This window comes from Euphorbia lathyris, chromosome 1 (genome assembly GCF_963576675.1).
Source record: "Euphorbia lathyris chromosome 1, ddEupLath1.1, whole genome shotgun sequence".
Taxonomy (NCBI): Eukaryota; Viridiplantae; Streptophyta; class Magnoliopsida; order Malpighiales; family Euphorbiaceae; genus Euphorbia; species Euphorbia lathyris.
Genome location: NC_088910.1, coordinates 96,158,826 through 96,230,914, shown reverse-complemented (window position 1 = coordinate 96,230,914; position 72,089 = coordinate 96,158,826).

The following is a 72,089-nucleotide window of genomic DNA, read 5'->3' as shown; positions in this document are numbered from 1 at the left end:
AAGTGGTTTATTTACAACCGTGTTAAATATTATGTCGTGTGCTTATTCTACATTAACTTATTTCCCCAAAACGGATTTATTTACATGGTTCGCACCTTAATCGCCGTTGGAACGATTAGGGTGCGTTTCAAAACCCCGTTTGATGAAGTTCACTCGAATCGCCATTGGAACGACTCGAATATTTGAAAACGTTTGAGATAAAAACCTTTAATGAGAAAACGTGGTTAAACATACAAGTCCATTTTACTTTGTACAAATTCTTTAAGGAAATGGTTCAAAACTCTATTATTTGCCAAGAAAACGATTTTAATTACAATGTTCGCTTAATCCGTCGTTGGAACGGGCTAAGGTTTTAAAACGTGATATTTTGAAGACGGTTTGAAATATTAACAAGAATGCCTCTATTTATTTACATTACAAAAAAACATTAGTTTAAATAATTCAATTTGAAAACTCTTTTTTTGTGATTTATTTTCCCCACTTATTTAATGGACTCTCTACTTATTATATTAACAAATCCATTTAAACCACCATTTATACTTAAACAAAGCCCACTTGAAATATGGGTCCATGAATGGGCCAAAAGAATAAAGAAAATAACTTAACATATACATATACCTTTAAATCAAAAGGAGATTATGAGAATAAAAATTAATAAAAAGGGACTACATAATAGATATATGAAAATACTATATATAGTACATTTACATTTTAAAAGTGTTGAAAATAGCAAATGAATCTTATAACTAGGAAAATAACATTTATCCAAAAATAATAATCAATGAAATAACCCAACTATCCCAAAACTACATATATACATAATTATTATAGTTTTAAACATCAAAAATAATATATACTAATATCTACTAATTATCTCCCCAAAATGCCCAAGTAAATAACATTTAAAATAGAATTTAATGTAACTTGAATGGATAACAATAAAAAGGAAGGTAATATAATATATACATATATATAAAAATAGAGTAAAAATGGAAAAAACCAATCTCCTAAAATAATCATATATGTTAAAGTTCTAAAACAATTTGAAAATCATATATTAACTAACTATATATATGTATACTAAGGATTAAAAGTCTAAAAGTTAAGAAAAAGGGACCGAAATGACATTTTTTACATTTGAGTAGATTTACCGACGGAAAATCCGTCGGTAAACAGCATTTAGTGACAGAATTGGCAAATTACAGCAGCACTCCAATATTTTCCAGATTTATTCAAAAGCTTTAAATTAAATCTAATTCAATCGTTTTGCACTTCCGAACTACCAAAGATGGATCATAGTTGAAAACGGAAGTTCCTAAAACGATGTTTTCATTTTAAAACGTTATTTGAAAACCTCTTTTAAAATTAAAAAACTTATAATTACAACATTTTCGATACCCGAACTACCTTTTTATCGGATCACGGTTCGTATTGGGATATCCAAAACGAGGTTTTTTATTTTAAAACAAAACCGAATTTTATTTAACACGAAACAAAAATTAAATAAATACGCTAACTAAATAAAACGTGACAAAATAAATAAATAACTAAAGGAATAAAAACTATAGCATAAAAAAATAAATAGAAAGAGAGCATAAATTAAATAAAATAAAGAGTCTAGTCCTCGGATAATATCTTTAATTCAGTATCTGACCGTCGAAACCGATTGATTCCACGAACCGAGAACTTCCGTTTTTTTATGAAAAATTTAGTAAAAATTGAACTTAGGAAATTTAGAGATTTTCAATTTTAGGAGAAAATAAAATGTTTTTTTTCCCAAAAAATCCACTTCCTCTCTCTAGAAAAATATCTAGTGTGAGAAAGCTCTCCCCCAAAAAATCCTCCCTCTTCACCTTGGGATTCGTGCCCTTATATAGGGAAACGGATCCCGGAACAATGGGCGACGCCCAAAAAAAATTGGGCGTCGCCCATTGTGGTTGGGCGGCCGCCCAACCTAGTGTTGGGCTACCGCCCAACCTTGTTGGGCGAGCGCCCAACCCTCGTCGGGCTTCCGCCCTACGCGTTGGGCGTTCGCCCGACGTGGTTGGGTGCCCGCCCGGCGACCCTCGGGGCGTGCCCCGCGCCGTCGGACGCGTGCACTGTGTGGCCGCCGAGCGCGCGTTCCGCGCAGCTAAACGCTCGCACGTCGCGGCCGCCGAACGCGCGCCTCGCGCTGCCAGGCACGTGTGCTCAACGGCCCACGAGGGCGCGCACCGCCAGCGGTCCCAGGCATTGCTCGGGCGTCGAGAGCGTGCTACTCGCGGTGCGTCCGACGGACGCCGCGCGCACGTCTCGAGCCGTCAAGCGGGCGTTCGACCATCGTCGTCCGCGTGCGGGATGCCGTTGTGTGCCCGCGCCGTGCCGTTAATTTTCCTCAGCTTATTATTCTTTATATATTTTTCAAAACTTCCAGAATCAATCGCTTCGACCGTCTTGTTTCAGGTTTTCGTCACATGTCCTCCGACTCGGTGTCTACAGTTGCCCCTACTTTTCTATTTTGACATTGATGTGTGTGGTTCGAAAACGTTTTTGCTAACGTAACACATGCAATGTAAAACATATAAAAGTAAAAGACACGTAACGAGTAGGAGGAAACATACCTGACCTTTGCGCTGCGCGCTCCGGCGTTGCTCTCTGACTGCATCAGACTCTGCTTCGGGCTGCACCCTAGTTCACGACCGCGGGGATAATGGCTAAATAGCTACCCTAGTTTATGACCGCGGGGATAATGGCTAAACAGCTACCCTATTTCAAGATTGCGGGGATAATGGCTAAACAGCAACTCCGGATTTACGACTGCGGGGATAATGGCTAAATAGCTACCCCATTTTAAGATTGCGGGGATGATGGCTAAACAGCTACCCTGGTTTACGACTGCGGGGATGATGGCTAAACAGCTACCCTGGTTTACGACTGCGGGGATAATGGCTAAACAGCTACCGCATTTCAAGATTGCGGGGATGATGGCTAAACAGCTACCCTGGTTTACGACTGCGGGGATGATGGCTAAACAGCTACCCTGGTTTACGACTGCGGGGATAATGGCTAAACAGCTACCCCATTTCAAGATTGCGGGGATAATGGCTAAACAGCTACCCTATTTCAAGATTGCGGGGATAATGGCTAAATAGCTACCCTGATTTACGACTGCGGGGATAATGGCTAAATAGCTACCCCATTTTAAGATTGCGGGGATGATGGCTAAACCGCTACCCTGGTTTACGACTGCGGGGATGATGGCTAAACAGCTACCCTGGTTTACGACTGCGGGGATAATGGCTAAACAGCTACCCCATTTCAAGATTGCGGGGATAATGGCTAAACAGCTACCCTATTTCAAGATTGCGGGGATAATGGCTAAACAGCTACCCTATTTCAAGATCGCGGGGATAATGGCTAAACAGCTACACTATTTCAAGATCGCGGGGATAATGGCTAAATAGCTACCCCATTTTAAGATAGCGGGGATAATGGCTAAACAGCTACCCTATTTCAAGATTGCGGGGATAATGGCTAAACAGCAACTCCGGTCAGCGACCACGAGCCAGATGGCTAAAAAGCAACTCCGGTCTGCGACCAAGAGTCAAATGGCTAAAAAGCAACTCCGGTCTGCGACCGAGAGTCAAATGGCTAAAACGCAACTCCAGTCTGCGACCGTGAGTCAAATGGCTAAAAAGCAACTTCGGTCTGCGACCGAGAGTCAAATGGCTCAAAAGCAACTCCGGTCTGCGACCGTGAGTCAAATGGCTAAAAAGCAACTTCGGTCTGCGACCGAGAGTCAAATGGCTCAAAAGCAACTCCGGTCTGCGACCGTGAGTCAAATGGCTAAAAAGCGGGTTCTGTTTCTGGATTTTCTTACCACACTGTTGTCTGTATTTTCTCACTGGAGCTATCATCTCGACGATTCGATGGGCACACGTCTGAGTCCGAAATGAAATAGACTACCTATTGTTTTTCTGTTGACTATCGTCTGTATTTTGACTGGTGTCACTGTTCTGTAAAAATTAGCTGTTGTTTGGAATTGATGTTTTGACAATGTTAGTCACTGTCTGGGAGAAATGCAGGCTGAAACGGACTGCAAATCGGAGGTCTGTGCACCTGGTAATTAATTATTTACTTTTTACCTTTATGTCAAATCGTACTTTTTTCCCTATTTACGGGAATGCCATTCCCTTTTCCTATATAAGGTGGTGGGGTTTCATTTCAACCCCACACCTTCTCTCTCCTCTTTCTCTCACTTGACTTCAATTTGGATTATTCTCGGGATGGATTTAGACGAATGGGATAGCACCAGAGGCATGGACGAGGTTTACGTAAACCTGGATAGAGTGGATACCTTCCACGACCCTACGACACACTTGAGCAGGACACGCTGCAACGAGGTAAGTGGTTTCTCACTTTTATTTGATTTGAACTCTAGGCTTTAGCACTCCTATACGAACATGATTTGCATGCTAACTTTTAGACTGCCTTAGAGGACTTTAGCTAGAAAACGTGAATTCCTTTATTTACACGTAACACCTGTTTGTTTTTGTAAGAATGCGCGCTATATGCATGTGAATAGTACACTATGAATTTATGCATGTTAACAGTAAAAACGATGTGAATAGTAAAAACGTGAATAGTGCACGTGAATAGTAAAAACGTGAATAGTAAAAACTTAGCTAATGCACGTGAATAGTGACACGTGAATAGTAAAAACTTAGCTAATGCACGTGAATAGTAAAAATTTAGCTAATGCACGTGAATAGTGCACGTGAATAGTTAAAACGTGAATAGTGACAACGTGAATAGTAAAAACTTAGCTAATGCACGTGAATAGTAGACGTGAATAGTCACGTGAATAGTAAAAACGTGAATAGTGCACGTGAATAGTAAAAACTTAGCTAATGCACGTGGATAGTGAAAACGACGTGAATAGTAAAAACTTACCTAATACCCGTTAACGTACGTGAATAGTAAAACCTAATCTACGCTTCTCGTCACCGCAGACGAGAGTGGATCAAAGAATTGACTCAACCTTACGTGAAGGACCCTACATGAGAGATTTTTACAGAAAATTGGTCCTAACTGACCGGATGTCTCTAGGTTAGAAAATGAAAGAATACCTAGTCTTAACGCGTTCTTATCACTTGCTTGCCTTAGGAGTTGTATTAATTTTTTTTATCTTGTTCCTCTTTAGCTCATCGAGATTTCCGGGACCACTGCCGAGGTTCTTTCATGGTATGATAGGCTGAGCGCCGCGGCGAGAGCCCGCGTGCAGGAGTTGGGCTTCGGATCCTTCATTGCAGCGCTGCCCCGCACCAACGGGGTGTGCGATCCCTTTGGCCTACGGGCCCTGTGTGAGCGGTGGGTTGACTCGACCCACACCTTCCATCTTTCCTTCGGGGAGATGACCATCTCGCCCCGAGATTTCTCATTATTGACCGGATTACGAGGGAGCAACACCCCCGTCCCTTTCCATTATGGCATGATGCGACCGCGGGTCGACCTTGCTAGGCTTGCCGCCTTGATAGGACCAGGAGTTCCCCTATGCGCCAAATCTACCCCGGCGAAGTTTATTTCGACTGCTAGCCTCTTGAGTAGACGGGACTTCTGTGAGACTGATGCTACTGATCTGGCGGTTCGTAGCTTCCTTGTATATGCTCTGAGTGAGACGATTTTCCGTACGAAGGGCGGAAAGGTACATGCGGGTCTCATCCAGGCCCTTAGTGATTTAGATGCCGCAGCTTCCTACGATTGGGCGGGGACAGGCTTAGCTTTTCTCTACAAGTTTCTAGACCTGACTTGCCGGAAGCGCAAGGATTTCGGTGGTTACACCTTTGCTCTGCTGGTACGTGACGCCTTCTTGATTCGCCGGTCTTTGCTTTTTTCTTTCTCACACTCCTAGTCCTTGTTTATACCGCAGGTGTGGGCGTACGAGAGACGCATCCTTCCCAGTCGATCTCGACCTCGATTGAGAGCACAGAGGCCGCCTTTTATGGTTCGATGGAGAGATTTTGATCTGAGCGCTGAGAGGAGGCGGACAGTGCCATGGCTCCTAGATCGGATTGACTCATTGGTCCTCACACAGGTAGATTTCGCTTAGTCTCGCTAGACTTTGGCTTGAGTCTTTCTGACCCTTTTCTTTGTGCATATTTTTTAGATTAAGTTCAGGTGGGACGACCTTGACTTCGGTCCCGAGTATGCATACACATCGATGATCCAGGAGCAGCAGTGCGTGCTCACCGACCCTTGTGTGCGGGCGTGGTATTTGGGAGATCGAGGCATCACCGGAGTGAGTGATGTTCACTGGACGCCGGGGGAGATTCCCGTTTCCATGTTTGCTGTGCGGACTCTGCCTTTATCGACCATTCGTCGAGATCTGACCCGTCATTTTGTCGGTAGAGTAGTCTGGGTTCACGCCGGGGGCCGCGAGCCTTATTTGTCCACTTTACTGAGCGCGAGGGATGCCCCGGCGGCAGCGATGGAGGTAGATCCGGTGGCGGACGTGTTTTCGAGAGAGGCGGTCGAGGCCGTCTTTGGTCAGGCGGAGGTTCCGGTAAGTGATTCCGCCCTCTTTTCATTTTATTCATGATATGCTCGGAGGTTTTATTGTGTGTTTTTTTTTTGCCTTTTTTGCAGGAGGGATCCTGGCGGAGTGCCCACCTATCAGATTTTTTCGATGGCACTCGGGCTCAAACACCGGTGTGCGAGCAGCCCTATTTTGTCGGCGAGTCATCCAGTGCAGCTCGACCGGAGGGGTCGTCCATAGGCGTGCCTATACCAGACTATGGGAGAGATTATGCTACGATCTGCTATGACGAGTCCGGGGCACCTTACGCGGGATTTGAGGCGGCCCCTCCTATCTTCTCCTCGAGGGTCCCGTTTGATCCCTCGGACGCTTTTCTGACCACGAGAGAGACTTGTACGGATTACGTGGGGCTGTCTGGTTATCTCCGAGACCGCCTCAGCTTGCGCTGCACCGATCACCTGGTATGTATCGTTACTGTACTTTACTGTAGTGGAATGTATGCATGTATGTATGATTTATGCTTTTGCCTTATGCTGCCTTTTATCTGTTTTTTTTTTCTTTTTCTGTAGAGTGATCTGCATGCCCACGAGTGGAGACAGAGCGAGCTAGTGCGGGAAGCTGATGCCCAAGTTGGTCATGTGTATCAAGAGAGGAACGACCACTGGTCGGGGATGATGCGACGGGAGACTGAGGGTCGCCTTGCCGTCGAGGAGAGGGCGCGTGATGAGTCGATCAGACGCCTTGCTGCAGAGGAGAGAGCACGAGCTGCTGATGAGAGAGCACGGGTTTCTGATGAGAGAGCGCGAGTTTCTGATGAGAGAGCGCGTGCTGCCGAGGAGGCACTATCTGCGGAGCGGGCATCTCACATGAGAGATTTTGAGAACTATTGGGACTTCCCTCCGTATTAGGCTCGTTATGTATCGCTTTGTAGCTTTCATTGTTGCTTTGTAGCTTTTATTAGAGTTTCCCCGATGTATAGCTGATGTATAGGGAGTGGGGTGGATAGTAGGTAGGCTTTTTGTGGAAAGTAGGATAGGAAATGTATAACCCGTGATTCATATTACCATGCATTCGGTAGATTATAATGATTCCAATCATTCTCGTCAAATATATTCATGCCTTTATTTATTTACAAACAACAGAAATACTTAGTCTCTTATACATTGTTTTTGTAATTGCTCAAGTTATAACTATTGTTACCAGGACCCGCCTTTCGGTTTTCGGATCCCGGCGATTTTTCTCCTCTCCTTTTACTATCCTAGAATTTTTAAATGAGTGCCCTTTCGGGTTTTCACCCATTGGGATTTCCCTTATTGTTGCATAGGTCGCCCTTTGCGGGTTTTCAACCTATCGGGAATTTTCTGTATTTTTCTTTTTTTTTTTACGAAAAGTATTTCTTAAGCCTATCCAGGTTGGTAGGTTCGGAGAATTCCATGCCGTCCATTGTGGTTAACTTCACCGCTCCTTTGCTTAGTATCTTCCTCACGACGAATGGTCCTTCCCAGTTAGGCCTGAACTTCCCCCTCGGGTCGGTGTGCGTCACACGGATCTGTTTCAGCACCAAATCTCCTTCTTTGATAGGACTGGTCTTGACTTTTTTATTGAAAGCCCGAGCCATCCTTCTTTGATATAACTGTACATGGTAAAGGGCTTCCATCCTTTTCTCATCAACTAAAGCCAACTGCTCACATCGCCTCTTCACCCATTCCGTTTCGGGAATTTCTACTTCCACTGCGATTCTCAACGATCGCTTTTCGATCTCAATCGGTAGGACTGCTTCTGTTCCGTATACCCAGGAGAATGGGTTGCCCCAGTCGAGGTTCTGACTGTCGTGCGATAAGCCCACAACGCGAGTGGGAGGTGCTCATGCCAATTCCGATGTGATTCCACCGTCTTTACGAGGATCCTTTTAAGGTTCTTATTAGCTGCTTCTACTGCCCCATTAGCCTGTGGACGGTATGGAGAATACCTGTGATGTTCAATGCCATATTCTCGGAAAAGATTCCTTACTTCCCCCTGAAACTGGACCCCGTTATCCGTGATCATGTGATGAGGCACTCCGAACCTGGTGATCAAGTGTTTTTCAATGAACTTTCTCATCTGCTTGGATCCCAGTTTGCTAAACGACTCTGCTTCTACCCATTTGGTGAAATAATCGACGGCGACTGCAATAAACTTATGTCCATTTGAAGCATTAGGCCTTACTTCGCCGACGATGTCAATGCCCCAGGCAGCGAATGGCCAAATAGGTGCTAGCACATGTAGTTCCATGGCCAGAAGATGACTGCAATCGCCGTGGATTTGACAATCGTGACATTTCTTCGCATACTCGTTACAATCTCTTTCCATGGTGAGCCAATAAAAGCCTTGCATAATAATTTTCTTAGCTAGTACTGCTCCTCCCATATGGGCTCCACAAATTCCCGAATGTACTGATTCCATTGCCTCGCGGGCTTCCCCCGCATCCAAGCATCTTAGTTGTAATCCGTCAATGTGCCTTTTGTAAAGCAAGTCGTTATGGATGACGAACTGACGAGCTAGCCTTCTAATCACAGCTTGATCCCTAGGTTCTGACTCTGCCGGATATGTTCCATCTTTCATGAAGTTCACGATATCGAAATACCACGGTTTTTCATCTGCCCCTAACAGCATTACGTCTTCGTAGCACGGTTTGTGAGATCTTCTCAATACCAATGGTTTCGAAGCAAGGTTCCGGGGGTTGTCCCAAACTGACACCAAAGTGGCCAAGGCATCCGCGGCCTGATTCTGAGCTCGAGGAATGTGATAGAAGCGACATTCTTGGAATCTCAATGCCAACCCTTCTAGCTGATCTAGATACGGACGTAGCCTTTCTTCTCTCACTTCCCAGTTTCCTTGTGCCTGTTCGATGATCAACTTGGAGTCACCCCAAATTTCGACATATGACGCTCCCAGTGCTGCTAATGACTCCAAACCATAAATGCATGCTTCGTATTCGACCATATTGTTGGTAAGGGGGAAGGATAACTTCTTCGCCATCGGGATTCTTTCTCCTTCCGGGGAGATAAGTAGTACTCCTACTCAGGCTCCATTCGAATTAACTGCTCCGTCGAAGAACATTTTCCACGGTATAACTTCGATTGCATTCAAATGTTCATCAGGGAAATCATAGCTTATCTCTTCTTCTTCTGTATTCAGGGGTTGATTAGCCAAAAATTCTGCCACGGCTCTTCCTTTGATAACCTTCTTCGTCACATATTCAATGTCAAACTCGGACAAAAGCAACAACCATCTGGCTAACTTCCCCCTCAAGGATGGAGTTCGGTATAGATACTTCACGGGGTCCATCCGAGAAATAATGATCACTTTATACGATTGGAAATAGTGCCGCAGTTTCTTCGTCAACCACACCACTGCCACACATGTCTTTTCGATCATGTTGTATTTGAGCTCATACTCTAGGAACTTCTTACTCAAATAATACACCGCGTGTTCCACACCGGTGTCTCCCTCTTGAGCTAACATTGCTCCGATAGATCGCTCCTCAATTGCTACATAGAGGAGAAGTGGCTTTCCCAGTTTAGGCGGTCTCAACACTGGCGGATTAGACAAGTAACTTCGGACACTCTCCAACGCCTGTTGACACTTATCATTCCAAACGACGGGTTGGTCTTTCCTTAACAACTTAAAGATTGGCTCACAGATTGTGGTGAGTCTTGCTATGAACCGACTGATATACTGAACTTGCCCCGGAAACCCCCTCACTTCCTTCTCATTTCTCGGCGCTGGCATTTCCTTTATAGCCTTCACTTTATCGGGATCCACCTCAATTCCCTTATTTCCGATTACATAGCCTAAGATTTTCCCCGACGAAACGCCGAAAAAGCACTTCTTCGGGTTTAACCTTAGCTTGAATTCTGCAATTCGGGCCAAAAACTTCTCGAGTGCGGCAAAATGCCCTTCTATTGTCTCTGATTTGACCATCATGTCATCCACGTAGACTTCTACCTCCTTGTGTATCATGTCATGGAACAGGGCTGTGGCCATTCGCTGGTAGGTTGCCCCGGCATTTTTCAAACCAAATGGCATCACTCTGTAACAGTATGTTCCCCACTCTGTTGTGAACGAGGTTTTCGCTTTGTGCTTTTCGGCCATCTGAACTTGCATGTAGCCCATGAAACCATCCACATTTGTGTGTAAGACGCTTGATGCTGCACTGTCGATCAATACATCGATATGAGGCAAGGCGAACTCATCCTTGGGGCATGCCTTGTTAAGATCTCTATAATCCACGCACATCCTCACTTTGCCATCCTTTTTCGCAATGGGCACTACATTTGCGACCCAAGGGGGATAGTCGATCACTTCGATGAATCCTGCTTCTAACTGCTTCTTCACCTCCTCTCTGATCTTATCTACCCATTCGGGTCTCATACGTCAGAGCTTCTGCTTTACGGGCCTCGCCTCGGGATATGTTGGAATACGGTGAGTTACGATTGATTGATCGATTCCAGGCATGTCTTCGTATGTCCACGCGAATACAATTTCGTATTTTTTAATTATTCTCTCAAATTCTTTTCTCTCTTCAATAGTTAATTCTTGAGCAATTTGTATAAGTTTAGGATTTTCATCCGTACCAAGATTGAAAGTTGACATTTCTATTGTATTGATTTCAAATGTAGGCATGTTATATGAATGAGAATGCATGGAATGATCATGATCAACATCAAGCAAGTAAGCAAAATCAGAATTCATTTCATTGATAGCGTGGGTGATTACATCATCGGACTCAAACAAAGCAGTAATACAATTTTCATCCTCAATATCTTCGGACTTCTCATATACTCTCGAGGTACTAGGCTCAATTTCAGCTCCTGTAGCCGCTTCAATGGTAATGACCTGCTCCTCGGCATTTGAATCCAGCATCATGATCTCCTCGACAAAGCAGCTTGCCTTTCCTTTGCCCCAGTCGGCGACATCATTGAAGATTTCAAACCCTGGCAGAATCTTTCCTTCCGTGCTAGTCCACGACTCGGAGGTTCTCGAATATGGCTTTCCATGCCCCTCGCTTACAAAATGCTTCCTCAAGCCTATTTTTCCTTCTGCACTCATGTTGGATGGACTCCCCTGCTCATATCCCAAACCCCTCCGGGTTTTCTGACTTTTAAAATCCGGAAACTCCGACAACCCTTGATGGTGTGCTCCTAATCCCATTCCCGGGATGAAACCTCCTTTCATCATCTTCACCACATCGGTGGTCATGCTCGACTCGTAAATCCTAGAGACTTGGAATCCGGAGAAGAGTTGAGGCTCAATTCCCAATGCTACCACCGAGCTCAATTTCTCAGCTCTAATTGTTACTATCTCCTCCCCGAAAGGGAACTTGATCATTTGGTGGAGCGTGGAGGGTACACCTCCCAGCTTGTGGAACCAAGGGCGTCCCAACAACACAGCAAAAGTTACCGGGATGTCCAATACTGTGAACTCAGTCTCTTCTTCATGCGGCCCTACTTTCAATTTGGCCTTGAAAACTCCTTCAATATGCCTACGGCTGTCGTCGTATGCTCTGATCACTGTTTCAGAAGCTGTCAAATCTCCTCTCTCCACTCCCAACTTCGACAAGAGTTTCAACGGACAAACATTAATGGCCGATCCATCATCGACCATCACACAACTAGTCTTCTTCCCGTTAATTTCCGCTCGGATATACAATGGCTTGTTGTGAGCCTTCCCCTCTTCTGGGAGATCCTCGTCGGTAAATGTGATCTCAGTCCTCTTTCGAGCCATAATTGCCCCTACTAGCGCTGTCGGCTCGGTATCGGTGGAAATAACCAAATTCTGCAACTCTTTCATCAGATTTTCCCGATGGTACCTAGAATGGCATAAAACTTCCCAGACCGTAGACTTAGCTTGCGTCTTCTTCAACTGTTCAAGAACTTGGTCATCGGGCTTAGGAGCCGACCCTTCTCCAATCTCAGTCTCTGCCATTGGTGCCTTTCCTTCGGCCACACGACCTGATCTCGTCATTACCGCAATTTCCGGCTCATCATCCGACTCGTCCCAAATGTTGATAGGGATCTTCCGATTGGCATCCTCCTCGTCCGAGGAGCTCGCCCAAATGTCTACGACCATTAAATCCATGACATGAAGAATACTCGGATTCAGGAAAAAGGGATCCACCGATCCGTACAAAGCCCAACCTATCAACTCCTCATAATCACGGAGGGATACTCTACTCATCCTTCTTGCGGCCAATGGAATAGCACCTCGTTGTATGCACATAAGTTGCACCTTATCGCTCATTGTCTCATTACACTGCTCATAACGGTGCCTCCACCTTCTAGTATAATCCACAAAATGTTCCTCGGGGAATTGCCTAATCTTGTCCAAATCGTCCAGGGATCCCGTCCATGGAATGTACATTTCATATCTCGCCACAAAGGCACTTCTGAGTGGTACCCAATGGCACATCTCTTCCTCTGACAGACCCTGATGCCACAATAAGGCTTCACCCATCAAGGTTTCCGGAAAATGTTCATGCAACTCACACTGCGGAAATCCGGCGTTATACATATGATCGCGGAATATCCTCGCATGCTCCACAGGATCCTGGTATCCACCATACCTAGGCATCGCTAACACCGCATCAGGTGTTTGGTAAGACGGGGAATCAGGGGTTTGCTCTGCTAGCATCCATACCGTATACTCCTTGATAAATCTCTTCGTCATAGCTGCCCAATCGGTCTTAACATACATCGGCAGCGACATGTACCACATCAGCGGTTCACCCATCAGTGAATTACAAAACAAGCTAGTGATCTCTTCTTCTTTAAAACTCAAAGCTGTCATAGCCGATAAGTAGAAGTGGAGGTGCTCCATAGGGTCCTTATTGCCGTTATACTTGCTCACCCTCGGCAATGGACACTTGATGGGTCCAATCTGCATTGCAAAGCGCTCCGCAGTTTTATCCTCAGCTCTCTGATACTTTTCAAGAAACAAATCCGACAACCGATCCCAATCGTGCTTGCAAGAGTCGGGCAATGAATGGAACCATTGCAAAGGCTCACCTACCAGCGAATGGTGGAACCACTGAGCAATTTCATCTACCCCGAAGGATTCAATAAACATGTCGTGCATATACTCACGCAAGTGCACTTCGATATCCCTTCCTCCACTGAACAAACCCAAATTTGGCACGATAGTCCGAGACGCCCCTTCACCGGTCTCTTCGGCACTATCCTCGTCATATGGTGCTCCACCATCTGATCCCTCCTCCATTGGTTCTTCCTCTTGTTCCTCACCCAAGAAGGACACATACAAACCATTTCCCACATTGCTTCTTTCGACGGAGTCCAACAACTCCTCTACATCTTCCTCAAAAGATTCCATCACTACAGTTTCCGTCAAACCAACTTCGATCACGCTCACCCTATGATTAGGCAATGGATTGCGCCTAACGGAAGGGTTTGCTGACGAAGGATCAGCTATCTTCTTCTCCTTAATCAAATCTTGGATTTCGTGTTTCAGCCTCTCGCAATTCTCAATCGTATGTCCATAACTGCTGTGGAATTCACAATACCCTCTAGCTTGAATCTGCGGAGTAGGTTGAGCTTTGTTATACGGGGTAAGGGCTTTCAACAACCCCTTCTTCTGCAGACGTTCAAAAACTTTCGCATAGGTCTGATCGAACTTGGCGAACCGCCTCTTTTCGATAGCATTAAGATCAACCACTTTCACTGTCGCAGATTCCGTACTCGCGCTAGGCCCTCCGGCACTATATCCAGACTTCGTCCACTTGGTATAAGCTTTCTTCGGCTCCCCATCGCCTTCGACAGTCAAGGCACAACTATACATCTGATTGAAATCTGTGAACGACATATATCTCAACTCATTCTTAATATACGGCAACGTATTGCCAACCACCATTCGGATCTGATCTTGCTCAAGCGGCTTCTGTTTCATAACCGCGGCCTTAGCCCTCCATCTCTTCACGAAGTCTGAAAGGGATTCCCCAGTCTGCTGCTTAGTGCTCTCTAACTCTTTCAAAGTGACTTCCAACATGGTGTTAAAACTATACTGAGCGATGAATGACTTCGCTAACTCCTTCCAATCCTTCTTTGTCACCATTGGTAGCGCATGGAACCATGTGAGGGCAGCCCCCTCCAAGTAAGTGTTAAACAGCCCCAAGACTTGATCCTCGGTTAGGATCGTGTGCTTCATTACCGCAACGTACTGATTCATGTGAGCGGTGGGATCTCCAGTTCCATCGAACTTTTTCATGTCAGGGAGCCGGAATTTCAGAGGCAAAGCTGTTGCTGTCAAGCAATTCTTCAAGTTATAGAAATCCTGACTTTCGGAGCTTCCTCCGCGCAAGTCCTGCACTTCCTGTGTGATGTGTTGCCTCCACTCCTCTTCCTTAGCTTTCTCCTTCTCTAACTGTTTTCGGACATAATCCTGATAATCCTCCTCATTCCCAAAGCGAGGGCCATCGTTCACCTCATTCTCAGCACGCTTACTACCACTCTTGTTGTCCTTCAGTGCTAACTCAGCTAGCTGGGCCAAGATTGCGGCCAGCTGGTCGTTGATATTGTTCACAGAATTCTCCAATTCAGCCACCTTCTCGTCGGTTGCAGACATACTGACGGAAGACTGAGTATACTCGGATGAAGATGATTCAGAAGCCACAACTACTGATTCGGGACTGTCTACTCGCGACTGATCAAACTGTCTGACAAGCCGATTACTCTCGTGAAACCACAACCGCTTAATGATGACGTCTGCGCGAACGGTATCCATTAGTATGTATGTATGATTTCATATGCATGATTCGTGGTGTGTGCGTTTATTTATTTGCGATTATAAGATAAGAAGAACAAACGTTAGTTCTAATTACACGTATCACAACATCTCTCTTCCACCCTTATTCCTCCACACACTCGTTGGTCCATGTCTCTTTCCTAGGATTTTGGTTTTTTTGGCTCACATTGCGGTCCAGGGGACGCGTGATGCCGTCGATTATTGCGGGAAAGTAAATCAACCATCAGACAATACAGTTCGTTTTGACGTATCCATATTCAGTGACTAAGAAATCGACCAAGTTGGATTGTCCTTTCGGAATAACTCGTCTTTTGTCCTTTCGCGAGATGCGTTAATTCGGGTTTTGACTCCCTTTGAGCGCATCTCGGTTTTTAGACATGGTTCGAGTTATTCTTCTAGTCCAATCGTTCGTTATTGTCAATGACTCGTTCCCTTTTATTCGCGTGGGTTCATGTCTCAATTTTTGGGTTACAATGGGGATTTTATCGAGAACATAACCATGCGTTTGTTTAGTGATGGAATCACTTTTGGATTTATTTTAGGGAACGGATTCATTGCGTAATGTGTTTGTTTTTAGCATTGAGATTCTGTTTGCTCATTTTGCTATATGAAAAGACGGCGAGTCTTATTTGAGCGCACGATAATCTTTCGGCTAATTACAACTCTTTGTTCCTCCCAATCCACGGGATATATCATCTCAGTGTGGTTATAGAAAATCAACGTTTCGTTGAATCGCATGTTTATTCGAAGCGAGGATATCACCGTTTTCCTTCCTTTAGGTGCGAATTTAAGCAAACACGTATATCGGGCCATATTTCTTGCAGTTTTGGTAACGGTCGAAATGATCGAGTCGTTAGTCAAAACCCGCAGTCTCGTCCATATGGCGCAATTATATGGTTTGGCTTAATTCGGCTTCGAGATTTTAAACGGGGTATACTCTCGTCCGAGGCACGTATTCAACGATATTGGTTTATTTTCTTTAACTACTCGCGGGATTAACATATATCGTAGATTCAGAATGATTTTGGTCGATTAGTTTCTTTTTGTCTTTTTATTTTCTTAGTCACCTTTTCTTAGTAATGGGTAATCCTATGGAAACTTCTAAGGCTACTATATGCTGACACGGCTGACCGCGGGACCTTACAGGACCGCACAGATTCGCCCCTAACGAATGGATGGGGACCCTCTGGCGCCTTACTGTAAGGGGGAACTTACGCTAGCCTCTTTCGAGCGACGAATGGACTCTCGCTAGAGGTTTCGCGGAAATTACCCAAAGGGTTTGCAATAATGCTCGTGAATGCATACGAAAAGAAGTAAAACGATCCGTCCCCGTTAAGGGCTTAGTGCATGTCTTCCGGAATCAAATTTCTCGCTTCCCCAGCAGATTCGCCACTTGTTAGACGAGGTGCCACGGCCTAATCTCCTGGGCGGACCGGGGGGTGGACAACCTCATGGCGACGTAAGCGGTGATTGGCGCCGAAAGCAACCAATCGTGGAATCAAGCTGCTCGGCAGGACCGGAGCTCGGAGATATGAAAGAGTTGCCACCCACGAATGGGAAAATGAACACCGATCCCTTGCAGGAGACCGGTGTGGGTTCGGGAAACTTAGGTACGAGCCGAGAAGGCTAGCTCCTTTCCGGAGAAAGGCTACTAGGCACCCCGACATCGCCCGGTTATGAACCACCGGCCTCCTACTCAGCATGTTAGGCGATAACGGACTAATCGTATACTTCTTTAAGTTTAAAATTCATTTGAAACCCTTTTCTTTCTCTTTTTAGAAACCGTTTTGAGCATATGATATTGAAAAGCCACACCAGTAAAGAATCACCCATTTATGTTTATACATACACAGAGAGGGGGAAGAAATAAATGGTTTATTTACAACCGTGTTAAATATTATGTCGTGTGCTTATTCTACATTAACTTATTTCCCCAAAACGGATTTATTTACATGGTTCGCACCTTAATCGCCGTTGGAACGATTAGGGTGCGTTTCAAAACCCCGTTTGATGAAGTTCACTCGAATCGCCGTTGGAACGACTCGAATATTTGAAAACGTTTGAGATAAAAACCTTTAATGAGAAAACGTGGTTAAACATACAAGTCCATTTTACTTTGTACAAATTCTTTAAGGAAATGGTTCAAAACTCTATTATTTGCCAAGAAAACGATTTTAATTACAATGTTCGCTTAATCCGTCGTTGGAACGGGCTAAGGTTTTAAAACGTGATATTTTGAAGACGGTTTGAAATATTAACAAGAATGCCTCTATTTATTTACATTACAAAAAAACATTAGTTTAAATAATTCAATTTGAATACTCTTTTTTTTGTGATTTATTTTCCCCACTTATTTAATGGACTCTCTACTTATTATATTAACAAATCCATTTAAACCACCATTTATACTTAAACAAAGCCCACTTGAAATATGGGCCCATGAATGGGCCAAAAGAATAAAGAAAATAACTTAACATATACATATACCTTTAAATAAAAATGAGATTATGAGAATAAAAATTAATAAAAAGGGACTACATAATAGATATATGAAAATACTATATATAGTACATTTACATTTTAAAAGTGTTGAAAATAGCAAATGAATCTTATAACTAGGAAAATAACATTTATCCAAAAATAATAATCAATGAAATAACCCAACTATCCCAAAACTACATATATACATAATTATTATAGTTTTAAACATCAAAAATAATATATACTAATATCTACTAATTATCTCCCCAAAATGCCCAAGTAAATAACATTTAAAATAGAATTTAATGTAACTTGAATGGATAACAATAAAAAGGAAGGTAATATAATATATACATATATATAAAAATAGAGTAAAAATGGAAAAAACCAATCTCCTAAAATAATCATATATGTTAAAGTTCTAAAACAATTTGAAAATCATATATTAACTAACTATATATATGTATACTAAGGATTAAAAGTCTAAAAGTTAAGAAAAAGGGACCGAAATGACATTTTTTACATTTGAGTAGATTTACCGACGGAAAATCCGTCGGTAAACAGCATTTAGTGACAGAATTGGCAAATTACAGCAGCACTCCAATATTTTCCAGATTTATTCAAAAGCTTTAAATTAAATCTAATTCAATCGTTTTGCACTTCCGAACTACCAAAGATGGATCATAGTTGAAAATGGAAGTTCCTAAAACGATGTTTTCATTTTAAAACGTTATTTGGAAACCTCTTTTAAAATTAAAAAACTTATAATTACAACATTTTCGATACCCGAACTACCTTTTTATCGGATCACGGGTTCGTATTGGGATATCCAAAACGAGGTTTTTTATTTTAAAACAAAACCGAATTTTATTTAACACGAAACGAAAATTAAATAAATACGATAACTAAATAAAACGTGACAAAATAAATAAATAACTAAAGGAATAAAAACTATAGCATAAAAAAATAAATAGAAAGAGAGCATAAATTAAATAAAATAAAGACTCTAGTCCTCGGATAATACCTTTAATTCAGTATCTGACCGTCGAAACCGATTGATTTCACGAACCGCGAACTTCCGTTTTTTTATGAAAAATTTAGTAAAAATTGAACTTAGGAAATTTAGAGATTTTCAATTTTAGGAGAAAAAAAAATGTTTTTTTTCCCAAAAAATCCACTTCCTCTCTCTAGAAAAATATCTAGTGTGAGAAAGCTCTCCCCCAAAAAATCCTCCCTCTTCACCTTGGGATCCGTGCCCTTATATAGGGAAACGGATCCCGGAACAATGGGCGACGCCCAAAAAAAATTGGGCGTCACCCATTGTGGTTGGGCGGCCGCCCAACCTAGTGTTGGGCTACCGCCCAACCTTGTTGAGCGGCCGCCCAACATGAGTTGGGCGGCCGCCCAACGCGAGGTTGGGCGCCCGCGCCCAACCCTCGTCGGGCGTCCGCCCGACGCGTTGGGCGTTCGCCCGACGTATTTGGGTGCCCGCCCGGCGACCCTCGGGGCGTGCCCCGCGCCGTCGGACGCGTGCATTCCGTGGCCGCCGAGCGCGCGTTCCGCGCAGCTAGACGCTCGCACGTCGCGGCCGCCGAACGCGCGCCTCGCGCTGCCAGGCACGTGTGCTCAACGGCCCACGAGGGCGCGCACCGCCAGCGGTCCCAGGCATTGCTCGGGCGTCGAGAGCGTGCCACTCGCGGTGCGTCCGACGGACGCCGCGCGCACGTCTCGAACCGTCAAGCGGGCGTTCGACCATCGTCGTCCGCGTGCAGGATGCCGTTGTGTGCCCGCCTCGTGCCGTTAATTTTCCTCAGCTTATTATTCTTTATATATTTTTCAAAACTTCCGGAATCAATCGCTTCGACCGTCTTGTTTCAGGTTTTCATCACAGGTCCTCCGACTCGGTGTCTACAATAGTAGTCATTTTAGCGACATGAGCAAATGTCTCCCCATAGTCCTCACCATATCTCTGCCTGCAACCTAGAATGACCAACCTAGCTTTATGCCTCTCAATCGATCCATCAGGCAAATATTTAGTTTTGAATAGCCACTTACACCCAATAGAATTTTTTCCAAAGGGTAAAGAAACAACATCCCATGTGTCATTAGATTCTAGTGAGGTTGTTATCTTTGTTTGTCTTTTTGCTCTTTATAAGCTGTAAGGATTCCTTTACTCTTACAATGATGAAACAACCTTTTTCACAGGTTTTCTCTCTCTTATTTCTCTGCCATTTTCTCTGAAAATATTCTTTGATATTCCTTAGCATTGTGATCTGATTTGGGAATTATTTGTCATCATGGTATCAGAGCAAATCGGGACAATGTGAAAAGGAATAAGAGAAAATTTTTCTTCATCATTTAAGCAGAGTCTTACCTTCTTTTCTCTCAAATCCCTAAATCCCTAAATCCAAAGTTCCTTCCTTCTTCTTCCTTCTTCCTTCTCCTTTATGTCAAATCCCTAAATCCAAAGTTCTTCTTCTTCTTCTATTTTCTGTGTGTTTCTCCATCATGTCAACAGCAAAAATTTCATACCAGGACATGTTAGATTCCGTGTTCTTACATCCATCTGATAGCACAAATTCTCTTGTTGTTGATAAACTTCAAGGTTCATCAGACTATAGAGCTTGGAGGCGAACCATTGAGATCAATCTCTCCTCAAAACGAAAGATCGGATTTGTCACCGGCACTGTCACCAAATCTATAGACGATGACACTAAGGCAGCGATGTGGGACACCTGCAACAATATGGTAATAGCCTGGATAACCCATAATGTCTCTCCTACAATTAAGAAATCTGTGATGTATATGAACTTTGTTAAGGACATTTGGCTTAATCTGGAGAAACGTTTTAGTCTGACTAATGGTTCTAGAAAATATAAGCTTAATAAGGAACTGTTTGATGAAAAGCAGAATAACCTCAGTATAAATGAATATTATACTGTTATGAGAACTTTGTGGGAAGAGCTTGACTCTTTGAATCTCTTACCTACGGCCAATGATCAAAATGCTGAAGTTAAGGCCTTGATGAGTGCTATTGATCTTCAGAAGGAAGAATCAAAGCTATTTCAGTTCTTGAATGGACTCAATGACACATATAATGCACAGAGAAGTCAACTTTTATTGCAGAACCCTTTGCCTACTGTGGAAACTGCATCTGCTGCCATGCAACAAGAGGAAGCTCAAAGAGAAGTTTTACACTGCACTAAGTTTGACAATGATTTATCTGCCATGTATAGCAAAAACTCATCTGATAGACAACAAGTTACTTGCACAGCTTGTGGAGGAAAAGGGCATGGCATTGATAGGTGTTGGACTATAGTAGGCTATCCTAAGTGGCATTCTAGATACAAGAACAAAGCTAAGGCCACCAACACATCATTCAATAATGGAGTGCCTTCAACACAGAAATGGCAATCAGGATCTTCAAGTTCCAGAAACACTCATTCTACAAAGATGGCTGCTAATGTTCAAACTGGAAATAGTGCTGAGACAGCAGGTTTAGTGTTCACCCCTCAACAACTGGAACAATTAGCAAAGATGATGCCTCAGCTCCAAATTCCTCAGCACAAGGGTTCAGATACTGATGAGGAAATAGAGCATCACTTCTCCGGCATGATGTCATGTCACTATGCTGCAGACTCTTCACATGAATGGATCATTGACTCTGGAGCATCGGATCACATGACACCACTTGTGGAGAACTTGATTGAACCTAAGATGTGCATCACTGTCTCCAAGATTAATCTTCCCAATGGGAATACTGCTGTCATATCTCATACAGGAGATGCAATTCTTCGTGCAGGAATGAAGCTGAGAAATGTATTGTGTGTCCCACATTTCAAGCATAATCTTATGTCTGTGCAAAAGTTAATCAAAGACAATAACTGTGAGGTATCTTTCTTCCCTACTCATTGCATAATTGTGGATTGTGTTACTAGACAGACCATAGGGGTTGGTAAGGTTAAGAATGGACTTTACTATCTTGTTAACCACCACAATGATGAGTCTTCTTGTTTGGCTGCAAATTCTCAACATATGACCTCAGACACTCTAGATATTTGGCATCACAGGTTGGGACATGCCCCTGTTAGCAAACTCAAACTCATACCATGTATTCAACCCTTCACAATTACTCAAACCAAAATCTGTCTCACATGTCCTTTATCCAAATTTACCAAAAAGCCTTTCACTCTAAGTCACTCTCGTGCAAATGAACCATTTGCCCTTATTCATATGGATATTTGGGGACCATACAAAAACAAACAAGATGTAAATATAGACATTTTTTGACCATTGTTGATGACAATTCTAGAACTACTTGGGTCTATTTACTACAATACAAGTCTGAGTCATTGTCTGTTCTCGAAACATTCATTCAATATGCTAAAACTCACTTTGAGAAATCTGTCAAATACATAAGATCAGACAATGCCTTAGAATTTGATGACATTCATTGCAAGGAATTCTTTGTTAAAAATGGAATTATCCATCAAACTTCATGTGTCAAGAGACCACAACAAAATGCTCGCGTGGAAAGAAAACATAAGCATATTCTTGAGATTTCCAGGGCTATGAGGTTTCAAGCAGGTCTTCCACTCAAATATTGGGGAGATTGTGTGTTAACTTCTGTTCACATAATAAACAGATTCCCACACCTGTTCTAAACAACAGAACCCCTTATGAAGTCCTACATAACCAACCTGCCACCTATAATCATCTCAAAGTCTTTGGTTGTTTGGCATTTGCCTCTAATCCTGAATTCTCTAATGATAAACTGTCCCCCAGAGGAGTCCCATGTGTATTCCTAGGCTACCCTCCAACTCAAAAAGGCTACAGACTTCTCAACCTTATCACTTCTAAAATATTTATGTCTAGAGATGTGTCATTCAATGAAGCTATTTTCCCCTTCCATTCCAACTCTACTGGTTCATATATGCATCCCATACCAGCAGTTAAGGTTATCAATACCACACCTTCCCTTTTTGATGATCTATGTGTGGATTCTTCTTCTAAGGATACACCAAACTCTCCTCCATCGCCTTCACAAGCCTCTGCTCCTCTCCTGTCAGCATCTCCTTTACCTGAACCTCTTATTACTGATTCAACAGATATCTCCCCAATAGTGCCTCCTGTTCCTCTGCGCAGATCCACTAGACAACATAAAGCTCCTACATGGCTTGATGATTTTGATTCCCCCAGTGATTTCCAACATAGCAATCACTGATATTGCTCCTAGTTTTCATTGTTTTTTTATCTGTCCTCAATATTTATCCATTGGTTTTGTATGACGGTTCATGTTAACCGATCTGAATTATTTTGGACTAAAACTTTGTTGTTGTATTAGTAGCTTGGGATGGATGTGAATCATTTCTCCTAATGTTGTACAAAGTATTTTATGGGTTGATACAAAAATAATGATGTGGTCAGATTTGAATAAAAATAAATTAAGCAATTTCACAATTATAACACTAGGGTGTTAAAATATGGATGGGTTTTTATAACATATCAGTAATGTATCCAGCCCATAGAACATCAATAAATGGGTTATAGATGGGTTGGAATTTTTTTGATATTGGATGAATTATTATAATTCACCTCTATTAAATCATTCTATATTTTCTCTACTTATATTTCTTCGACCTAAAATCTGTAAAATTGTTTATTCAATTCTTTCCTGGGAAAAAGAAAAAGAAAAACAGAAAAAATGGCACAAAGTAAAACGGAAAAATGAAAAAATAAAAAAATAGAGAAAAATGGGAAACGAGTAACATATGAAAACAAGAAGAAAAACGAACAAAAACAAAAAGAATGAAAAAAATAGGAGACAAAGAATCTGATACGACTCTAGCTTTGGAAATCGATCAAAAGGATTATCTTGGGGTGAAGATAATTAAGAACACCTAATCTCTTTTCTAGCAAGAGGAACTGAATAAAATTGTTATTGATTGCTTAAAAAAACTTAATACATCAGAGCCTCTTTATATAAGAGGAGGAATCCTAATAACACACAACTTATGAAACGTTAACCTATTTTAATTAGGAAAACAAATAGCTTAGTAACTAGGAAAGCAATAAATTAAGAAAACAATAAACTATAGAATAATAAAGAATCATAATCCTACTTGACATAGTCATCGAGCCATCCCGGAACCTTCTTTGCTCGGCTAGACTTTCGAACCGACCCATCACCAACCTCAGCGACTTCTTCGACAACCGGAGGTGTATCATTTGGCTCCTCTTCGAAAAGCACCTTGTCCTCAAGGTTGATTGGAAAGTCCGGATAGGTGGCAATAAATGAATCAAGCTTTATCCAAGTAGCGTCTTCCAAAAGTGACCCCTTCCACTGAACCAACACTTCAGTATAGTCACGCCCCTCACCGGTAATCTTACGAACAACACAAATAGCCATGGGTACGGGCTGAGCTGGTTCCCCATTCGTAGGAAGATCATCAACTTCTTCGGCCATACTCCCGTCGGAGCGATATAACTTCAGGCGAGACACATGAAAGACATCGTGGATTTTAGTGTGATCCGGAAGTTTCAGACGATAGGCGACATGCCCAATGCGCTCTAGAACTTCGTATGGCCCATAATAGCGCGGTGCGATTTTATTACTAACTCGGAGAGCTAAGGAATTCTGCTTGTATGGTTCCAATTTAACCAATACCATCTCTCCAACCTAAATTATAAGTTCTCGACGATGTTTATCCACCATTTGCTTCATGCGGTTTTGCAAGGCAAACAAGGAGGTTTTAAGGTTCCGCAACAGTTGATCACGCTCAGTGAGTTCGTCATCTACAGCTTGAATAACGGACGAACGGGGATGATAACTTGGAATAGTGGGTGGACTGCGTCCATACAATGCTGTAAAAGGGCTCATCTTAATACTCTGATTGAAGTTGGAATTATAGGAAAATTCTGCCCAACGAAAAAAATGAATACCAAGACTTCGGTTTGTTCGAGCAAAATGCCCATAAATATTGCTCAATCCCACGATTAATAACCTCAGTTTGTCCATCTGTCTGCGGATGATAAGCAGTACTATACTTGAGTTTAGTACCGCTCAATTCAAACAATTTTTTCCAAAATTGACTCAGAAAGATAGGATCACGATCAGAGACAATTGTAGCAGGAAACCCATGATGACGCACAACGATATCCACAAACAACTGTGCCGCCCTTGTAGCAGAAAAATTAGCTTCTAGAGCACCAAAATGTGTGTATTTAGTCAATCGGTCGACCACCACCATTAAGGCCGAGAATCTCTTGGAATTCGGCAAACCGACAATAAAATCCATCGTAACATCTTGCCACACCAATTCGGGAATCAGAAGAGGTTGAAGTAAACCTGCAGGAGCTTGTGTGGAAAATATAATCTTTTGACAAATTACACAATTCTCTACAAACGATTGGACGTCTTTCTTCATATTAGGCAAATAGAATAGAGATGATAGTCGAACAAGGGTGCGTTTCTAGCCAATGTTTCCGGCGGAGCGGCTGGCATAAAATTCCTCTAAGAGTTTAGAGCGTAAGGATGAAGCGGGGCTGATATATATGCGCCCTTTAAAGCAAAGCAGTCCTTCATTAACCGAAAACCCAGCTTGTAAAGTTCCGAGTTGGAATTTTGAATGGAGATCATGGAGATCGGGTAGAGTAGTATTTTCATGTTGAAGAACCTTGTGAATCTTGGAAATAGGCTGACTGATCAAAGACAACAGCTCGGTAGTGGGGCCCTCGTCAATCCGTGATAAAGCGTCAGCGGCTAAATTAGTATTGTCGGCTTTATATTCAATTCGAAAATCATATCCCAACAATTTGCGAACATAGAATTACTGATCCGGAGTGTGGATAGCCTATTGAAATAATTCCTTAAGACTGCGATGATCCGTTCGAATTATAAAAAACCGCCCTATCAGATACTGACGCCATTTTCTTATTGCCTTAGTGACAGCAAATAATTCCTTTAAATACGCCGAGCTAGCTTGCATACGAGGTCCTAATTTCTTGCTATAGAAAGCTAGAGGATGGCTGTTTTGTATGAGAACAGCTCCAATGCCGACATTTGAAGCATCAGTCTCAATAACAAAGAGTTGAGTAAAATCAGGGAGGCGGAGTACCGGAGTAGTCGTGACAGCCTCCTTGAGGGCGGTAAAGGCTGCGTCAGCCGTAGGAGACCACTGAAAGGCATCCTTACGGAGGAGATCCATCAATGGCGCTGCAATAGTAGCACAGTGAAGGATGAAACGCCGGTAATACCCCGTAAGACCCAAAAATCCTCGTAGTTGTTTAACATTGGTGGGGCGCGGCCAAGAAAGCATGTCTGACACCTTGGATGGATCTGCTTTAACATCGTCTTTGGTGATTAAGTGGCCCAAATATTCAATGGAATCCTTGCCAATAAGGCACTTTGTCGGGTTGAGGTAGAATTTATTTACTTCCAAACATTGGAGAACCAACTGCAAATGTTCAACATGACTCTCTTCGGTGCGACTATAAATGAGGATGTCATAAAAAAAAACTGCTACGAATCTGCGCAAAAAAGGGGCTAATATGGTGTTCATAGTAGCCTGAAAAGTAGAAGGCGCATTAGACAAACCGAAGGGCATAACAAGGAATTCATAGTGACCTTCATGAGTGCGGAAAGCTGTTTTGTAAACGTCTTTTTCCTTCATCCGAATCTGAAAATAACCAGCCTGAAGATCAAATTTTGTGAAGATGGTGGCGTGTCCGAGCTCATCAAACAATTCATCTACAGTTGGTATGGGGAAATTATCCTTAACTGTGACAGCATTTAGGGCCCGATAATCAACGCAAAACCGATAAGTACCATCTTTCTTTTTGACGAGTTGCACGGGAGACGAAAAGGGGCTATGACTGATTCGAATTAGCCCTTGATCAAACATCTCTTGAACCATCTTTTCAATTTCGTTTTTCTAAAAGTGTGGGTACCGAAAAGGTTTAACGTTGACTAGTTTAGTGGTGGGAAGTAGGTGAATGCGGTGATCGAATGTGCGGGTTGGCGGCAGTGATGTCGGAGGCCGAAATACACACTGAAATTCCTCAATGACTGCACGTATGGCTGGAGCAACGGTGGAATCCATCTGAAGTTTGGAAAGAGGGTCTGAATCTTGCGTGGCGGAGAGCTGATGTATTTCATAGAGACTGCAGACATCATTGCTGTTCAAGCAAGCTTGAAGCTGTGAGAAAGAGACGACCTGAGGGGCAATTTCAGAATCTCCTCATAGCCGAACCTCACGCCCGTCCCAATGAAAGTCCATAGTGAGTTATTTGTAGTCATGGTAAACTTTGCCCAATGACTATAACCATTGTATGCCTAAAACAATATCCGGGCCTTTGATTGGCAACACAAACAAATCCATTAAAAACTCCGTTCCTTGTAAAAGAAGGGTGACATCTGGACAAATAGTGGAACAAGTGAGGGCATCGCCGTTGCCGATGTAGACATGGAACGGGGAAGTAGGAGTAGGTTTTAGTTGTAAGAAAGAGGCCACAGATGGTTTCAGAAAATTATGTGTGCTCCTGCTATCAATGAGGACAAGAACGTCTTTTCTATGACAGTTGCCTTTGATTCGGAGTGATCGTGAATTGTTGTGTCCTTGTAGTGATGTAAGGCTGGAAATATCACCGGTAAAAACCACTTTCGGGGAGGCATCCTTGAATTGATACATGGCTTCAGTAGGAGCTGCTTCGGTTTCTTCCCCAATCAACATGAGAAATCGCCCATTGCACTTATGAGCCGATGAGTATTTTTCATCGCAATTGAAACATAGTCCTTTTTCGCGGCGTTCCCTCATCTCCTTGTAAGAAATTTTGCGGAATGGAATAGCTCTACCGTCAGTAGTTTTGGCAGGGGTAGTGTGTAATTTAGATGAGTCGAATGGCACAATGGGTAGTGCGGACCCGAGAGTCTTCGCCGTTGGGCGGTTGGAGCGATCGAACCGGTTTTTAATTTCACGAGCCTCGTACTCCTTGGCGAGATCAATTGCTTCCAGCAAGGTGGTTGGGCGTGCAATCCGCACTTGACGGCTGAGGTACGGTTTAAGGCCGGAGATGAAGCATGATACGAATTGATTCTCCGAGAGACCAGTAACTTTATTCATTAACCTTTCAAATTGAGCCAGATATTCTTGAAAAGAACTAGATTGAGTCAATTTATATAACTGACCCTGAAAATCCTCGAATCGAGAAGGTCCAAAACGTTTTTTTATCTTGTCCAGGAGATCTTGCCAACCCCTAAACATGTTGTTTGCCTTCATCCAACGGAACCATTCAAGAGCATCTCCTTCTAGATGGAAAGCAACGATTTGGAGACGACTTTCTGCGGAAGCTTTATGGAAGTCGAAATATTCCTCGATTTTGAATATCCAACCCAGAGGGTCGGTGCCATCAAAGCGAGGTGGGTCCAGTTTGATGGAACGAAATAATGGCGGTGGAGTGTTGTTGGGGGGTTCAGTGGTGGGGAAGGATTTCTTGTTACTTTCGGCGAGGCGGATAATAGCTGAGTTGAGGGTGGTTTCAATGGCTTCTCGGAGGGAATCATGAAGGGATTGAAATTCGAGGTTGAGTTCGTGATGGTAGGATTCGGGAATTTTGTCCGACATAATGAAAGCACCAGTTGATACGACTCTAGCTTTGGAAATCGATCAAAAGGATTATCTTGGGGTGAAGATAATCAAGAACACCTAATCTCTTTTCTAGCAAGAGGAACTGAATAAAATTGTTATTGATTACTTAAAAAAACTTAATACATCAGAGCCTCTTTATATAAGAGAAGGAATCCTAATAACACACAACTTATGAAACGTTAACCTATTTTAACTAGGAAAACAAATAGCTTAGTAACTAGGAAATCAATAAATTAAGAAAACAATAAACTGTAGAATAATAAAGAATCCTAATCCTACTTGACATAGTCATCGAGCCATCCCGGAACCTTCTTTGCTCGGCTCGACTTTTGAACCGACCCATCCCCAACCTCAGCGACTTCTTCGGCAACTGAAGGTGTATCAGAATCTAAGAAAAATGACAAAAACGAGAAAATTAGAAAATAAGAAAACCATGGAAAAAACATGAAAACCGACGTGGTGAAGCTCTTAGCCTATTGGTTGAGAGCTTACTTATGACTATAGAGGTCATGGGTTCAAATCATATTAAGGTGGGATGAGTTAGAGGTTTTCCTTTGTCTCTAATGTAATTTTACTTTGTTTAATGTAAATGCATTGAGAAGAAAAAGATGATTTTTTGTTAGTTTTTTCGTTTCTCCAACGACATCTTTGTTTTTTCATTGTTTCCCTTTTCTTATATTTCCCTTTTTTTTTATTTTTCTGTTTTTCTGTTTTACTCGTTTCTTGTTTTTCATATTTTTTCCATGTTTCATTTTTTTCCAATTTTTCTTGTTTTCTCAGTTTTCGTGTTTTCCCTTATTTTTTTCTTGTTTTTTTTTCATTTTCTCATTTTTCTCAGGTTTTTCATTTTTGTCGTTTTTTTTATTTTTTCATTTTGCTGGTATTTTCACCTTTTTTGTTTTCTCGTTTTTCTTGATCACTCAGATGCTTTGCTGTGCTCAAATAATTAGTAATTGGCTCATTCTGTTGTTGCAAGTTGTGCAGTCGATGTTTAAGATCTCTAATCTGAGACATAGATCCCGTAGAATAATCGTGAACCCGTTTTGTATGCAACAAGAGCAGTTTTTGCGCTAACCACATGGCAAAACGCTCGCAGACAATGATGAACTCAACAAGCTGAAATCAATAAGCTGACCACTTGTTGATCAAGTTCTTCTCAATTTTTATATGATAGATTAACAGTTCCGGTAGGCAAATTCTTGGGTGGAGGATTTTTGGTTGCATGAAGATGATGTGCCCACCTATGACCTTGCAATAGCTGCATAAGCAATGTTTGCCTTAGCAAGAAAATAGTCAAAGTCAATTTCTGTGTGATTTGATATGACAGGTTTGTGGGAGTGATTTGGATGAAGGTTGGGCAGGTGATGTAGTTTCGGAAGTGGAGGAGGCGGTGCCATTAAGGTTTGTCATCGTGCAATGAGAAGTGAACTGAAGCAAGAAAGATTAGGGTTTTGGGATGTTAATCCTCTATTAGCTCTGATACCATGAAAAGGCTTATGGCTTCAACTAAGTATGTCCATTGAATAACGTTGGAATATAAAGAGAGTTACAAGGAGAGGTGACAACAGAACAATCTCTAAGATAAAAGAAATATTTTGAAATAAAGTAGAGATTAATTACGAAACTGTCATCTATCAGTAGGTAGCTTTTCAAATGAGTAAGACTCTTTATGTAAGAGTGGAGAATCTTATTATGAATAAGAATAAACCGACTCTTACTTGATTATAAAAGAATTCTAAAGAGATGTAATTTGTAAAAATAAGAGATATTATATATGTGCGCCTGTCATGTAGCCTAGTTCGGCAAGGATTGAAGTATCTTTATTAGGAAAGAATTCTAAAAAATAGGGCTCCGTACAAAACAAGACGTGGATTGTGGTATCTTGATTAGGAAAAATCGTGTCTCCAAAGAATAAATTTGAATATCTGGCAAAAGTGAGGATGGTCTAGAAAGTTGCTACTAAAGCCAAATCTCCATGTCTGATTTCCGAATCTAACATATTTACTTTTAGTTATCAATTATATCTAAAATGTTCATTGCGTTATTAACATAACTACAAATAATTTACCAAAATGTGAATAGTTAAGTTTGTGACATATATAAGGGTCTTGGAAAGACACTGTTATGGGAGTGGTTGAGGAGGAGCTCTGCTTTGAGGAAGTGGAGATGGTAGGGGATTCTGCGGATCTTTTCTCTGATTCGGACGAGGAGGATGGTGTCCAGGATGATCCTCTTTGTCCGGTTATTAGACTGTCTTCGGAAGAGAAGAGGGAACTCAGAGAGAAGTGGAAGGTGTCTTTGATAGTTAAGGTGTTGGGGAAGAGGATCAGCTTTAATTATTTTGCCCAAAGGATTCAAGCCCAGTGGGCTAGGAAAGGGAAAGTCAGTATTACTGACCTTGAAAATGACTTCTATGTCATCAAGTTTACTAGAGTTGAGGATTACAATACTGTGATCAAGGGGGGCCCATATATTATTTCCAACCACGTTCTGGCTTTACGGCTCTGGGTTCCTAATTTTAATCCCCATGATTCTACTGTTAACAGGATTTTGACTTGGGTTAGGTTTCCGGGCCTTCCCATTGAGTATTATAGTGAGAAATTCCTAAGCAAAATAGGAGGCATGGTTGGGAAGGTCCACCATGTGGATAAGACTACTATTGGTGCCATTAGGGGCAAGTTTGCCAGGGTTTGTGTGGATGTGGATCTTGCGAAACCCTTATGATCTAAGTTCTGTGTTCAGAACAAGGTGTTCTTTATCGAATATGAAGGCTTACATAACATTTGTTATGATTGTGGCATTTATGGTCATTCTCAGGAAGGTTGCCCCAAAAGGGAGAGTGTTTTGAAGGAGACTGTTATGGAGAGTGGGAGTATTTTTGTAGGTAACCAAGGGAATGAAGGAAACTTTGGTCCTTGGATGGTAGCTAAACGGACTACTCGTCGTAGAACTCAGCCTCCTATTATGAAGAATCTTCCTCCTGATATTATCAAGAAGGGGATTTCCGCTCCTTCTAAGCCTATGGCTACCCCTAGTGTGAAGGAGAAGCCTATCCCCAAGGCTATGGAGGAGGCTGGTACCAGCTTAGCTCTTAGGTCTGGCTCTAGGTTTGGTGCCCTATCTATTGAAGACGTCCATGAGCCTGTCCAGGGAGATGAGCTTATGGAACACAGTTTTCCGGGTCTGGAGTCTGTTGTGTCTTCTGAGCTAGTGGTTGATTCTGGTAATCCCCTCTTTGCTTCCAAGAATGAAGCTCAGGGGGGCCCCCTGGTTCAGGCGACCCGAAAGATGAAGGAAACTAAGGAGGGTAGTTCTTCTATTCTTACTGGTGGACCTGGAATTGGGAATCCAATGGGGGTTATTAAACCTGGCTTGAAAAAGCCAAAGGGCAAACAAAAAAGCATCCAGAATTCCTTGGCTTTTTCAGAGAAGAGGGGACCTGCGGGTACCTCGGTGAGGCTCTCAGGAGCCCCTAGTAAATACCTGGCTTAGGTAGGTTGGTGCGGTCAGTCTCCTCCTTTCTATGGACTTGTTGTGTTGGAATGTTAAGGGTGCGGCTAGCAAGGCTACCCGTATCCATATTAATGACCTAATTAAACAGTTTAACCCCTCGTGTTTTGCTTTACTGGAAACTAAGATTAGTGGAGAGAAAGCAGATGAGGTGGTTAATAAGTTTAAGAACTGGAGGTGTGTTAGATCGGAGGCTACTGGCCGAGCTGGTGGGATCTGGCTTTTCTGGAGGCCAGATCGGATTCATTTTGATGTTATTAGTATCGATAAGCAGTTCATTCACTGTAAAGTGAGCATTTCTGGTATTACTCCCTTCTTGACTACCCTTGTGTATGCTGATCTGATCTTAGTTAATCGCAAACGGTTGTGGGAGATCCTCTTTTCGATGAGTGGCAGCATCTCTGAGCCCTGGTTTATTGCGGGAGACTTTAATGATATCGGCCTTATGAGTGACCAGAGAGGAGGTTCCAATCATTATGTTAATCGCTGTCTTCACCACAAAAATAATATGGATTTATGTGGGCTTTCCGACTTGGGGGCTTCGGGTCATAGATTCACTTGGAAACGTAATAGTACCTTTGTTCGCTTGGACAAGGTCTATGCTAATGTGGCTGCCCTGACTTCTTTCCCTGAGTGTTCTGTTTTAAATCTTCCGTTCCGTCATTCGGACCATTGCTCTATTTTGTTTAGACTTTTGAGAGGCAACCGGCCTAGGGGGAAGAGACCGTTCTGGTACCAACTGGCGTGGGAGTCCCATCCTAAGTTTAAGGAGTTCGTCCAAGATAATTGGAAACCTCATTCGAATGTCCTGCAAGCTTCTGAAGGGTTCAGGAAGAAGGTGCTTGGTTGGAATAAGAATGTCTTTGGGCACATTATTAGAAGAAAGAATAAGTTGTTAAAAAGGATGGAGGGCGTTCAGCGTAGGTTGGATGTGAGGTTTGATCACAGTTTAGATGGCCTCCTTAGAACCCTTCAGAAGGAGCTGGAAGCTGTGCTTAGGCAGGAGGAGCTTCTCTAGTTCCAGAAGTCTAGGAAATCTTGGATTAGGGATGGGGATCGTAATACCAGGTACTTCCATCTGTCTACTATGATCAGGCGGCAGAGGAATGGAATTGAGGCTATCAAAGATTCTGATGGGGAGTGGGTGTATGAAGATGAGGTGATTCGGAATTTGGCTCTGGAGTTCTATAAGGAGCTTTTCAAAGAAGATCCTATTCAGCTGGAGAGGGCTCACTCTATTGCTACCTTTCCTTTGATCAGTGAGGATATCAGTCAGAGTGCCTTTCTTCCTATTTCCCGAAAAGAGATTGACCATGCCATCTTCAGCATTGGGGCGTCTAAAGCGCCTGGTATTGATGGTCTTCCAGCTGGCTTCTACCACAAGCACCGGGGTGTTGTGAAAGAGGGTATCTATGAGTTTATCATAGGTGTGTTCAATGGGTCTAAGGATATTGAGCTGACTAATAGAACTCTCCTGGTCCTTATTCCTAAAATCGATAAGCCTTCTTCCTTTTTGCATATGAGACCCATCAGTCTTTGTAATGTTCTTTACAAGACGATTACAAAAATTGTGGCTAATAGAATCCGTGGCATTCTTCCGGAGATCATTTGTCAGAATCAGGGTAGTTTTGTACCCGGTAGACAAATGATGGATAATGTGGTGATTGCCCAAGAAATGGTGCACACTATGAAGATTAGGAAAGGGAAGAAAGGCATTGTGGCTCTTAAGCTGGATTTGGAGAAGGCCTATGATCGCATCAACTGGAACTTCCTGATGGAGAGTCTGGAGAGAGCTAGGATCCCGGACTGTTGGAGAAATCTTATTAAGGTTTGTATTACTTCTCTTGTGTTTCAGGTTATGGTGAATGGGGATATGTCGGAGGAGTTCTCTCCGGGTCAGGGCATCCATCAGGGTGATCCTATGAGTCCCTTCCTTTTCGTTATTGCTATGGAGAGGCTGTCCCACCTTATTCAAGATGCCATTGATATTGGGAGTTTCCACCCGGTGGCCATCAACAGTTTCTGTCCCCAGGTGACCCATTTATTCTTTGCGGACGATGTCCTTATCTTTCTTGAAGGTAATGAGGAGCAGTTGAGTGTCATTATGGATATTCTGGATTGTTTTTGTTCGGACTCTGGTCAGAGACTTAATATCCAGAAATCTAGGATGATGTGCTCTAAGAATATGAATCCGAGAATTTGTAAAAGATTAAGTGATTTGTCTGGTATTCCTCTTACTAATTCTCTTGGGAAGTATCTGGGGATTCCTCTCCATAGTGAGAGAGTGTCTAAAGTTTCTTTTAAAGATACTTTGGACAAAGCCAATACGAGGTGTGCCACGTGGAAAGCCAAGACTCTCTCCCTCGCTGGCCGTCTGACTTTAATTCAATCTGTGAATTCCGCTACTCCCAACCACATCATGCAGGCTTGTCAGCTTCCGAATCCAGTGCTTAATGATCTTAATAAGATTAAACGAAGGTTCCTGTGGGGGGAAGCTGCGGAGGGAAGAAAGATCCACCTGGTGCCTTGGAGTGAGGTTTGTCAGCCCAAAGATTCAGGGGGTTTGGGCATTAGGAGAGCTAAGGATAATAATAAAGTTTTATTAATGAAACTCCTTTGGCGTATCTGGCAATGCCCCTCCTCTCTCTGGGTTCGCCTTCTTTGTGGTAAGTATCGAAAAGATAAGATCTTTGGGGGCCCGAAAGAGAGAGTTATCAATTGTTCCTTTCTCTGGAAAGGGCTTAGCGCCGTTTTTACTGAGTTTTGCTCGGGGGTTGGTCTGGATGTGGGTAATGGTAAGTCCATAAGCTTCTGGTTTGATACCTGGATTGGGGATAAACCTTTAGTGGATGTGTGCACTTCCCCCCCCCCCCCCCCACCTAGTGATATCCAAAACTGGAGGTTCTCCGATGTGGTGGACTCTGAAGGGGACTGGGTTTGGCCTAAATTTGATTCTTTCTTTAGCCTTGAGACTCTCCTTAGAATTAGAGGAGTGAATGTGAGTAATCAAGAGGAAGACATGGATAAGCATTGCTGGGCGCTGACTAACAATGGAGTCTATTCTTGCAAATCTGCCTTTGAAGCTTTTTCCCTTAACAGGACTGATAATCCCTCGGATATTTGGAAGACCATTTGGTCCCTTAAAATCCCCTACCGCATGAGGAGCTTCCTGTGGCTGGGCGTTAAAGACAGATTACTTACTAACTCAGATAGATACAGAAGGCATTTGGCGACCTCTGGAGCTTGCGGTAGATGTAGAGGCCATGTTGAATCGTTGTGCCACGCTCTTAGGGATTGCCCTAAGAGTGAAGAGGTTTGGAAGAAAATTCTCCCTCATCATACTTTCTCTTCCTTCATGTCCCATTCTGTGAACGACTGGTTCTCAGATGGTATTAGGGGAAAGTTATTGTCTTATATGGAGCATGGGGACATTTTCTTTGCCATTATCTGTCATCAAGTGTGGAAATGGAGGAACGAGGAGATTTTTGATAATAAAGCTGTGCTTTTGCCTAACTTAGCTGAGTTCTTCTTGAAGAAACTCTCCTCTATTATTGACAGTTTCAAAGGTGAGTCCCTTGCCAGATCTTCCCCGAGTAGTGATGTCCACCTCGTGAGCTGGATCAGGCCGAGAGAGGGGGTTGTGAAGCTGAATACTGATGGTTCCTGCCTCAATAATGGTAAGATTGCTGCCGGAGGTGTTCTTAGGGATGCGGGAGGCGCCTGGCTTTCTGGGTTTACCCAGAATTTGGGTTTGGGTTCTTCCTTCTCTACGGAGCTCTGGGGCATTCTCTCTGGGATCCAGCTGGCGATTAGGCTGGGTGTTAAGAGGCTTTCTGTGGAGTCAGATAACTTGGAGGCCATCAATATGATTTTGGATAGTCATGACATGAGTCTTCATAGCCGCAACCTTATTAAAGCTATTAAGAGACTTAGCCCCTCTTTTGATATCCTTGAGTTCAGCCACATTTTCCGGGAGCAGAACCGTGTTGCAGATCACTTGGCGGCGGCAGACCATGAGGGGATGTTAGGTGTTTCTACCCTTACCGTTCCCCCTATCGCTCTTTCTCCTCTTCTTTTAGAGGATAGGATTGTGGTTAGCTTTCTTAGGCTAATCCCGGTGTAGTTGCTTGTTTTGCTTTCCTTTCCTTTCCTTTTCTACCAAAAAAAAAAAGTTTGTGACATATAAGTTAATCACAATTTTTTTTTAATAAAATGTTTAAAATATTCTTCAATTTATTAAAACAATTATAAACAATTTACGTCAGTTTATAAATTTGTTTAAAATGTTAATTGTACAGTAATAAAGTAATAGAAGAAATCAGTAGTTTTCACCTGGTCAAGTGAATTTGGTCAGTCACCATTAGATCTAGGCTTGTTAAAATCATATGACGGAGATTAAAACAATCGAATGGATTAGATTTACACCTTCTAAATCCAACGGTGACTGACCATATTCACCTGGTCAGTCACTGGCCAAATGAAAATCACTGGAAAAAAGAAAAATATCAGACTCATCTGTTCAAATCTTTAAATAAAGATAAAATTGATCATCATGCTTAAAACGTTACAAATAAACTTTTATCATATTTCATGAATAGATACAAACTTAAAATTTATCCGTATTTTCTAAAATATAGGAAGAAAGGGAAAGTTAAGGAAAACGTGTCCCTTGGTCACACTACGCCGTATTATTTAATTGGAAAACCAAATCCCACCTTTCTTGCGAAATTCACTTGAAACACTTGTTTTTCTTCTTAGTTGCTTCCTCCTTGAAAATATTGTAACGTGCATTTGCAACAACTTATTATTTTATTTTATCTTATTTTTCTTAGAATTTGCACAATCCAACATGTGAAACAAAATTCTTGAATTATTTTTAGTTACTACAACCATTTTAAATTTAACATAATTTAAAATTTTTATGAAAAGAAAATGAATACAAAAAGTCATTCCCCTTAACTAGTTAGTAGGTCTAGTACTGATTAAATTTTCTAATTGAGAAGTATGGATGTAAATGGGAAGGTGATTTTCCGCCTCGTTGGCGATGGAATCCCGGTTATAATTCTCAAAGGGCAGTAATAGGGAATTTTTTTTGTCCCCCGTAAACTCAGACGAAGATGGGGATCCTTGTACCCGTCTTTGATTGTTTTCCGATTAATTTCCCATTTAACATTTATTTTTAGTTTTATATCTTCACAACCTCAACTTGTTTTTTTTTCCCACTTTGTCTTCTCAACTTAGGGGACAACCTATTTGCCACTCAACTCAACAAATGTAACATTTGGTACCCTTTTTGTGACTACATGATGCCTCGTCAACTCACCAAATGCAACATTATGTCCCTTTTTGTTTCAAAACAATGAAAGAAGTGTTCACTTCAAGATGTAAAAAGTCTATTGAAATGGATACTAAGAGGTACCGTGGAATGGTGTACTCAATATCATGCAGACACTTAAGAGGTACAAAGTGTTACATTGGTTGAGTTAAGGGATAATTGGATGCCTCCTAGGTTGAGGGACACTAAGTGAAAAAAAAAGATAAAGTGGCTGCAATTAAGCCTTTATTTTTTGTTTTCTTTATATATATTTTATTTGTCATTCGTTTTCGAATTATTAGGTTATGTCAATTTTATTTTTTCTTTCTATTGCTCAACTCAAACTCTTGTTGTTACTATAGCCAAATGCCAAGAAGATGGAGAAAAACATAATGAAAATTTATATATAAAAAAATGAAACGAGAAACTAGGATTCCTGCGAAGACGGGAATTCCCAAGTAGACTATCCCTGTTTAGATTTTGGGAAGGAATCGGAAAGATGGAGAATGTAAATTCTGCCACGCCCTATTTACATTATTGAGAAGTATAATTAAATCATTAGGGTAAGTACAAAAAAAAATGCTCGTGGTTTGTCCTATTTGCAAATAAAGGTATGTGGTTTAAAAGTTTGCAAATAGAAGTATGTGGTATGTTTTTATTTTTACAAAAAAGAGTATTTGAAATTACATTGTTAAGTTCTGATGACAATTAAGAGAAATTTTTTTATTTTTTGAAATTACATTTTATATATTGACAAAACACAGACTCTAAAATCAAATTGCAACAGTGTAAAATGAATTTAAATATATCAATTTAGTTCATAAACTTCTAAATTAGTAAAAAACGTAAAAATGTCCACCATATGATTTATTGTTTTGATTTATTGTCTTTTATAGATACGTAAAAATAATTTTTAAGATAAAATATCTTGTTTACCATTTTTAAACCACAAATTAAATTGGATACACATCCATTGTTTCCATCCATTGTTTCTGTACTTTTCCTCTAAACCATTTGTAAATAAAATATAAAATAGAGGAATAAGTAAAGCTAAATCTAAACTAAAGAAAAAAGAAAGTATAATTGATGAGCACTCAACAAAAAATAAGAAAATTTCTTGGATATAGATAAATGGACCCCTTGAGTATAAGTAGTGTCGAAGAAAGAATAATCATATTGAATGGGAAACAGGTAAAAAATCAATTCCTTTTATTTTCTTTAATCTAATCCAATCCAATCCAATTAATTAGTCCTATAAATATATACTTTTTATCTTTCATCTTCTTCACAGAAAGAAAGAGAGAGAGATGCAGAATTCAAGTAGTGGTGTTGGAGGTCCAGAATTGAAGCATTTAAATTCCCCAATTCCATTTCTGTTTGGAGGATTAGCTTTGATGTTAGGATTGATAGCCATGGCATTGCTTATTCTAGCTTGTTCTTATAAGAAACCAAACACAGAAGAAGAAGAAGCTCAACAGGGTAATAAAAGAGTAGAGATGTCTATGGAAATGGAAATGGAGCCTAAGATTGTTGTGATAATGGCTGGTGATCATAATCCAACCTACTTTGCTAAACCTGCTAACAACTTCCATTCTTCTACAATTTGATTTTCTCTTATCTTTTTTCTTTTTTATAGTTAGATTTTTTGTTGGTTTTGATTGCGGGATATTTGTAAATTAATGAGAACTCAATCAACAAACATGAAAAAAGGAATTCCTTAATTACTCATTTCATCATCATCTATATATTCATCTTCTTCTTTTCTTGCTTCTAGGAGAATTTGATATATAAATTACATTTCTTGGCCGAAATCTCTTCTCTATGAGGTGTCCTTAAGATCGGCGGGGACACTCAAATGCCAAAGTCAGTATATTATTTGAGAATAATAAGGATAATTGATAAGAGTTTTAGGAGAATTAGTAAGGTCCCATTTGGTATGCCGTAATGAGCATCGTAATGGAATGCCCATTACAATGGAAGTCCATTACCATATTTGGATTACTCATATTGTTTTTATTGTAATAGAATCACAAATACAGTAAAACCTCTATAAATTAATACTCGATAAATTAATAAACTCTTTAAAATAATAATTTCTTCTGATCCGACTTGGGCCAGTTCAAAAAAATGATCAATTTTAATAAATTAATAAGATAATAATTTTCTGGAACAACCCTTTATAAATACATTGTATTATTACCTCTATAAATTAATAATTTTTCAAATACATATGCGAACACCTGCGAAATATGAATCTATATAGTATTTTGATTGACATCCATTGGATTGCGGTAACTAAGCTGACCAATCATTCCCTCAAGTTCATGAATGTCTTCGGTGGTTGCTTCCTCTAAATTCGTTGTGATAGATTCATAAAAAGTCTATTTTTGGTATGATTTGAAACAACATTCCATATAAATTTATATAGTAATTCATTAACTATGATACATTGAATATTTTTAACATAAATACAATGAATTTTCAAGTTCAATTAACTTTTTTTTTATAGAAATTGGGACGAGACAGATCTTGAGCGGGGAGAGCACCCATGGCCCAAAAATTATCAAACCCACCATATATTAAAAAAAGAAAATGTAAGTGTTTGAACAAGAGAAGAGTAAGGAGAACAAACAAGAAGAATGGGAAGGAGAAAAGTTTAGGAAAGGTCAAGTTCAATTAACTTATATAATGCACATTTAATCTTATTTGTTCATTGATTTTAGACAAAAACTTTATTTAAATTGGTAATTTAAACTTTATTTTTAAAAAAATTTTCAAATCACTCTATAAATTAATAATTAATAATTTATTGATTAATTAATAACTCTCTAAATTAATAAAATTCTATGGTCTTACCATTATTAATTTATAGAGTTTTTACTATACATCAGTCAAGTTTTCTTTACAAATTTATGTAATGAGCATTACATAAAGAATAGACATGATTTTCCATTAAGACTAATTCTTTCTTTTTTATTATTAATATTTAACCGATAAAATAAAAAACTAGAAAAACATGAAAAATGAAAAAAAATAAACGTGAAAACTGGAAAATCCGAAAAACGTGACGAAATATAACTCATCTTTTTTATTGCATTTTTTCATGTTTTTTGTGTTTTCAATTTTTCATATTTTTCGATGATTTTAACTATATAAATAAAATTTTATGATTATATTTTAACAAAAAAAATATATAAGTATTGTGGCGATAATTAAATTTCATCATTTTTTTTAGTTTGTCAACCAAACATAGTAATAGAATCACTATTCCATTCCATTACATTACAAGGTTGATTACATTACAAGTTTGATTACATTACACTGCATTACGTCATACCAAACGGACCCTAAGTATACCTAGAATACCTCAAAGTTGTGATATTTATATAGATTTTTTTTTGTAACATCTTGGCATTAATGATGTTATATTTGAACAGACATGTAATTAGGGGTGTGCATTGGTATAAAACCGAACCGAACCGAATCGAAAAAACCGAATACCGAAATGATCAAAATAATTCACACTGACACTGAACCGAATAATAGGTAAAACCGAATTAAAACTGAACAAACCGAATTAAGTTAAAAATAACAAATAACAAATAAAAATCACTATATGTTCTCATGAAATTTACCTCAACAACAACAAAAATTGAAATATTTCCAAAATATATCTATATTGGGTTATTATCTCAATAATAATAAAAAAAAATTAAACTTGTATAAAATATGTGTAATTCAGTGCGGTTCGCTTTTTTTACATTTTCTGTCAAACCGAACCGAACCGAATATCGAAATACACTTAAAATTAAAACCGATGCTAAATCGGATTGTTAAAAACTGAACCGAAAAACCGAATTCACTTGGTTTGGTTCGGTATGCGGTTTAAACCGAACCGATGCACACCCCTATATGTAATTACTCTTAATGGCCGTTAATTGTCATTTAAGTATATTTATTCCTATTTATGAATGATTGTAAAGGCGCCCCTTGGTATTCTTGGAACCGTCAAGGCGTATGTATGCTTTTCTTGAAGACAATGGCAGGTCTCTTTCACTCGCTCTCATCAGGACGTATCTTGAGTTGGCGTGTCTTGTTATGGTCCACGTGACGTGACATAATGCTAGAAACTTCTTCCTTTCTTTTATTATTATACATTTACCTCAAGGATAATATTTGGATGTTATTAGATGCCTTATGCAAAAAAAGCATAACCGCCGGGACACGTGTCTCAATTACAGGGTCGGATTCCAAATATACGCTCGTAATACCTAAGAAGCCTATAATTTACGTAAAGGGAGACAAATACAAAAGCATACCGAATATGAGCCAATCGGGTGCCAACACGTGGAGAACTAGTATCTTTCATTCATCTATAAATAGTCGTTTATAAAGAGGCACAAGATATGTAATCAATTTTATCTTCACTCTGTTTTCAAGTCTTACTTACTTCCTTCTTAGTAAAATCACTAACTTAAGCATCCGAGAAGGAACACCGTATACTGGCTCCTTTATAATAGTTTGTTAATTCTCCCTATGTGATCACAACTCAGCCTGCCTAGTCTATTTTTGTAGATTGAAGGATATCACAAATATATTTCAAACATAGACAGATCCCCAAATTGAAATCAATAAAGACAAAGAATTAAGAGCTAAAGATCTAACTAGAATTGAATTACGAAACCTATCTGTTTTTAAGAATGGTAAAAATGATCACGTTTAAGATTTGAATAATTTTCATCAAATTATTGAATTTTGTTTTTATCCATATCGTCATAAATAAATAAATAAATAAAAATATATATTACTTTGCTGACAACATATATTTGTTATATTGTGTGAGAAGTAGAGGTTTGTGAGATGTACATTTTGAGGGACTAAGACGCTTTACATAAGAGTAAAGAGTCCAATTGTGAAATAAGAATACTGGTTCTATTCTATTTTTAGGAGATAAATGCGTCTTCTAATGACTCCTAATTAGATTAGGATTACGATTAGGATACTCTAATAGGAAGATTTGTGTTTCTAAGTAGACAAATCTAAACATTTAGTAAAAAAAGAGCATTCGGTTATCGATTATCTACACAAAATCACCACATCTGATTTTCAATGCGATATATTTACTTTTTTCCATCATAAGTCCCCCTATAAGTCGTGTCTAGTATTTTAAAAGTAGGAATCTTTGCGGTTTTCAAAGAAACGCCTTATTCGAGAATGTTCTGTATTCTCTCAAAGCATGACATATGTCGCATCCAGGGTTCACGAATACGAACCAATTTCCAACTTTTTTTATTTGAAGAGACCTGGAAAAAAAGATGTTATTCTTCAAGTCTTACAGTTGCTAATTTTAGGGAAACAATTAAATAAAACCACTTCGCATATATATGAGATACTTCGTAATGCGAAATAAATCATGTGTATTTCCCTTCACGGTTGAGTCAAATTGCGAAGCAGGAGTCAAACTGCGACTCTGCAGTTCACTCAACCGTAAAGAGAAAAACAACTTCGCGGTCATGAATTTGTTTCGCGGTTGAAGCAATCCGTGATGATTTTGGTTCGCAGTTTGCGACAAATCGTGAAGCAAACTCACAACCGCGAAGTTGTTTTATGGCAAAACAACACTCCTTACGCTAATATAAAATCATTTCTATGTTACATATACAAAATATACCTAAAAAATAGCGCAAAACGATAAAAACATTCTAAACTCTAAACCAGATCGCAAAAAACGTAAAAACGAGTCAACAAAACCCCACCCTAGATCAAAATCGTAGAAAACAGTTAGATACTTACATTCTTTCTAATTTTTGCCATTGAAACACTTCGAAATCTCTAAAGAAACACTTCGAATTCGCACAATCTATCCAATGAGTTCGCAGAAACGAAAGAAGTAAGATGAAGAAGTTTTGGCTAAGTGTTATATATAGGAAGAGTATTTTAGAAAAGTGTGTATTGAAATAATCTAGATATGTAATGGATGGTGTAATAGGTCAGGGCCAATTTTATAATTTATCCATAATTAATAGTTGTGTGCTAATTTCACTAATGAAAGCAAATCTGCATTTTGTAATGTAATTAGAAGCTTTGGATTATAGATAAACTTTTCTAGATTAAGTTCTTTGGCATAAATAAGGAATAGAAATTGACAATATGATCAATTTAATAAAAATTGAACATTGATATTAATTCAGTTATGAAATTGTTAATATATAATTGTTGGGGGCTAATTTTTTTTTTTTTTTTTGTGTTTTAGCATAGGTTATAATTTTTACTCTATAGTTATTTTATTTTAATTAAATTCATTTTGCAACAAAATAAAAATGTGATAAAAAATAGAAAATAATATCAAAAGATTATTATAAAAAAAGAAAACAGAAATAAAAAGAAAAGAAAAACAAATAATAAAAATCAGGGGCAAATTTGCACCATTTTTCAGTAACCCGTCCATCAACTTCGACAATGAAAACGGACTCAGAAACAGCAAGATATCAGACAATTATTATTTGTTTTAGAAAGTTCGGGATGTTAGCTTTCCGGAATGTCAAAAACGGAGCAAAACGGAGCTAAAACGAAGCCGGTAGAATTTTTCAAAGACAAACAGTGCTGAAAAACGGGTTGAATATGTGAGGAACGTATTTCACGGCATTTCCTCCATTTTTTCAACTCTCAACTCAGCCATTTTCTTTCTTCAATTAATAGGAAGGTAATGAGATCATGGGTGAGAAGTTTAAGGGTCACTAACATGAGATTTGTTACTCAAAATCCTATAAATTGAGCTCAAATCCTTCATTCCAAACTCCACTAAAAAATCAATCAAAATAGACAACTCAAATTTTTCTTTCAAATTCTCTATCAAAATCGGCCTTTTTATGAATCCTTAGGTTCGTAGAAATCATTCTTTAGCATCTAATTAGTCTAAACAATGTCTCAATTCCTATAATTAGTTCTTTAATCTTCCGTTTTTCAGAAAAGCTAAACTTCAAGTCCGGAATTCTCTTTGATTAATCAACCAATTCTCAAATCGTTTTTTTTGCAATCTCTTAGTTAAGTCAGTAAAATCGTTACCCAATCCTCGGTTCAAGCTTTCTTAGTCTAAATTAAATTCCACCATTGTTATATTCTTCAAAGCTCAAGCATTTTCCGTGAAACCAAGATCACCGAAACCCCATTTTCAAGTCATTCTTAGTTTACACACCTATTCCAATTCGTGTTTAGAAACTTTTTATTGATCTAAATCAATTAAAAGGACCCAGAAACAAGCTTTTGGGTTTTTCATCATTGAAAAATTCATCAAACAACTTTTCTGGTGAGCCGTGTTCCAAATTTTATTTAGAGTTCGTTAGCTGATCCTCTTAGCCCAAATTAATTTTAATCTCTTTATTGACATCAAGTCTCGAATTTTCAATTTTTATTTCGTAAAAAACGACATCCTATAGCCTTCTTAATCGCCCCTAAAGTACTCTCCACGAAACAGAATCAAGCTTTTGGTTTTTCAACCATCAAACAATTATTCTGTCACCCAATTTTCAATAATTTATTCCGACTCATTTACTCGATCTTTTTCTGAAATTCCAGTTCTAAACCCTTCCTTCGCACACTAACTTTAAATACTAGCCTTCGTTTATCTATAATCCGACCTCTACAACTCCCGAACTTAGCCCGAAAGTCCCACGAAATCACTGTTTTTGTTCCACAAAGTGCTGCTGATTTATTAGCTTGGTGGTAAATTTCTGCTCAAGTCCTTGAACTCTCCGAACTGCTCTGAATTCACCCAGAATTACCCGGACTACGCAACAGCCCCCGAGCCGATTTTCCGGAGTTCCAGTCCTTAATTTCACGCATCCCAACGATATCAAAGAGATTGGTTTAATTTTATTTCATCCCGTACACATTTGTTTTTCATGACTTATTTACATTTCTAGCTTTAAAGTTATTATTTCTTTTTAAGTTGTAATTTTCATGCTTTATTATTATTTGTAACACAAAAAAACATTGAAAAATATTTACAAAATCAATAAAAATATAAAAGAAAATTAAAAAAAGTTATATTTTTGTGTCGTTTTATTACTTTATTTTTGGTACTTATATTTAAAAATTGTTTTTTCCGACCGACCTGTCAAGTAACGTCGGGGCCCAAGACCGTTATTTTTATTTTCAGTCCTTGTAACGGTCGTCAATCGCTTTTCGTTTAGAATTCAAGTAATTTAGGCGCATTTTATTTATTTACTTTATCCAATTACCATTTTACCCTTTTGAGAACTAGCTTCTCTGGCACGCTCGCATTATTTTTACAATTTTTAATCCCCGCAAATGCGTATCAAGGTTGAAAATTGGGATATTTCGAAAATATCGCCAACAATTTTTGGCACGCCCAGTGAGACCTAAAAACATTTTTTTTATTATTAGTACCAAAACTACGGTTTCTTAAGTTTTACCAAAATTTTAATAACTTTTTGTGAATACCGATTTTATTTACTAAGTGTTTTTTTTTGTGTGGTATTTTTGCTTTGATATTCTGTTTTGGCAATTTATTTCCAAACTTTTTTAATATCATTTGTTGTTTAAGATGCCACCAAGGAAAAATACAGGTCGAGAACTACCCATTCCGGAGTCTGATGAAAATCAGAATAGAGGTCAAGATGAAAACGTTGACGCAAATGCACCTGAGGGTTATATTGCCGAGACCGTGAGCCACTTGGAAGACGTTCATCGGACGTCAATGCCACAACCGGACTTCAACGCATTTTTTTTGCGAGACAAGAGGCCTATATGCGCAACATGGAAAGGCTTGTAGCCGAGATGTCGCAAAATGTTAAAGCTCAAACTGAGATGATGCAAGCTTGGAGACAACCCAATTTGGAAAACCCATTTTATTAATCTCACCGATGAGATGAATAGAATCCCACACAGGTGTGCTGAAATTTATGCTAAAAATAAGAATTCTCACAATGTTTCAGATAACACAAGGGAAGGCACTCCCCAAGGCGATCGATATAGGCCACCGTCTAGTCGGGAGGAAAACATGAGATTCAATGAGCGAGGTGATCGAAGAACCTCAGAACAATTTTCAATACCCCCAAATGCGCCTCATTTCATGTCAAACATCGGACCTAAATACCCACTCGGAGCACTATGGTGACATCAACGCCCGTGGTTCGGGGGGCACGTGGAGAAATCAAGACCGTGATCATACCCGTGAAAATATTCGTGAGAATTCTCGTGATAATAACAACGTATCTCGTGTTTCAGGTGTGAGGAGCGAAATGTGTAATAAAGCGGAGGATAGGCATCATATTCGGAACATCGTGCAAGAAATTTATGGACCTACGGTCCGTGAAGTATACCGTCCGGAGTTTTAGAAAGCCTACCCTAGGGAATACGACCAGCGATACCCATTTCCTCACAATTTTAGAATTTCGGATTTTTCTTTATTTTCAGGTGAAAGTGGACAATCTACCATCGAGCACGTTGCTCGATTTTCATTCCAATGCAGCGGGATTAGTGCGGAGCAAGACTTTGATATGCTTCGTTTAGGTTTATTCCCTGGATCACTAACTGGACCGGCTTTCACATGGTATACGACATTACAACCTGAATCTATCAGAAGCTGGGGTCGCATGGAACAATTATTTCATGCTCAGTTCTATCGAACTGAGCCGGAGGTATGTGTCGCCGTACTATCTCGTATGGTTCAGCGCTCAGGCCAGTCCGTTGAAAGTTTTATTAATCGTTTCAAGAAAATGAGACATAGATGTCGAGTTAATATTCCTGAAATAGAGTTTGTTAAAATTGCTCAACGTGGCTTAGAGTTTGAAAATAGGAAGAAATTCCAGGGCATTGATTTTTGTGATTATTACGAACTTGTTGCTAAAGTGTCAGAATATGAAGAACTAATGCGTGAGGATAATCGTAGGAAGAAAAACTCTAGGCACATGAGGTAGCTATAGCCGAACTAACTAGAACAGGATCTCGCGTTTGTCCAATGCTAGCAAAAAGTCCAAAAGCTCCTGAGGTGGTTAGACGAAATACAAATGTGCAATACACATTTGACGTTTCTAAAACCGAGGAACTTTTTGATTATTTGTTAAAGGAAGGTTTTATCACCTTACCTTATGGGCACATTATTCCGTCTAGAGATGACACCCGTGGAAAGACTTACTGTAAATATCATGATAGTTGGAGCCACAATATACAATCTTGTGTTGTCTTTGAGAATGCTGTGCAGGACAGAATAAACAAAGGCGTGCTTAAATTTCCCGAAAAGAAAGAAAGCATGTTGATTGACGAAGATCCATTTCCAGCCGCCACCATGATAAATGCGACTTCCATCGAGATACCACCTCCTAGGCATGATGTCCATAGCAACGCCTCAAACCTGAAGGAAAGTCACTTCGGTCACCCAAAAACAAGGCGAATTTGGGTACCAAAAGGCACCTTTCAACCCGTCGAGGAGAAGGAAGAAACACCCCGTAGAAAACAAAAGCCGAAGAATAAAAATGGCACAAACCAAGGCCAGCCGCGTTTCGTCACTCCATCGGCACAAGTTCCTACCGATAAATGGTTCGTCAACCGACATAAAAAATTCCCACAACCTCTCTCAAAAAATGCAAAAAGAAGAATAAGAAAAAGAGAGGCAGAAAAAAGAAGGAAAAACGAAACAGATTCGCCTAGTGTCGATTCTAACAACGTTTCAAAGGAAAAGATACAAGAAAAGAAAAAAGTGGAGATTCGTGTCGGAGACTTTGTGATCCAAGTTGGATGTGCGGCTACTTCTTTGATTTTACCAATAAATTTCAAAAGTGAACATCCAAAGGAGGAAAGGAATGAAGTCCAAGAAGAATGACGAAGTAGTGTCACAACACAAGCTTCATCGGAAGATCGGATGAAGCTAGTTTATTTGATAAACCCACTTCAAAGATGACACAGTACATCAAGCCATTATACGTCAAAGCACACGTTGATGGCAAGCCTTTATCGAAAGTTCTAGTTGATAATGGTTCAGACGTTAACATTATGCCATTAAAGATGGCACTAGCTCTCAGGAAATCCGTAGGGGACATAATGACGTCAGAAATTTCCGTCTCAGTGTTTACCGGAAAAATTGCTAAAACCTATGAGGTTTTACCTGTGCAACTTACCATCGGTACCCAAACTACCACTACAGCAACATTTTTTGTGGTGTGCTCTACAGCAAGTTATCAAGTTTTGCTCGGTCGAGATTGGATTCACTCTAACTCATGCATTCCATCATCGTTGCACCAACTTTTACTACTTTGGAAAGGGGATGAAGTTGAGGTGATTCGGGCAAATGAAAAACCTATTGAGACACATTCGGATATGGTGGAGTCTCAATTATAAGAAGATAGCATTGGTCCAATCAAGATCAAGACTAAAGGAAAAAGCAAGTCATGCTCCAATCAAGTGAAGAGCATCTTCAAGACGAGCACCATTGTGTCTTACCGTAGGCCGGTTAGCAATGAACCTCTCATCGAAGAGGTTTAATGATTTTGTCACAGCCGAAGGACAAAGCGGTAGCATCAGCCGCTATAGAAAAAATAAAGATGCGATAAGGTACGAGGTGCCTTTTATTTTTTGTTTTGTTCCGTTTTTGCATCATTTTACATTTTAGTTTTTCTTTTAAGTTGTTAATTAGCATCATTGATATTTTTAGCGCGCTTAGAGGCAGACACGAGCTTATTCAGCATCAACAAACATGGCGTGATTGATGAAATTTTCAGCAGCAGTGAAGCATATCAGTCAAAGCCGAAGCAAGCAAAAAATCGAGATTCCAATATCAGAAAATGCAGCAGCAGATGGACATGTCTTGTAATTCAAAGAAAAATTCAACAAGTCATCCAGCAATTCCATCACACACCGTCAATTTTCATACAAATTTACCTCGGTGATCTTTATTTTCTTTCTGAGCCATCAACCAACAGAAATCATGTCTGAAAATGACGAGGAAGCGGCAAAGAACACAATTTCAGCTTCAACAAAATCAGTACTGACGGGTAAAAAAAAATTAATAAAAGACTTATTTTATGTGCAAAATTCATTTTCAAATCTTTTACACATAAAATAGGGGGGCAATTGTTGGGGGCTAATTTAATTTTTTTTTTGTGTTTTAGCATAGGTTATAATTTTTACTCTATAGTTATTTTATTTTAATTAAATTCATTTTGCAACAAAATAAAAATGTGATAAAAAATAGAAAATAATATCAAAAGATTATTATAAAAAAAGAAAACAGAAATAAAAAGAAAAGAAAAACAAATAATAAAAATCAGGGGGCAAATTTGCACCATTATTCAGTAACCCGTCCAGCAACTTCGACAACGAAAACGGACTCCGAAGCAGCAAGATATCAAACAGTTATTATTTTTTTTAGAAAGTTCGGGATGTTAACTTTCCGGAATGTCAAAAACGGAGCAAAACGGAGCTAAAACGAAGCCGGTAGAATTTTTCAAAGACAAGCAGTGCTGAAAAACGGGTTGAATATGTCTATCTATTTGAGGAACGTATTTCACGGCATTTCCTCCATTTTTTCAACTCCCAACTCAGCCATTTTCTTTCTTCAACTCGGCCACTAACATGATATTTGTTACTTAAAATCCTATAAATTGAGCTCAAATCCTTCATTCCAAACCCCACTAAAAAATCAATCAAAGACAGACAACTCAAATTTTTCTTTCAAATTCTCTGCCAAAATCGGTATTTTTATCAATCCTTAGGTTCGTAGAAATCGTTCTTTAGCATCTAATTAGTCTAAACAAGGTCTCAATTCCTAGAATTAGTTCTTTAATCTTCCGTTCTTCAGAAAAGCTGCCAATTGTCAGAAACTTCAAATCCGAAATTCTCTTTGATTAATCAACCAATTCTCAAATCGTTTTTTGCAATCTCTTAGTTAAGTCAGTAAAATCATTACCCAATCATCGGTTCAAGCTTTCTTAGTCTAAATTAAATTCAACCATTGTTATATTCTTCAAAGCTTCAAGCATTTTCCGTGAAACCAAGATCACCGAAACCCCATTTTCGAGTCATTCTTAGTTTACACACCTATTCCAATTCGTGTTTAGAAACTTTTTATTGATCTAAATCAATTAAAAATACCCAGAAACAAGCTTTTGGGTTTTTCATTATTGAAAAATTCATTAAACAACTTTTCTGGTGAGCCGTTTTCCAAATTTTATTTAGAGTTCGTTAGCTGATCATTTTAGCCCAAATTAATTTTAATCTCTTTATTGACATCAAGTCTTGAATTTTCAATTTTTATTTCGTAAAAAACGACATCCTATAGCCTTCTTAATCGCCCCTAAAGTACCCTCCACGAAACAGAATCAAGCTTTTGGTTTTTCAACCATCAAACAATTATTCTGTCACCCAATTTTCAATAATTTATTCCGACTCATTTACTCGATCTTTTTCTGAAATTCTAGTTCTAAACCCTTCCTTCGCACACTAACTTTAAATACTAGCCTTCGTTTAGCTATAATCCGACCTCTACAGCTCCCGAACTTGAGCCCGAAAGTCCCACGAAATCACTGTTTTTGTTCCACAAAGTGCTGCTGATTTATTAGATTGGTGGTAAATTTCTACTCAAGTCCTTGAACTCTCCGAACTGCTCTGAATTCACCCAGAATTACCCGAACAACGCAACAGCCCCTGAGCCGATTTTCCAGAGTTCCAGTCCTTAATTTCACGCATCCCAACGACATCAAAGAGATTGGTTTAATTTTATTTCATCCCGTACATATTTGTTTTTCATGACTTATTTACATTTCTAGCTTTAAAGTTATTATTTCTTTTTAAGTTGTAATTTTCATGCTTTATTATTATTTGTAACACAAAAAAACATTGAAAAATATTTACAAAATCAATAAAAATATAAAAGAAAATTAAAAAAAGTTGTATTTTTGTGTCGTTCTATTACTTTATTTTTGGTACTTATATTTAAAAATTGTTTTTCCAACCGACCTGTCACCGTTGTTTTTATTTTCAGTCCTTGTAACGGTCGTCAATCGCTTTTCGTTTAGAATTCAAGTAATTTAGACGCATTTTATTTATTTACTTTATCCAATTACCATTTTACCCTTTTGAGAACTAGCTTCTCTGGCACGCCCGCATTATTTTTACCATTTTTAATCCCCGTAAACGCGTATTAAGGTTGAAAATTGGGATATTTCGAAAATATCGCCAACAATAATAAATATATCAATCTAAATTTTATAAAAAAAAATTAGTATTAAACAGATTAAATTTGAATTATTTTATATAATTTTTTTTGTTAATTTTGGATTTGAGTTGATACATTATTAAAATAATAATTTGATAATGATACATTATTAATTAGTAACTTAAATTTAATGATAAAAAAGAAGAAAAGAAATGGGAACCGTAGAAAAATATTGAACATAAAATAATTAAATAAGACTTTATCCGAAAGAGTCATCAAATGGGTCTTCAACTACAATATTTTCTTGGACTATTGACTTTGACAAATGGAAAAATTGGATCCTTTTCCAGTAACTTATTTTATTAATTATATATATTGGATTAGGGTAGAAAAAAGATATGGCCTCTCAAAATGTAATTTTTCTTTTTTTTTAAAGAATTTTTCATCTATAAAAAAAATTCTTAATTTCTAGTTATTGTTATAATTTGGTAAATAATAATAATAATATGTGGAATATTTATGGACAAAAAGCAGCAAATTAGTCTAAAAGGTAGAAGTGACTTTATACATCATCAGTGATATCGATTTCCACTACTAATTCTCTACCCATTTTTTTTATATGTTAGTGTTTAATTTCTTTGAAGTATGTATAAATTAATTTGCAACTGTATAGCTTTTTTCATGAATTAAGTTGGATAAAAATTTCTTTAAAAAAAAAAATTTCTTTTAAAAAAATTCGGATGAAATTTTATGCATACATCGTACAGGAAGTTTAGAATCAATTGCATTGCACACATATTCAGGGACAGAACCAAAGGGGTTAAGGGGGCTCGAGCTCCGACAGGCGGCCGGAGAATTGGGAAATTTTTTTTAGTAATAGTGTCTGGTAATATTTTAAAAAGAATTATATTAACTCTATGTAGTATTATTTTATTTGTTTAAAGGTAAATGAGATGGTTAAGGATGTTTATTTCTATTTGAGAGGTCCTATATTCGACTCCCTTCAATCTCTTTTTTTTTAAAGTTTTTATTTATTTTTATTATTTTTCAATAATTATAAAAATATGTTACCATTATTAATTAATTTAAATGGACTATTTATTTTTATTTTCATAACACTTTTGAATTTATTTTTAATATGTCTTTACCATTAAAAAAAGGGGATAAGGTACCAAAATAGGTCTAAAGTTTTTGGAAAAGTATCAATTTAGGCTCAACGTTCAAAATAACACCAATATAGGCTTAACGTTTACAATATAATATCAATTTAGGCTTAACGTTTCCAATATAGTATCAATTTAGGCCTCACGTATAAAATATCATCAATATAGGCTTAACGTTTACAAAATAATACGAATTTAAGCTTAACGTTTACAAAATATATCCAATTTAACCTAAACGACACAATTAAATTAACCATATTATATTCTTTTCCTATTAACTTTATATGTTATCTTTTTATTTAGTTTCTATTTTCTTATTCATTATAATACAATTAATTAATATTCTTGCCCATTAAAACCTTATATTTGTATTTTATAAACCACTCCATGACTCTTAAATTCCATGGCTCATGTAATATATGCATACAAAAAGTAATTCAATATCCATAATATTGCGAACACTAATTAAAATAATATTGATATATGTCAGTGTTCGAAATATTGTGGATATTCAATTACTTTTAGTTTGCATATATTACATGAGCAATGAAATTTAGTAGTCATAGAATCATTGATAAAAAACAAATATAAGATCTTAATAGGCAAGAATACTAATTAATTATATTATAATAAATAAGAATATAGAATTAATAAAAAGATAACATATAAAGTTAATAGGAAAAGAATATAATATGATTAATTTAATTATGACATTTAGCTTAAATTGTATATATTTTGTAAACGTTAAGCTTAAATTCGTATTATTTTGTAAACGTTAAGCCTATATTGGTGCTATTTTATACGTGAGGCTTAAATTGATGCTATATTGTAAACGTTAAGCCTAAATTGATATTATATTGTAAACGTTAAGCCTATATTGGTGATATTTTGAACGTTGAGCCTAAATTGGTACTTCCCCAAAAACCTTAGGCCTATTTTGGTACCTTATCCCTTAAAAAAAACTAGACATATTTAATATTCATTTTTATTATGTCTTTACCATTAAAAAAAAAAGTAAACATGTTTAATTTTTTATTAGTTCAATGCTAATTTCTAAAAAATTTACAGTTTTAATGCGTTGGAGGGTAAAAAAATTTTGTCCAACCCTAATGGGCTGGACTTTGAAAATTTACCGTCAACCACACAGTTAATTTCGATTTTTTTTTTTGACGTTTTGAATTTTTTTTACTCATATGTTTGAGCCCCGGGTCATCTGAGGTACTGGTTCCGCCACTGCACATATTATTTTCCGATAGTTGCATACATATTAATTTTATCAATTTATGCTATTTAAAATTTAGAGAAATAAAGTTATAAACCAATTCAGACAATTTTTTAATGACTCCTCAAATCATTAAAAGCTTCCGTATTCACTCTATTATTTAAGAGTTTTTGTTAACAGAAAAGGCTATGTCATTATTTGAGGAATTGACATAATTTGTTAACAGAAAAGGCTATATCAGGTCAGGTGAGCAAAAGATATTGAAGAGCGCCAACGATACTTCAGTATTCATCACCGGCGGGAAGATGAGTTCCAAGACTTTTTGAGAGTGTCAGGGTGGTGACCATGGGGGTTAGAATGAGTTTAGCATCAGCCATGTTAACTCTGTCAAGGATGTGAGCTGCATACTTTGCTTGACACAAGTGAATGTCATCATTAGATTATTGGATTTCAATGCCTAAGAAGTATTCTGCTCGACCAAGGTTACGCATGGGAAATTCAGCTTCATAGATGATATGATACTAACAATGCGTGCTGGTGAGTTGCCTGTGATGAGGATGTCATGCACATAACAAAGAATGTATGTCTGAATCATACCATTTTTGTGAACAAAGAGAGAGCTATCCGCTAGAGACATATGAAATCCAAGAGATACGAGAAAGTTTCGTAAGCGAGTGAACCATTCACGTGGAGCCTGTTTTAGCCCATAAAGACTCTTTTGAAGAAGACACACATGATCAGCATTGTCCGGATCCCGAAATCCTTGTGATTGTTCCATATAGATTGTTTCAGAGAGATTTCCGTGTAGAAATGCATTAGAAACATCGAGTTGATTAATGAACAACCTGTTTGCAGCAGCAATGGCAATAATAGTTCGAATCGTTGTAGCTTTCACTACAGGACTGAACGTCTCCTTATAATCAATTCCCGATTTTTAAGTGAATCCTCGTGCCATAAGGCGAGCTTTATAACGATCTATCGATCCATCTGATTTTCTTTTTGTGCGAAACATCCAACGGGAGGTGATGACATGTCTCCCGATTGGACTCGGAACCAGTTTCCAAGTTCCATTGTCAATTAGGGCTTTAATTTCATCTGACATAGCTTGCCGCCATTCGGGTAGTTTGTGAGCCTTGTTGAACCATGATGGGTCGATTAACACATTGTCATTAGAGACCAGAAGCGCTTCAAACTTGCCGTGGGAGTGCAATGTCGAATGTCGTAGTTGCATCACGTGATGTCTGGCTGTGTCATGTTCGAGCGATGGAAGAGGGGCAACGGCGAGACCCGCAGGTTCAGGGGCAGCAGCTGCGGTTATCAATGATATACGGGGGAACCAAAGTGCCGTTGGTGAGTTTGTTGAATTTGACACATCCGCAATTGCCACAATTGATTCATTCGCACATCCCGCCTGCATAACATCGTGCGCATGCCCCGTCTGCATAACATCGTGCACAGGCCGAGAGGCAGCAACACCCGATGCATTGGACACAGATGTAGATGGAGCGTTGTTGATCGATTTTGCACACGGGAGAGGTCCATCTTCCGTCGAACCAGGATCAGGTTGATCAGGTGCGCAAGTCATGCGACCACTATAGATAGGAGGCTCAGGCAGTCTGCCTGTTGAAGACGGCAGCGAGGTAGAACCCGTAGGAGCAGAAACATCGAGTCCGTCCAGAATCGGACCAGCAGACGTACTAGCTAGATTTCTAACAATCGATGGCTCACTGTTTACAGTGGTGGAGACCATAGGCAGCATACAAGACGAGGATGAAAAGATATGCGAAGGAGGAATCACTACTAGAAAATTGTCAAACTGAGAAAGAAAATTTCGTCACAGATTGCTGATTCCGTCAGTAAATCATCTTAGTGACGAAATTTAAGACGGATCGAAGCCGTGGTTATATCGATTGACGCAGATTCTACATACGTTTTTTGTGACAGAATTTCTTAACGGACTGGTGACAGAATTTCGTCAGTAGTGGAGACGAAATTCGAGACGAAAATAAACGTTAGGACATCCTTACATTATTCATTGACGTTTTTCCGTCACAAAAATATGACGAATTACAAAGACAGAAGTAAATGTTAGAATCTTTATTCCGTCAAAAATAGAAATTGATTACGAAATTCCGTCACAATGTAATATTTATGTTTTTATATTAAATAATACATTTAAATGAATATTCATTTATAATTCATATATATATATATACTAAATATGAATATAATTTAAACTAAAATATATTAATATAAATCGAAAAATATAATAAGATCGTATAATTACAAAACTAGGCTAATTACTTGCATAATATTCTAATAATCTAAAAGGTTTTTGGATCCTATACAAAATTAGCCTCCAAAATGTGCATCGTGCATAAAAAAAAAAACATTTGATGGCACCTCTTCAAAACGATTAGACACGCATGCTTCTGTTCCATACTGACATGATATAGTACGTATAACGTCCCTTTGCAAAGCAGAAGACCTGAAGAGAAAGGGGATAAATAGGTGAATTAAAAGCTAAAACATAACATGGTGATTTTATCTTCAAACCAAGCAAGTATCATAGAATTAGACATAAATTTAAAAGCTCCAACTTAAGATATCTAACATTTGTCTTGTTGAATTGTAGGTTAATTTTATTATTTTTAATGAATTTATTGCGATACAATATAATGTAAGCATGAATTGAATTCTAACCCAACATGCATGAATAATTTTGGACTTAATAAAGAAAAGAAGCACAAAACATTTGGATGGAACAAATTGAGTGTATGAACTTTACCTGCTATGTTTTTAAAATCATGATCGATGTCTCTGTTATGTTTTAATAATGAAATCTTCACAATGATCATTCGGATGTCTATCCTTACTTCCCATGGGCTGCTAACCCTCTGCCAATGCAAGTCTCAATTTCGCATTGTTCAAATCAACTACTAACTATACCGATCATGCTACTGGTTTAGTCTACACAAACATGCTTAATCAACTGCTCAACTCACTTATTCACGCCATGAGCAAACTAGGTTACCCCAGTATCAAGCTTTCTATATGAAATGAATGCCAGAATTCTATAAAAAGGAAAGAATTTTAAAAGTAACAAAAACCAAATGTACCTTTTACTTCCTTTGAGAATGTGCTATGAGGGGCCCAAATTGGGAGTTTGGAAGTAAGCTAATTGATTTTATGCTTGCTTCAGCATAATATGCTAGTAACATTTGCCTCTCTTCAAACTGAAGGTCCTATTCGATTTATGAAATAGTAATCTGCAAAATGCCCGTATGAAGAATTTTTAGTCGAAATCCATATTATTGGGTTCACTCATATTTCTCGAAAAGAAGATAATTATATGCAAAGAGAGAATAGACTAAAATTGATGATAAATAAAAACTTTTTAAAAGAAAATGATGTTGGAGGGAGTTGAACATATACCTCTCAAATTGAAGTAATCATCCTTAACCATCTCATCTACCTTTAAACAATGAAATAATACTACATAGAGTCAATATAATTCTCCCCAAAATATTATCGGACACCATTACTAAAAAAAATTGAAATTCTCCAACGGCATGCCGGGGCTCGAGCCCTCCCCAACCCCCCTAGTTCCGCCCCTGATAAGAAACCTTACAGAAGGTTCGGATGCGGGTACGCTAGCAGACATTTAAGATTCCAAAATCGGATCCCCCATAAATCGCATTCCATTGCTTTTTAAGGACCTTGTTTTGATGCTACTTTCGAAAGACAGTAAGCTAGGTATCATGTAAATATTGCTTATTTTTCAGGTGAACTCATGGGGAACGGTATCACGTAGTTTGATACTTATTGAATAATTTGAAACTCTTAGGGTTGGTTTGGTTGAACTGCTGTTGTTGCTACAATTTGTTGTTTGCTGTTTGAAAAAAAGTTGTTTTTCCAAAAAGCAGAGATTCTCTGCTTTTGTAAAAAGTTACTTTTAGACATGAAAGGAGAACATGAGGTGTCTAATCAAACACCTAAATCTCTCTCTATGCCCTGTTTGGATGGAGTGTAATTAAAGTAAGGTAATGTAAGGTGAAGTAAGTGAGGTGTATAAAATAACTTGTTGTGTTTGGATGGAAAGTAAGGTAAAGGATGGTTTAATAATGTAATTATATATAAAATTACTCTCATGTCCTTTCATTTGTATAAATAAAATAGAAGACAAAGGGTAATTTTGAAAAAAAAAGATCCTAACCATGATTCCCCTCCAATTTGGGGTGTAAGAAAAATTAGTCAAAATTCACCCCACCTACCATCACTTACTATACTCTTTAATTACACCTCAAAACAAACAAGGTTAGCTAATTAAACTTACCATCACCTACTTCCAAATACCACCATTTAAACAATCTCTAAAATGAAAAGGCAATCACGAGGAGGAAAAGTAGCAATCGAACACCCCATTAGTTTGAAAAAGATAGAGTCGCATTTCGTTCTAGACAATCGAAAAGTCCGTCCAAATGACAACTATGCCTTCCAAAAACTAGGTTTGTTGGACAATCACTTACTTTCTAATTATTAAGTGCATTTAAAATTTAGTGCATGTGTTTCTTTATATTTGTACATTTATGTCTAATTATGGCCCTGTTTGACAAATAGCTGTTAGGTGTTAGCTGATTACATTAGCTGTTAGCTGATTACCTTTTTGGTTAGCTGATTTGTTTAACTAATTTGACTAGCTGATTTGACCAGCTAATTGTGTAAACTTATTTGGTAAAACTTAGCTGATTGCTAATAGCTGTTTTGGTAAATGACAAATAAAGACTTGTTAAAGCATTTATTTGGGATTAAAGAGTAATAATTAGGGATAAAAATGTCCATTAAAAGAGATAGAGCAATAAGCTAATTGAAAAAGCTCCTAAAAGAAGGTTTTTTCAAACTTAGCCTTTTGGATCCAATAAGCTCTTTCAAACACCTATTCACCAAACATTACTATTAGAGGTTTGACTACTCAAAACCTCTAAAGTGGCTCAAACCTTTAATTTGCTCCAAAAAGCTCTTTACCAAACAGTGCCTATATATGTTAAGAGCATCTATAGTGATCTTCGTTGGGAACCATTCTGAAAGTTTGCCAATTAAAAAAATAGTCTCAAACCCCTCTAATGGTTGGTTTAGATATTGTTCAAATTAGGAGACTCTTCATGAATGAAGAGTGTTTTTGTCAGACAAAGAAAATAATAATCCAAAGAAAAGAATGGAAAACGTTGGAGAATGAAATCCAATCTCCTTATTGGTGTGTGAAAGGTGAGTTACTTTTTTTTATCAGCCCACAAAAGCAAATGGTAAGAATATATAGGGCTCGTTTGTTTTACCTACTGTTTGTTGTTTACTGTTACGGTATGCTGTTTGCTGGTTCCTGTTGGAAAACGCTGCTTTTCCAAAAAGCAGAGATTCTCTGCTTTTGTAAAATGCTGCTTTTCAGGTGTAAAAGGCAAACAGGAGGTCACTAACCAAACACTTAATGCTATTTTTCAACTGTAAAAGGCAAACAGGAGAAGCCTAACCAAACACCTAAAACTCTGCATTTTAAAATGAAAAGGCAAACAGGGGGTGAAAAGTAGGTAAACAAACACCCCCATAATATAAATAAGATTTAATTTTTTATATAACAAATATTTTAATTAATTTTTTTTATTCGATGATGTGATGGTTGGAGGGTTAAAAACTCTCCAACCATTACCTATGCTCTTATATGCTAATACAATGTATAACGTACTTGCAAATTATGCTAATTTTTTTTTTACTTTTTTTTTAACTTTAAACAAGTAAAATTCATTAAATATAAATAAAATCTCTCTCTTCCTCTTCCTCTTTTTCTTTTTTCTTTTTTCTTTTTCTTTTTCTTCTTCTCTTCTCTTCTCTATCATCTTTCTCTTTCCTCTAGATATCATGTGTGTTGCTTATCCCATTTTTTTTTTTTGTCTATTTCTTTGCTCTCCTCAATTATCACCTAATGCACAAGCACAATGTTAGACGAGAAAAACAAAACAAAAATCAAGCGGATTCACTCGGAAAAAAGTCATACGTACCATGACTTGGAAAGAAAAGAGAGAGAGAGAGATTTATTTTTACTTAATTTTGATTTTTTTCAAAGTAAAAAAAGTAAAAAAAAAAAATTATTTTGATAAAATTTCTGCTGCCACTTCAGCAATTTTAACAGTGTTAGGTATTTTACCTTGATTTTGCTAACAGAGCAAACCATTGGGTTATTTTCGAGTAAAAAAGAAAACCACATGTACCAATCTGCGAATTCCTTAAACCACATATTTTTTTTCAATTAACCCTTCAATTAAAACAATAGAAGATATCTCAAATAAATTTCTCAAGAACGAAAATTAAATAAACAAGCAAAGAGATAAGGTGAAGGATTTTATGCCCCTCAATGCATTACCTTTGAAGTATGCCTCTAGTATCTCGTGTGGAGTTTGTGTCGGGAATCCTCTCGAGCACTTCAGATCATTGGTGGAATTATACATATCTCTAACTTCTAGCGCCACAGGTCGAAATGAAATGCCTTTTGGGGGATTTATGAGATTTTCTCCCTCTATAACTTTATCTTTCTTTTTCTCTCTTTCTTTCTTCCTCTCTCTATGAGCTTCATTCAATTCAAACCTTCCCCCTCAATTCGGAAATTTGAGCCCATATTTTTAAGACCTCAAATCCCAAACAAATGGGTAGGGCTGGAGGCCCTCAAAATTGGGGTCTATGGCCCTATGAGGATGGGGCTATAAGGGGTGCCCCCAAAATAGGGGCAACCCCAACAAGTGGGATGGAGGCCTCGCCTCATGGGACCGACAATGCCAAACTTACCGGTCGACCCCTAGATTGAAGGTCGAGGCCCCGTGAGGTCTCCTTGAGGAGGTCTGACTGCTCTAATAGGACAAACTAACTTAACGACTCCTTATATTGTATGGTTTTTATGACTTAGAGCTCCCATGATATTAAACAAGTAGGGTTTTTTAGACAATCCAAAATTTTTGAGGCTCCGTCTTTCAGTGATCCTTGTGTTTTTATCGAATACAAGCCCTTCAAGACGGATGTCCCAAGGAGCCTTAAAGAATGTTCTGATGTAGGTAGACGAGTGAAGATCTAGGGATTCTAGAGTTGGATGCCAAACATATGACAATGAGTCAATACGGGACCATTACAATCTCTTCTACACGTGAGAGCATGAAATGCGGATAATGGTCGGTATCGATAGACATAAGACAAAGGTTATTAGAGTATATATATATAGAATGCTAGTGTGAATGAAATAAAGAAAATGTGATACATGTGGAGGTTTCCCATTGAGATAGTGTGATCTCCCAATAAGAATACGACACCTCAAACCCTAATAATTGCTACAATATTCTTTAAATAAATGGTTTAAAGAAATCTTTGAGGTATGCTCAAAACCCTAGCCTTCATTACTTTTCACTATTATTAAGCGTGGTACTCACTTAAGCATCAGAGTGCTTACACCGAATAGCTGACACCTCCCTTATTTTGCAAAAATCCATTCATACAGCTAGGAACTTAGATGTCTCACATATCACTTATTCTTCACAATTTATCAATATATAACTACTACTCATACAAAACCGTATTAAATATTTTTTTCTTTCATTTTTCTTTTTCAAAGGAAGAATATAGAGAATCAAGTATTTATAAAACAATTGTTTTCCATTTGCTATATAATTAATTCATTAAGTAAACAATTAATTGACCTAAAAAAGAATATATATATATATATACATTTGCAAGTTAAATAGACTCCATGGAAATATATATTCTTCGTTTTTGACGTGATGTGTTAATATTGTGCCCTTAATCAATTCTATCAAATCTTAGAGGGCGTTTGGTTTAAACTTCGGAATCGGAAACGGAATCGGAATCAGAATGTGGCGGAATCAGAATCGGAATGATTATTTATTTATTATGTTTGGTTCAATCTGGAATCGGAATGAATCTCTTTGAAACTGTTTGGTTCTTTAATGTTCGGAATCGAAATAAATAAAACATTTGTTAAAAATAATTTAGTAAATAATTATTATTATAGCATCAAGTAAAAAATAAATATAAAAAAAATATTAAATCATCCTAAAATTAGATATTTTAATACAAAAAAATAACTGTAAAAATAATACATTAAAATAAAATTAATAATTTTTTTTACAGATAATTGTTATTATTATTATTATAAAAAAATAGTATTATTAATTCAAAAGAAAAACAAACATTCCTACATAATTCAGATAAATTAATATGTAAAATATAATATAATGTAACTAGCTTATCAAAATATTAACCATTAAAAATATAAAAAATGACCATGATCTTATGGTTAAAAAACGTGGGTTTTGAAAATCGTGGGCATTGTAATTTTTTTTTAATAAAATCAATGTAATGGGAATGAAATGTGATTGATGTGGAGAGATGAGGGAATCAATATTCCTATAGATGGGTGATAGGGGTCAAAAAAAAACCCTATCTTTGGGTACGGTTTTAGGACGGGTTTTAGCATTATTTAGTTAATAAGCGAACATTTCTCGCATTTAAAGGCTTTTGTGTGAGTTAGTTAGGAATTGGAAACGTTTTATTTATTTTTCGTTGTTTAGGCCCGTTTTATGACCAATTTAGGCAATTACGACCAAAATAGCATGCATAGTATAATTCCGTTAGCTTTTGAAGCTAATTGGTCCGTCAAAAGTCGCACCAAACGAAGCGTTTGCTCAAAATAAGCGATTGGCGGGTCAATTTAGCCTTTGGACTAATGTTATCTGGAGTTTCTGTACATGCGCAGGTATAAGTTCGGACGAAAAAGGCATCGACGGCAGTCGGCAAGCACGCGGGGGCATACCGGGCAAGAATGCTCGACGAGCGGGCCTCCGTAGGCCATGCCTGCTCGCCGAGCAGGCCCCTGGAGGCCTACTCGCCGAGCAGGCCATGCCCGCTCGCCGAGCAGGCCACCAGAGGCCTGCTCGGGCGAGCAGGATGCGTGCTCGCTAAGCAGGCCGCCAGAGGCCTGCTCGCCGCGAGCAGCGCCTGCTCGCCGAACAGCTCGCCGAGTAGACCTGCGGGAATTGGTCAAAAAGACCAATTCCGCCCCCACGATGCCACGACGGACCCCACGACTTCCTACCTGCATAAGGACACGAAAATAGGTCAAAAAGAGGGCCGAGCCACGCCTATAAATAGAGTTTTTCCAATGTAAATTAGTATCTTTTATCTTTGTAATTTTCTTAGCTTTTCATCTTGAGAAATCCTCTCCACCTTCTCCATATCCTTCAAACCTCCATTGAAGACACCTCCGAAGCTCCGTTCACCGAGGATTGCTCAAGTTCCATCCTTAAGTCCTAGGAAGACGCCTGCATTGGTAGACAGGTTCCCTGAAAGGGATTTTTCTTCTTTTATATTCTGTCTAGCCTCTAATACATGTTATGAATCCTAGGCTCATTGTAACTTCGTGATAATACTTTCATCTTTGATATATATTATAATTCTTGTTCATTCAATTGTTTTAATGCTTTAATCTTTGTCTTACGCTTTGTCTGATTGGTTTAACTCATTCGATAATCCCAAAATCAAGTTGGCACATATTGCGAGCTGAATCTGACCTAGTCAGTGCCTATAGGATTGACGACCCTATAGAAGATTAAGCCCAAATTGCTGAGCCTTAGAGCTAGTTTCGGCCTTACAAGGGAATCACGAACTAGGGACTTTAGGAGGATAGGTCAGGTTAATCGCCTCGGACACAAGTGACTTAGGTTTTAATTCAATTGCTTAAACAATCTATTTTCATTATCATCGTATCCCTTCATGTTCCTTCGGATAATTGTATTGGTAAAAGATCACTTAGGAGTAGTTTAACTTAATTAGGGGTAGAGTAACTTAATTAGGCGTAGAATAACTTAGTTAGAATCAGATAACTTAGCTAGGAATAGTATAATTCAACCTAGGGGTAGATTAACTTAGAAAAACCAACTCAAAACCTCCTAAGCCTAGATAACACCTGAAACCAAGTAACTCGATACTTGTAGAAATAAATCCTGTGGACGATAACCTGGACTAAACCAAAAATTTATTACTTGATAACGACGGGGTACATTTATCCCTAAGATCGGCCTCGCTCCACAACCGCGCGAGGCCGCGTCAAGTTTTTGGCGCCGTTGCCGGGGATTTATTTCTTCTGCAATATCGAACCAAAGGTCGATTTGTTAGTTTAGGCATTCTTTGTGAATATATCTTTGTTTATATCATTCATACTTGCCTATAGCATATACTTGTCAATAATAACTGTACGTATTCATACTTATACTTGTTCATATCATTGTCTGTTTATATACTTGTTTATAATCATGATACTTGTTTATACGTATCTATATCGTTTATACTTGTTTTCATATACTTGTTCATATATACTTGTTTATAATAGTCATACTTGTTTATACTTACGCTTGTTTATATTCGTTTGTACGAACGTGTATTTATACTTGACAACTTCATCTATACGTGTCTATATGTGTTTGTTTATACCGTTTTTATACTAGTACACTCTTACATTTATATTTGTTCATATGCATACTTGTTTATCTCTAATAAACTATGCCATGTACATCAACCCATATTTGTCAATATCAATATAAACCAATACTTGTACAAAACTGTGCAACCTTGTATGATGTGTATGATTTTCCTTCCGCTTTCATTTATTTCTTGTATTTATCTCTTCTCAGCGTATGCCTACGAGATCAGCGAAAATACCGTGTGTCCCTCTTAACCCTGAACTTGAACGTACTCTTCGCATGAGCAAACAAATCGGAAAGCTGAAGCAAGACGAGATCATCGAGCCTATCAAGATGACTGACAATGAACGGAACAATGAACGGAATACTGAGAACACCGGGCCAGAAAATGACACTCGTCTGATGAGTGAGATCCTGGCACCACACCGGCACCAGCATTTGTCCGGCATTGCCGCTCCAAATATTCCGGCTAATACATACGAAATCAAGTCCGGTATAATTCACTTGATCCAACAGACCGGACTGTTTGGAGGAGAAGCACATGAGAGCCTGAATGATCATCTGGATCGCTTCCTAATGTGCGCAGACACCGCAAGAACAAATGGGGTTCCCCAAGATGCTGCTAGGCTGAAATTGTTCCCGTTTTCTCTGACTGGGCAAGCTTTGGAATGGCTGAGAACACTGGAGCCCGGATCAATCACGACTTGGGCAGGGTTGGAGAAGGAATTCTTGTCCTACCACTTTCCTCCCTCGAAGACAGCAATGCTCAGGGGTGAGATCACATCCTTCCACCAACCCGAGCACGAAGCGCTCCACACATCTTGGACCCGATTCAGAAAAATGCTGCGCATGTGCCCTCATCATGACATACCCAAGCATCAATTGGTAAGCGTCTTCTATCACGGACTGACACCCACCAACAGAGCTATTGTAGACTCCGCAGCGGGTGGAGATTTATTTAGGAAGACAGCAACAGAGGCATATGACATGATTAATGAGCTGGCCAGAAAGAGTGTGCAGTGGCAAGAACAGAAGCTCGCTGGCCCCACAAGGCAGCGGGTATTTGCTGTGGAAGAACAAGAACAAAATTCGAGTGTTGCGGATATAAGTAGGAAGATGGACGTCCTGTTGGCTCAATTCAGCCAACCTCCCACCTGTGTGCACTGTGGCAGCGACCACCATGGAAAGGAATGTCAAGCAGGTAGCCCTTTCGCTGGAGACGGGATGGAGATGGTCAATTACGTTGGGGGATAGCCGAGGTACAACCAGAACTATAACAACTACAACCCCAACAACCACAACTCCTACAACAACAGCAACAACTACAGGAGGCCTCAGCACCCGAACTTATCTTACGGGAATTCAAATCAGAATGTACTTCGACCTCCTAGCGGTTTTGTTCAGGAGCATAGAGATCAGGGGCTTGGCATACCCCCATATCAACAGCAGAATCAAGGGCCAATGCAACCTCCTAAGGAATCTGACGAGGTGGTCACTCTTTTGAAGGAGATCTCGGCTAGGCTTGCCAACAATGAAGCCTTCTGCAAAGATTTGAGCAATCAGGTAGCTCAGATCAATAGGGACAGGCAGGAAAGGCCATAGGGTTCTCTCCCAAGCACAACGGACAAGAATCCAAAGATCCTGAGAAAGGATTGAGTAAGGGGGAGAAATCGAGTTCTCCTCGGTTTAAATTCAAAGCTTGAATAATTTACTTCTGCATTTCATTTCCTTTTATTTTTTGTTGATTTTGGTTGTTGAATTTTAATCTCATTTTTTCCTTTTTATTTACATTGTCAAGTTTTTCCTTCCCCCATACTCTTTAAAAAAAAAACGAATTTCGCCCAACCCGGACGAGTTAGGCACTGCCCAGCTCGCCGGGCTGGTCGGCCGAGCCAGTCAGCTCGGCCGACACGGGATGTTCGGGATTTTAAAATCCCGAACCAAAAAAAGAAGGAAGAAAGAAATAAGAAAAGAAAATAAGAAAAGGGGGGGATGACTCATCATCCCCTTCCCCACCTTCTTCTTCCCTTCTCTCTTTCTTTCTTTTTCTTATTTCATTCTTTCTTTCTTCCTTTCTTCCTTTCTTTCCTGTTCAAAACCTAACCCTCCAAATCCACCATACTAACCCGAATTCAAGATATAAGGTATGAATCTTTACCCATTTTTTATTTCTAACATGTTTCTAGGCTTAGATTTTAGCTTAGGGTGATAATTTTTGAGATTTAAGGAAAAACCTAAGTTTTAGGTTTTTCTCTCTTTTCTCAAATAAATCTCTTGTTTGCTTTTAATTCTTGATTTCCTTGCAATATATGTTACCATCATGATTAATTTGTGGTTTGGGTGTGATTTATGTTCTTAATTTGTGAATATTTGGAGAAATTGCTCAATTTGGGTAAAATCTCCATTTTAGCTCAAAGTTCAACTATTCAATTTATAGTTAAAAACTTGCCAATAGAGTTATGAATTGCATTCTTACCATGTTTTAGTCATTGGGCATCTCTAATTTTGCATGAATTTGTGAATTACGGGTAAAACACTTAGGGACCGAATACTTATGGTTTTAGTCCCTAAATTCCTAAACTATGGTTTATGCCTATGAATGGCTTATTTGGGGGTTTATGTTCAAAATTGTAAATATGTCCTAACTTGTCCATTTTTTTTGGTCTATTCCTCAGGAACTATGGGTAAGAAGGGCAAAGCCAAGGTCGTAGTTGAGAATGAAGCCGAGTCTGACGTCGAGTTCAGCGATACACTCCAAGCTAAGTATGACCCACCTTTTGGGCTCGTTAATGAACGTGAGGGGGTACTGTATGATAGATTTTCTAAGCAAGAACTTGCCACCCATATAGTTGTTGATCAAACATATTTAGCGTCTATAGGCCTGAAAAAGGATTTCAATGAAATCCTCAAATTCCACGGCTGGTTTAGACTAGCCACAAAACCGACCCCAGTTTCTCACAACTTCACTATGGAATTTTTGACTACTTGGAAAAAAGAGCTACCCTTGGGCTGTGGTAAGCATTCTTTTAGACTGAATGGTAAACCTTACCGTTTCAGTGATACCACACTAGCAGCCCTGATGGGAGTCTATAACAATCCAGAGGCAATCTCAGATTTTGAGAAACCCATGACAAAAGATATGGCCTGGGAACAATTAACAGGCATATCGGAATTTGACTCCCAGACTGCTAGCCCAGTCGCTCTCTTGGACCCACTCCTCAACCTTGTTCACAAGTTTGTGGCTCACAACTTGTTGGGCAAAAACGAGAGCAATAAAGTCTCAAAGACAGAATTGCTCATACTGTGGTGTGTGGCCAACCACAAACACGTGGATAATGTTAAGACCATCTTTGAGGGCTTCTCAAGCCAAACGAGTAGAAAACGCGGTTCTTTTAGCCTTGGACACTTAGTTACCAACGTACTTGATAGCCAATTCAAAAATTTGGACATTCAAGAAGTTGCTTTTTACCCTACTTTGCTTAACTCCAAGTTTTTGGGGAGATCTACTTTTCGTGAAGTCTTAAACAGGAACCCAACCGAAGGAGCAAGCTCTAGTAGAGGGGGATGGAAAAGAGCACGAATTCCACCACAGCATAGGGACGAGGAACCTAAGGAAGAAGAAACTGCGACAGCAGGAGACCAAATGGAAGACCAAGCACCGGGGACGGAGGCCCCAATTCCAAGCCATCAACACCATGATGGCAGAAATGCGAGACCTGAACCTTCGGACATTCAAGACTGTTCAACAAATGGACCATCGGTTCACAACCTTCGAACAGAACATGAACCGGAGGCTCACGGGCCTTGAATATGTAGCGTCAGACTACTGCGAGCGCTATAACATGCCATGGCCACCTCCCCCGACCGATCAGTAAGTTGTCTTCTCCACCCTGACTTTTTACACTCGTACTTTATGATTTGTGATGCAATGTTGGATCTTATTGCATATTTTTAGTGTGAGGAGGAGGGGTAGACAAACTTACAAAAATTGTATAATTTTTAAAATTTTTGTTGCGTCGTGTCTAGTTTAGTTTTGTGTTTTTCGGGTTTTATTTATGTTTTGCATGTTTAGGACCTAAAACCGTGAACCTCCTTCGAATCTAAACTTCATTATTTTTCATTGAGGACTGAGAACCGAATCTAAAATTGCATGACAACTAGTTTAGGTGTAGGACACAATCCTTGTATCTGTAAAAGCATGAGCTAAAGTTTGCATTTAGACCCTACTTTTGAAGAAATGTCAAAATCATTACTTAGGTAGATAACTTAAGAATTGAAGGCATGTGATGTTGAACTTGAGTTTGGGGAAAACTAGTAAACACAAAATTGAAACCCAAAGAATTGTGAGTTGAATTTGAGCCTAAGAGCGAACATCAAAAAGCTCTTTTTCTTGACATTTTTGTGTGAATGCTTTGACTTGTGGAAAGATTACAGATTTTGCACCTAATACTATGTTGAACCTACATGCAATGATTTGAGATGATAAACGATGAATCAGCCTCATTAGAATTAACCCTTTTCTTTACCTTATTTTCTCTTTTTCATCCACTCTAGGAAGCCCCTTTGAGCCTATATTTTTGTAGTTTATAGATTTTTCTTTCGTTCTAACCCAATTTTTGCAAGCCATCACTTGGTTTGTTACTTAACCCAAAGTTTTTGCAAAGCTCACATCGAGTCTTTGTCGTTTCTAGCGCTTTATCTTTGTTTATGGCATCAAAGTAGCAAGCCAAAAGGCTAAGAAGTGAATGAGCATTACTGTCCAAAAGGAAAAGCAAAACAGAAAAAGAAAAGAAAAGAAAAGAGACGAACAAAAAGGGGAGAACTTCGTTCCCCAGTTCTTAAAATCAAAACGTCTCAAAGAAAAAAAAAATTTATGAATAAAAAGCTCAGTCACTTCATATTTGCTAAAGCCATCTGAACTTTGTCTTTCTAGCGCTAGAACTATTAACCCTTGTTGTACCTTTAACCCTCTAACCACATTACAACCCAAATTCGAGGCTGTTTTTGATATCATCGGAGTCATATAGCATAGTAGAGGAACTCGGATGAACGTGCAAAATCAACGTAATCCTAAGCAAGAACATAAGCCGAGAGTAAACACTTTAGCCACCAAAATTGTGTGAATTGAGTGAACTACCTATGGTGAGGTGTTTTACTTAGCGATCCCCTCAAGCTCGTTTAATTGAACATGTGTCCTTTTGCTTAAAACTATGACCTATGATAATTGAAATGAGGCTTTTGGATATTGTGTCTCTACTTTGTATTTATGAATGCATGTAATTACAGATGCTCGAAATTGTGTCAAGCACCTAGTCAAACCGGGAGGTTTTCTAGCTTGCTTGTGATTGCGGGTTTAGTTTTTTAGTTTACTTGGGGACAAGTAAAGTTTTAAGTGCGAGGAGGTTTGATAGGGGTCAAAAACCCCTATCTTTGGGTACGGTTTTAGGACGGGTTTTAGCATTATTTAGTTAATAAGCGAGCATTTCTCGCATTTAAATGCTTTTGTGTGAGTTAGTTAGGAATTGGAAACGTTTTATTTATTTTTCGTTGTTTAGGCCCGTTTTATGACCAATTTAGGCAATTACGGCCAAAATAGCATGCATAGTATAATTCCGTTATCTTTTGAAGCTAATTGGTCCGTCAAAAGTCGCACCAAACGAAGCGTTTGCTCAAAATAAGCGATTGGCGGGTCAATTTAGCCTTTGGACTAATGTTATCTGGAGTTTCTGTACATGCGCAGGTATAAGTTCGGACAAAAAAGGCATCGACGGCAGTCGGCAAGTACGCGGGGGCATACCGGGCAAGAATGCTCGATGAGCATGCCTCCGTAGGCCATGCCTGCTCGCCGAGCAGGCCCCTGGAGGCCTGCTCGCCGCGAGCAGCGCCTGCTCGCCGAGCAGCTCGCCCTTCTCGACGAGCAGACCTGCGGGAATTGGTCAAAAAGACCAATTCCACCCCCACGATGCCACGACGGACCCCACGACTTCCTACCTGATAAGGACACGAAAATAGGTCAAAAAGAGGGCCGAGCCACGCCTATAAATAGAGTTTTTCCAATGTAAATTAGTATTTTTTATCTTTGTAATTTTCTTAGCTTTTCATCTTGAGAAATCCTCTCCACCTTCTCCATATCCTTCAAACCTCCATTGAAGACACCTCCGAAGCTCCGTTCACCGAGGATTGCTCAAGCTCCATCCTTAAGTCCTAGGAAGACGCCTGCATTGGTAGACAGGTTCCCTGAAAGGGATTTTTCTTCTTTTATATTCTGTCTAGCCTCTGATACATGTTATGAATCCTAGGCTCATTGTAACTTCGTGACAATACTTTCATCTTTGATATATATTATAGTTCTTGTTCATTCAATTGTTTTAATGCTTTAATCTTTGTCTTACGCTTTGTCTGATTGGTTTAACTCATTCGATAATCCCAAAATCAAGTTGGCACATATTGCGAGCTGAATCTGACCTAGTCAGTGCCTATAGGATTGACGACCCTATAGAAGATTAAGCCCAAATTGCTGAGCCTTAGAGCTAGTTTCGGCCTTACAAGGGAATCACGAACTAGGGACTTTAGGAGGATAGGTCGGGTTAATCGCCTCGGAGACAAGTGACTTAGGTTTTAATTCAATTGCTTAAACAATCTATTTTCATTATCATCGTATCCCTTCATGTTCCTTCGGATAATTGCATTGGTAAAAGATCACTTAAGAGTAGTTTAACTTAATTAGGGGTAGAGTAACTTAATTAGGCGTAGAATAACTTAGTTAGAATCAGATAACTTAGCTAGGAATAGTATAATTCAACCTAGGAGTAGATTAACTTAGAAAAACCAACTCAAAACCCCCTAAGCCTAGATAACACCTGAAACCAAGTAACTCGATACTTGCAGAAATAAATCCTGTGGAGGATAACCTGGACTAAACCAGAAATTTATTACTTGATAACGACGGGGTACACTTATCCCTAAGATCGGCCTCGCTCCACAACCGCGCGAGGCCGCGTCAATGGGGGAATGAGATTATCATTCCTAAGTTATATTTATTTAAACAAACACTAACAAAGGGAATAATTCAATCTCATTCTCATTCCATAGTTTAATTTTAGCTAACCAAACACCCCCTTATATGATTTTGTCATGTAAAGTGAAGCATCTATTAGATTACAAGTTACATCTTGTAAATCTGTTGATGCTCTGAATGGTATGGTCACTAATGATATGAAAAATATGTTACTTGAACCTTTCTCTTATGATGAATTTAAAATTACCATTTTTTAGATGCACTCGAATAAATCTTTAGGGCTAGATGGGCTCAACCTAGGTTTTCCCAACACTATTGGCACCTTGTTGGTATCGAAGTCTACCAAACATGTTTAGGGAGGCTAGATCGATTTGAGTTTCCTACAAACCTTAATGACATTAGTTATGCTTATTCCTAAGAATGAATCTCTTGAACATATGTCTGATATTTGCCCTATCTCGTTATGTAATGTGCTTTATAAACTTATTGCTAAGTTTTTACAAATCTTCTGAAGATGGTCCTACCCGATATAGTTTCTGATAGTAAGCCTACTTTTGTCCCAGGTTGGCCCCTTATTGACAGTGTCTAGATAGCCTTTGAGTCACTTCACTACATGAAGATGAAAAGTAGGGGTCATAAGGGGGATGTTTCTCGCAAGATCGACATTAGTAAGGTGTACGGCATAGTTGATTAGGACTTCCCGAATGTTGTGATGATTCATTT